Genomic DNA, 55,511 nt, shown 5'->3' on the forward strand with positions numbered 1-55,511 from the left:
TTCACAGAGCTCTCAGTGGAGAGAAGCACACGGGTATGAAAGCGCATAGGCGGGAAAGGAAGCCGAGGAGCACACGTCCCTGACCTTCGAGCGCCACTGCTTGGGGAGCACGGACCAGCAAGTGACTCAGGCAAGAAAGGTAAAGTTTAAAAGACCAAGTGATGGCAAACTGGCCTCAGGGTCTAATTTTAATAACATACCAGATGAAATCTGGACACGGTAAAGTCAAAAGCATTAGGAAAGCAAAAGTGGGTAACTGTCCACCAGCTCCCTGCAGATGAGCCCATCGGGTGGTTTATGGTGTGCCCCAGGGCACTCTGTCCTCAGCCTTCCTTTGATGTAAGTGGCTGATGAGGGCTTTTTATGCCTTACCTTCCAGAAGAGGGTTTGAGGCCATTTACAGAAGAAATAGGTACTAGACAAGGGCGGGGGGAGGCACTGATCATATTCTCAGGGTCCAAACATCTCTACAAGCTGCAAAAAGTGGGCAGAATCTCTATGTAACGTTGTTTTCAAAGATGCGGATTGACAAGAGCATCCATGAAAAAAGCCAGGGATTCCAGAGCGCCGCTGTTGCGCAATCCTGTGCCAGTACCGAGTGTCTGTGATGCCAGGAGCTGTTCACACGTCTCTGCAAAACCCCAGTATAGACGAAGGCTGGGGTCGCAGCCCAGCGTCCAGAGCGGCACGTACGGCCACCTCGACCTTCCTGTGCCTGGCAGCGGGCCTGGAGTGCTCCGTCCCATCTGGTGCCCAGCGAGGACTCCGTGACAGAGGAGGCCCATCTGCAAGGGGAAGGCCGGGTGGAGGACCTGGATCGTGTCGAGGAAGGAAGCTGGAAGGGCTGGCGGACTTGGGCAGACAGGACATCGCTCTGGAAGGTTAAAGGCCTGTCCCGTGGAAGACACTAACCCGGCGGAGCCGTGGCCACTAAGGAGATGGTAACACACAGCCAATTCCTGGCTCCTCTGTTTCCAGTGTGTTTCAGCAAACACCAAGCCTCTCTCACATGCAAGGCCATTGCCGGGTGCAAGGGGCTTGCTTGGCCCCTTCCCCAGGGAGCCAGTCTAGTAGGGGTTGAGAAACAGTGCGGTGGATCTGGGGGTGTCATGAGAGAAATCGGTTCTGGGTTGAGTGCCCACCGCCCGCGGGGAACGGCTAATGGCGATGGGGGAGGCCGCCCTTGCAGGGTGGCTGACAGCTGCCGATGTTTCAGAAGCACAAAATGCAGGGCTGCTCTACGTGTCGCCTGTTGATCTCGTTCAGACCCTTTGCCGTGGGTCCTTGACCGTGGCTCGGGGGGAGGGTGTTGGGGCAGTCGGAAGCCCACTTATGACTTACAGGGGGCCCTCGGTTCTCCGTATTAGCGATTCAACCAACCAGGGACAGGGCGATCCTGTAGTAGTTACTGTTGGAAAAACCCGCGTCTTAGCGGACCTGCACGATTCAGACCCACGTTCAAGGGTCAGCTCTAACCTTCCAGAGTAGGTGCTGCGGCCACCCCGTTTACAGGTGGATGAAACAGGCCCAGAGATGCACGATGACGAGGCTGAGACCAGCGACAACCTCCGGTCCTCGGTTTCCTTCTCTGTGAAATGGGGAACTGACACCTGCCTCAGGGCTGTGGTTACACGTAAAGAGGACCGGATTGAAGACCCTCGGGCTTGGGCGGGGGCGTCTGCCCCTTGCCTCCCCACCCTCCGGTCGCAGTCGCGGGGAGCTGTGTTTGGCGGTCTCCCTGACTCATTGGGTTAGAGTGACTCAGTTTCACAGATGCTGCTGCTGAATTAGGGCCTTGGTGAGCCTTTGGGAGGACAGCTCTGTGAGGGCCCTGCCGTGGGCGCGGGGACAGCAACAGAGGAGGCGGCGGCGGCGCCTGCCTACCACCTGCTGAGCAGAGCTTTTTCCATGTCGGTCTGCGTGACATTATAAGTTATCGATGTATTAATCTGCTTTCACTAGGTTTTTTTCCCTCCATTTATTCCAGGAACATAGCCGAGTTTTTGCACTTTCCTTGCCTTAGTTGCTTTTGCATGGGGAAGGCAGAACTGTTTGAGGATAAGCTGCTTCTGGATCCTTGGTTGAAAGGTTGCATCAACTGAGATTAGGCCCAGGGTCTTGGAGGAAGAGAGGGGGAGGGGTCCCAGAAGACAGGAGGGGAACTTCTAGAAGTCCGCGGGCCCGTGAGTCAGGGTCCAAGTCAGGACCCTGCCCTGATCCTGGCAGAGCACCTGGAGATGTGAGGGCTGGACACGGGGCACTGGGGCTCCCGGGAAGGTCCCCGTGCCTGGGCCGCGTACGTCGAGGCTGCTGGACTTGTAGGCCCCCCGAACTCAACATCTGCCGGGCCCGCGTGGACAAGGCTGCAGGGCCCGCCCCTGTGTTTGCACTGTGTGAGGTCCCGGGACCTTTTCGGGATCCTGGCAGGGGGAGCAAACCATAGGGACAACAGACTGAACTCCCACCAGCTGGCAAGAAAGAGACTCAGTCTGATCTCATTCGACTGAAAGAAAGAAGCGTGGCCTTCTTGCACCCCTGGTTCCCAGCCTGGCTCGCCTGCCTGACCGCACGCTCACCGGCTGCGGCAGGAGGGCCAGTTCCGCCCAGGCCCTGCCTGTGACCTGCCAGTGACCTCCAGCAAATCCTTTTTCCATTGAATAGAGAGAGAGAGAGAGAAGGACCAGAGTGCCTCTGCCGGCTGACCTGCGGTTCTGGTGGGTCTGACTGAACCCTAGTCTGTTTACAGTGCGGAAGCCGAGGCCGGAGGGGCTGGGCAGTTTCTCCAGTTCGCAGGGCCCCTGCCCTGGCCGGTGGTTCGGAGCCGGGACTCTGCATCCTGCATCCCAGCTTGGCCGTTCATCCTCTGGGGCCGCTTTGGACGAGCTGCTGAATCCCCAGCCACCACCTCCCGGTCCGAGGAACGCCTCCTGCAGCGATTCTGACTGGGGGGCTGCCTCACTGCCGGTACCGTGGGGGCCATGATTAGTCTAACCCTGAGCCCAGTGTCGTTCTCAGCACCTGGAGCTGCCCTTACACAGCCGGTCTTGCCGAGGAGGACCGGCCGTTCGCATCTGCGCAGATGGTTCACACGGGGTCAGGCTGAAACAGACCCCAGGTGGGAAGGGTCAGTGAACCCTTCCCCGGAGAGGGAGTGGGGACAGACAGGAGAGCTGTCAACGGAGCCGTCTTCCTCTCTTACCCTCGGTCCCCAAATAGCACTTGTCTGCCCCGCCCTGCCCAGCTGGCAGGGCTGCAGGCTGAGTAAGGTGCCATTTAAAGACAACCTGGCTCTCCCCGTCTGCCCCACTGGCCGGACCTGGACCCCTGCTGCTCCTGCAGCCGCCCAGGGCAGGCTGGCTACCCCCGCCTGCTTTCCCGAGACCCTGGCTGCCCAAGTTCTGCCTAGACTGCCCTGGGACCCTGCAAAGAAGCAGAAGCCCGGACTCTGGGAGCGGTAATCCTGCAAAGGCAGCGACAAAAATCCCTCTAGAGAAGAGCGCTCCTTCCTACCTGGAGCTGGAGCTGCGGTGAGGCCCGTCCCCATTCCCCCCGCACACACACACACGTCCCTCCCCCTCCAAGAGGACGAACACAGGAGACAGCGTTCCGTTTACAGCAAGAGAGAGTCAAGCTTGGGGCTTCCCTGGTGGCGCAGTGGTTAAGAATTCGCCTGCCAATGCAGGGGACACAGGTTCGAGCCTTGGTCCGGGAAGATCCCACATGCCCCGGAGCAACTAAGCCCCTGTGCCACAACTACTGAGCCTGTGCTCGAGCGCCTGCGAGCCCACACGCCACAACTACCGAAGCCTGCGTGCCACAACTACTGAGCCTGCACTCCAGAGCCCGCGAACCACAACTACTGAAGCCCACATGCCACAACTACTGAAGCCGGCACGCGTAGAGCCTGTGCTCCGCAACAAGAGAAGCCACCGCAATGAGAAGCCCGCACACCGCAACGAAGACCCATCGCACCCAAAAATAAATTAATTAATTAAAAAAAAAAATAAGAGTCAAGCTAGACACCAGGAAAAACCTGATGAAGGAGAAATGTGTGTTTATCCTGGGGCAGGAGGAGCCAGGAGACCCCGTTCCTTCAGTGCAATGAGATTATATCAGGCAGAGGAAAGGGTGTAATGACCTCTCTGGAGGAGCTGGGTGGACAGAGGCCAGCGGGGTGGAGGAGGGCAGGGTGCCCTCAGGACCCTCCTGAAGAAGAACCTGACTGCTCAGAGGCGAGGGAAGGAGGGAAGGGAGTCACTCTGGTCTCAAGATGGCTCAGCTTGGAACATGGGCCAGGCAATCGGGAGGAGCAGGAACCTCTGGAGTGGAGGCCCCAGGGCCCCGGGCCTGGGGAAGTAAGGGGGGCCTCGGTGATGCCCAGGTCAGTCTGCTCTGATTTGAAGAGGAGCGTCAAGCGGGGCGGGGCGGGGGGTGGGGGGAAGGAGGCCCTGGTCATTGCCCCACGGTGGGATGACTCAGCAGAGTACTGCCACAGCCCGGGGCCAAGCCCAAACTGGGTCACGGGCTTGCCCCTGCCCCCCCCCCCCCCCCCCCCCGCTGCCCCTGCTTCCCACACAGAGTACTGCTGGGGATAAAGGCTGCGCACCAAGGTCTCCCCAAATACTGCTCTGGCCCGGCACGGAGCATTTTACACATGTTCAAGGAGAGGCAGGAGGTGAAGTGGAAAGGCCTGGGCTTTGAAGTCACAAAAGTCAATTCTAAATCCCAGCCGCCTGTGAGCTGGGAAAATTAACTTCTTCCAACCCAAGTTTCCTCATCGGTACAATGGGACAAACTTGAAACAGGAGAGAAAGGGTCAGGGCACAACCTTTGAAAGAATGACATAGCCCGAGGACATGACGTAAACTGATTAGAACCAAGTGGGTCCAAGATGGCGGATGAGTCGACTTCCACTAGACCTTGAGCCTCAGGATACGCTCACTGTAACACATCAGCAAGCTGAGTGACACACCCACAGGTGCCATGACAGTTCCAAGGCCGACCAGAAGGATCAAAAAATGGGTGGTGGCCCAATTCCTGGAAATCCCCGCCCCTTCCCAAAATAGCTGGAATGCTCCTCCCACTCATTAGCCTATGAAATTACCACCCCTATAAAAACTGACAGCCCCATACCCTGGGGCCTTTCTCACCTTCCGAGACGGCCCACACTCTGCCTGTGGAGTGCGCTTCTCTCTAAATAAATCCACTTCTTACCTATCACTTCGTCTCTCACTGAATTCTTTCTGCAACGAGACATCAAGAACCTGAGCTTCATTAAGTTCTAAAACCAGGTGTGTGATCTCAGTTGGTTGGGTTTTGGCCGGGTTTGAGTCCCGGCACGTGGGTTCAAGTCCCAATCTGAGGTGCACGGTTTCAAACTCACTTGCAGAGTTAGCTGTTAGTATTACCATTATTATCACACTCAACGCACTCTGCCTCCTCTGGTCCAGGAAAGTGTCTGTCCCGCTCACTGGGGGCCGGGAGGCCAGCTTGTTGAGGGGCCCAGGCTCCCATGTGCTCTTGCCTGCAGAAGGTCTGGGGAAGCCCCTCCAGGCCTAAATATCTATCTGTACAACCACCTTCCAGGGCCCCCAGCTTTCCCACCCAAGCCTCTTCCTCACTCCCTCCCAGCCCAGAGGCCTGGATCAGCACGCAGGTCCAGATTTGTCACGGCCACAGAGCCGGCCTTAGCTCCCCGCCTCCAGGCTCCAGCGTCCCCTGCTGCCAGCCCCCCCATGGCTGCCTGTTCTCGCCTCTGACCTGCCCGCGGCCCCTTCCTCACCCTCTGCCCTTGTCCAGTCACCTCCCATCACCTGCACTGAGAAGTTTTCCTAGGATTTTGCAATTAGAAGTCACTGATGTCGGGGCTTCCCTGGTGGCGCAGTGGTTGAGAGTCTGCCTGCCAATGCAGGGGACACGGGTTCGAGCCCTGATCTGGGAAGATCCCACATGCCGCGGAGCAACTAGGCCCGTGAGCCACAATTACTGAGCCTGCGCGTCTGGAGCCTGTGCTCCGCAACAAGAGAGGCCGCGACGGTGAGAGGCCCGCGCACCGCGATGAAGAGTGGCCCCCGCTTGCCGCAACTAGAGAAAGCCCTCGCACAGAAACAAAGACCCAACACAGCCATAAATAAATAAATAAATAAAATAAAAAATTAAAAAAAAAAGAAATCACTGATTTTGGACTTCCCTGGTGGCACAGTGGTTAAGAATCCGCCTGCCAATGCAGGGGACACGGGTTTGAGCCCTGGTCCGGGAAGATCCCACATGCCGTGGAGCAACTAAGCCCGTGCGCCACAACTACTGAGCCTGCGCTCTAGAGCCCGTGCTCCACAACAAGAGAAGCCACCGCAGTGAGAAGCCCGCGCGCAGCAACGAAGACCCAACGTAGCCAAAAAGTAAAAATTGAAAAAAAAATATCATTGATGTTGCTGAGAGCTGGGTGTCCTGATGAGCAGGAACCAGGGGTGTAAACTTTGAGGAAAACTACTTGGAGAAAAAAGGAGAAAAGCAGGAATATAGCTAGAAAGGGATGAGTTTCGGGAAACATGAGGTTTCGTTTTGCTTTGCTTTATTTCATTTTAACAGGAGAGATTTAAGATTTTGTTCCTAAGGAAGGAAGAACTGAAGACACGGAAAGAAGGGATGATGAAGAGGAGCTCCAACAGATGGGCTCTGAGAGCACGTCGTCGGCGCGCAGCCGGGGCAGGAAGGACAGCCCCTCACCTGAGAGTCGCTCAGCAGCCACGGGGGAGCCCCCGCAGTGAGGGCTGGGGGGTCACAGGGAGCACAGGGCCCTACGGTCCCCACACACAGAGCCTGTGGTCTGGGAATGGACACGCCGTCAGGCGTGGGGACCTGGGAACTCTCCATACATCCGTCTCTGTGGCATTTTTGACTGCTTCTGCGTCAGGACAGATGTACGCTGCCCCCTACCCCGCCCCCATCAGACTACCAGCTGCTTCCTGGGGCAGGAGCCGACCCTCTCCTCACTTCCACTCTCCTGGTGGGGTGCCAGCGCCCACAGGGGCCCAGGATGGGGCAGCGCCTTCTTTGGCTGCCCTTCCCTAACCTGTTTAGATTCTGTTGGGTCTTCCACGCCCGGGACACTGGAGAGACTCGCTGTCTGCTGTTGGGCATGGGAGCCACCTGGATTGCTGGATTGATGGACCCTTGTGATGAGAACTCAGACTTTAGCCTTTCGACAACTTTCTTATATAACTTACAGCCGTGTTCGTTATATTGATCATGCTGTACATTAGAGCCCTAGTGCTTATTATCTTACAACTGGGAGTTTGTACCCTTTGACTGCCTTCATCCAAATCCCCCCTCCTCTGGTGACCACAAATCTGATCTCTTTTTTCTGTGAGTTTGTTTGTCTGTAATTGACCTACAACACTATGTTAGTTCCTGTTCACAACATAGTGATTCAATATTTCTTTTTTTTTAAGCATTATTTTATTATTATTATTTTCTAAGTTAATTATTTTTGGCTGCGTTGGGTCTTCGTTGCTGTGCGCAGGCTTTCTCTAGTTGTGGCAAGCGGGGGCTACTCTTCGTTGCCGTGTGCGGACTTCTCATTGCGGTGGCCTCTCGTTGCAGAGCATGGGCTCTAGGCACGCGGGCTTCAGTAGTTGTGGCTCATGGGCTTAGTTGCTCCGCGGCATGTGGGATCTTCCCGGACCAGGGCTCGAACCCGTGTCCTCTGCATTGGCAGGCAGATTCTTAACCACTGCGCCACCAGGGAAGTCTTGATTCAATATTTCTATACGTTCCAAAATGATCACCATGATAATTCTAGTTACATCTGTTACCATACAAAGATATTACACAGCTATTGACTATATTTCTCACACCATATTCCTCATCCCTGTGACTCATTTATTTTAAAACTGGAAGTTTGTGCCTCCTAATCTCCCTCACCTATTTCTTTCCTCTCCCCAAGCCCCCTCCCCTCTGGCAACCACCTGTTTGTTCTCTGTATCTATAACTCTGTTTCTGTTTTATGTTTGTTCATTTGTTTTGTTTTTTTAGATTCCCCATATGGGATATCATACAGTATTTGTCTTTCTCTGTCTGACTTATTTAACTTAGGATAATACTCTCCAGGTCCAGCTATGTTGTTGTAAATGGCAAAATTTCATTCTTTTTTTATGGCTGAGTAGTATTCCATTGTAGGTATACACCACATCTTCTTTATCCATTCATCTGTTGATGGACACTTAGGTTGCTTCCATATCTTGGCTGTTGTGAATAGTGCTGCTGTGAACATAGGGGTACATAAATCTTTTCAAATTAGTGTTTTCATTTTCTTCAGGTAAATACCCAGGAATAGAATTGCTGAATTGTATGGTAGTTCTATTTTTTATTTTTTGGAATCTCCATACTGTTTTCCACAGTGGCCGCACCAATCTTCATTCCCACCAACAGTGTACAAGTGTTCCCTTTTCTCCACATCCTCACCAACAAATTTGTTATTTGTTGTATTTTTGATGACAGTCATTCTGACAGGTATGAGGTGATATCTCACTGTGGTTTTGAATTGTATTTCTCTGATGATTAATGATGTTGAGCATCTTTTCATGTACCTATTGGCCATCTGTATGTCTTCTTTGGAAAAATGTCTATTCAGGTCCTCTGCCCATTTTTTTAATCTATTTTTTTTTTTATGTTGAGCTGTATGAGCTCTTTGTATATTTTGGATTTTGACCCTTATCAGATATATCATTTGCAAATACCTTCTCCCACTCAGTAGGCAAAGCCAGCTGGATTTAGAATGCCTCTGCCACTTACTGGCTCTATTACCTTGAACAAACCCTTTAACACCCTTGAGTCCTAGAAATCTCTGTCTGTAAAACGGACTGATACAACCAGTGAGCTTGGTTTCGCTTGTGGGATTCCGGGGAGCCCCAAATGAGGGGCCTGAGTGCCCTGAAGGATGCACGCAGAGGGGCTGAGAAAAGCTTTGGATTTTCTCCACAGCTTGGTCCCCTGCACGTTCCTGGTCAGGGAGGCCCTGGAGCAGGGACGCAGCTACCAACACTCAGTACAAATTTGTAAGGAGATTGATGACCCCCTATGGGAGTGGCGGGGAGGGCCTCCCTATGCTCTCTGGCTACTGCAGTATCTCCGCCTGCGGGGCTGCTTTGTGAAGAAAGGGGTTTTCACTGTCAAGGGTGTCGGACTGGATGGTCCCCAGGTGGCCCCAGCTGCCTGCCATCCGGACTGGCGAGGCCATAGGCTGGCGCATGCCAGGGCTGTCCACTCGGAGGGGGAAGGGGCCACTCAGGGAGCCAGCACAGCTGGCAGGGTCCAGGCCTGTGGGCCCGGCGGGGACAAAGCTGCTCTGAGCTGCCTCTCAATGGGCGCCTGTGTTCTGGGGTGGGGGCGGGGTGACCCCCGCCTCCTCGCTCTCCTCCCGCCGCCGCAGGATGTCCCGGGCTGGACACTGGGGCAGAGGAGGTCCCGCACAGGGAAGGTCAGGGTTGGCCGCTGCGCCTGAGCACTCGGAGGTGGCACCAGGATCAGGGCTTCTGGGTGCCGGGACGCCGATTGGGCCGAGGCAGGGGGCGGGCCCGGCCGGCCGCAGCGCCCAGCAGTCACTGGTCCCGGGGGGACTTGAAAGGAGGAGCTCGCTCGGGGCGTGTCCGGGGCGTGTCCTGGGCGGAGCCCGGACGGGCGGGGCGCGGGGGCAGGGTCAGCGCCGACCGGCCGAGCCCCGCCCAGAGTAGGCGGAGAGGAGCCGGCGGGCGCGCTGGCCCCGCGGAGCTGGGCGGCCGGCGTCGTCCTGCGCGCCCCGCGCCGCTCCCCGCGCCCCGCCATGCCGCCCGCCGGGCTCCGCGGGGCCGCGCCGCTCGCCGCGATCGCGCTCCTGGTGCTGGGGGCGCCCCTGGGTAAGGGCCGGGGGCCGGGGGCGCGGGGGAGGTCTCGGCGCGCGGTCCCGGAGACCCTGGGAGAGCCCGCGCCCCGGAGACCCTGGGGGAGGCTACGACCCGGCGTTGCGGGGTCCGCGGGAGGGGAGGGCGGCGGGTGCTGGGCGTGGGGCCGACCCCAGGGGCCGCTCCGGGCAGAGGCCTCTGGGCGCAGGGACCAGGGTGGAGCTCCGGGGAGTGGGAGTGGGGCTGGGCGGCCACTGGGTACCCCCGTCCGTGCCCACAGCGCTGGCCGGCGAGGACTGCCTGTGGTACCTGGACCGGAATGGCTCCTGGCATCCGGGCTTCAACTGCGAGTTCTTCACCTTCTGCTGCGGGACCTGCTACCAGCGGTACTGCTGCCGGGACCTGACCTTGCTCATCACCGAGAGGCAGCAGAAGCACTGCCTGGCCTTCAGGTGGGCTCCGGCCCCTCCCCTCCTCGTCCGCCTCCACATTCTTAGCCCACACCCAGGGCTCCGGCTTGGGCACGAAGCGGGGCTGTAGCGCCGGGGCTGGGGAGTTCCAGGAGGGGCCGGCTAGTTACCGTCATGTGGTCACCGCTGGCTGGGCTGAGTCCTCCCCTCGCTCCGGGCCTGCGCAACCGGGCGCAGTGGAGCTCTGGGCGCAGTGGAGCTCTGGCCGGAAGGTGGGAGACGGGGGTCTGATTCCCAGGTCCGCTGCTCACCAGCTGCGTGATCTTGGGGAGGACATGTCCCGGGTGGGTCACTGTTTCCTCTCCATGAAAAGGGGGGGACACAATGAGTGGTTTTCAAACTTCTTATTGGAGGGGACGCTGACATAGAGAACAGGTATAGGGAGGCTGTGATTGAAGTGGGATCTGAGAAAACAGCTCTGGATCATTTCCCAGGGGGCTTTCAGGGCTCCCGTGCTGGAATCTAACCAGTTAAGTCATGGACGGGGGCGCACACTCCACAGCCCCGCCGGCCGCTCTCTGACCAGCAGGCCGCCTGGCCTTCCGGGAAGTGTGGCCCCCTAAGATCTACCTACCCACACCGGTCGGGCACAGCCCCACCAGGAGACCCACATCTCGGTTTGTGGTGGCCCCCTGCTGGCCAGGGGTCCGAGCCCAGTGTTACTGTCAGCGTGGTGAGGATTCCCCCCTTGAGTTTGGAAGGTGAGGGGACCTGTTCTTTGTCTAAGTCCCAAGACCATAGCAGGCATCGCCTCTGCCGTGATCCTCTTCGTGGCCGTGGTCGCCACCACCATCTGCTGCTTCCTCTGTTCCTGCTGCTACCTGTACCGCCGGCGCCAGCAGCTGCAGAGCCCATTTGAAGGTGCGTCCGTGTGGGACGGGGCAGGGGAGCCTGAGCTGGGCCAGGCTGTGACCCACGGTGGGCACCAGAGGTCAAGGGGGTGGGGTTCTGCAGCAGCGTGTGCTTCCAGACACACACTTGCCAGCATGTAACCCCAGAAGCAGGAGCGTGCAGGGGCACATGTGAACGCTGGACTGGTATACTATACGCGTGCGCCTGGCACCGCTTGCCGGCATCAGTGTGCCTGCCCTGGGTTTGTGCGTGCTCTTGGCTCTTAGGAAGCACTGGGGTGGGGCCTGGAGCGTGAGCGTCATCGGGTGCGCTCCGCTCGAAGGACGCGTGCCTGAGTTGGCGTGTGACTGCGCATAGGCCCAGACTGGTGGGTGTGGGAACAGTGACTCCTGGGCAGGGCATCAGTGTGGGAGGACCCCCGCTGGGGGCAGCTCTGCTAGGTTGCAAGATTCCAGCCCCACAGCGGCCATCTCCTTGCCCAGGTAAGACGTTCCCCAGGCCATGCTCTCTGGCCCAGGAGGTCTCTGAAACCCCCTGAGGGAGCAGACTGCTGAACCCAGACTGACCAGCAGGGGCCACCTGCAGGCTCCCTGCTGGACTTGGCCGAGCAGGATCTGGGAGCAGAGGCGGCAGGGCCTCCCGGGCCGGAGGAGGTGGCTTCCCATGGAGGCAGGGCCCTGAATGCTGGTCCTTGTCCCCCCACTAGGCCAGGAGATCCCAATGACAGGCATCCCAATGCAGCCGGTGTACCCGTATCCCCAGGACCCCAAAGCTGGCCCTGCAGCCCCACAGCCTGGCTTCATGTACCCACCTAGTGGTCCTGCACCCCAGTATCCACTCTACCCGGCGGGGCCCCCTGTCTACAACCCTGCAGGTAAGTGAGCCCTTTGCTCCCACCTGCCCGCCCCCCACCCCCTCACAACCGGAGTCCTTCTCCCAGACCTCCAGGCTGCCTTGGCCCCGGGGGTCCTGCGTGGTCCTGCGGTCAGGGGTTCCTTTGTGCCCTCCCGTGCCACTGTGACCCTCATCCTGTCTCCTTGGCTTGCAGCTCCTCCCCCATATATGCCACCCCAGCCCTCCTACCCGGGAGCCTGAGAAACCAGCTGTGTCTCGGCCGTCCCTCAGGGATGCCCCCGCCTGAACCTCCATCCGGCCCTGGGGGTGGGCAGGGTCCTCTACTCGCCAGGCCCCAGACCAAGCTGCGCCCTGAGACCTTCTGGGAACAGAGCCCCAGGGAGAGCAACAGGAGCTGAGCTGGAACTTGGCCGTGAATGAGGGGTGGGTGGGGAGGGCCTGGGATGCCTGGACTATTTTTATCCGGGGCGGGGGAAGGACGGGAAAGCCTGGGTCACAGCCCCTGCTTTCTTTTAGTCCTTCTCCTCCCAGGACCCCAGCCGGGAAGGCTGGGCCGCTCCTGTTTGCCCGCCGTGGGCTGAGGGGGCCGGCGCTGAGGGGGCTCCGCCGGCCGTGGGCAGAAGCCCTCCTCCTGGCGCCCCCGTGGGCTGTGCTCCGGCTGCTGGATTAAAGCTGTAATGACATGTCATGTGGGTTGTGTCATTGGGCCACGCACAACTTCCTGGCTCTGCCCGCAGCCCCACAGCCCTGAAGCAGGGGAGGGCGGGTGCCAGGGCTGGAGCACAGGCGGAAGCCCCCGGGCTGAGGGCGCCTCGGGCTGGTTCCCAGAGCCTGGAGGCGGATCCTGCCACTGCTGGGAAGAGGGTGCTCGTTGGTTAGATGCCCCACGAGGGGCCGGCGAGTGAGGCACCGCCAGCCGCCCAAGGGCCCCTGCCCCCATTCGGTACACTGGGCCTCACACTCGGACCTGGGTGTGTCTGTGTCTCCCAAGGTTGCCAGGTCTCAGCTTCCTCATCTGTAGAATGCGGATGCTGCCTCAGGGCTGTCCTGAGGGGGAACCGTGTACAGGAAGCTTGGTCAGGTCCGCCCTTCCCCATCAGAGGAGCCAGCCTGGGCAGGTGCTGTCAGCTGCCTTGGAGAACCAGGGGAGCCCAAGGCACGAGGCCCCCAGGCCCAATTCTGTGTCTCTACTGGGCCAGGCAGGTCCCCTCCCCCGCCCCCCTGACCTCGCCTCCCGAGGACGTGGGCCAGTTTTTAATTCAAGTGGGAAAAGTGCCAACTCAGCTTGGAAAGCCACCCAATCCGCCATCTCCCCCTTCCCAAGCCCCTCGGCTCGGCCCCCCTCCCCTCCATCCTCGGTCCTCCAGCCCCACTGCAACCTGCTTGCCCTTTGGTTTCCTCAGGCCTCTGGGCCCCAGCAGCCTCGTCTGGATGGCCATAGTGCTAACCGTGCCCGGGGCCCACTGGAGGCTCTTGTCACACAGCCCAGGCGGGGAGCTCCTGGGCCAGCTGCTTTGGGGACGGGTCGGACCTCTGTTCCTGGACCTGACCCAGATGGAGGGGAAGCTAGGGCTGCTGGGGCCAGAGCTGGGACCACAGCTCCAAGTCCACCTTTTCCTTGAGGATGGGGCAGGGAGGTGGGAGGGGCCGCGAGTGTCCTGGCTTCCGGCCGCAGGTTCTGCCATCACACGCTGGGAGAGGCTGGGAGAGGCGGTCACCAGGTCACTCCAAGGTTTGGACCGTCCCCCTCTCTCCTGAAGCTGGGAGGTGGAGGAGGTTTGCAGGATAAGATTTCTGTTTCCCTAAGAAATGACGTGTAAATGAATGCAAGGCCGTGCCAGTCAGAACTAATTATCCTTATGTCAACAGCCTGGGGCCAATTAAAAATTGCTTTGTAGTCTGGGAGGGGAGTCAAGTTTATCCCAGTCAGAGCTGCCTCCCGCGTCACTGCCCCCAACACTTGCAGTCAATTAGCTCTGCAGAGCACTGAAAATAAGAGAATTCTCAGAAAAGGGGAGACCGTGACAGAGTGCAGCTTCCACATGTGGGAGGCAGAGAGGAGGGCCCCCTCACGTTCTCTAGTTTTTAAAACAAGACAGCACCCTGTCTCCAAAAGTGCCACATCCTCTGTGGCCCAGCTCCTCACCAGGGGACGGGGCACAGCTGCTCCTGCACCAGCACCCCGGAAAACCGGCAGACACCCTACAACGTGGGGTGGGGTGGGAGGAGCCGTGATCCTCAGGGATCGGGTGACAGTGGGGTCCTGCCGGGCTGGGAGGGACCGGCGGGGACCCTGAGGGGAGGTCTGGGAAGCCGGGATGGGGAAGGGTGGCGTCTTACACGAAGCCCGCCGGCCTGCGCCACAGGCGCAGCGGGGAATGCTGTGGTGGTGGGCGTGCTGAGCCCAGCGCAGGAAGCCTGGGAGAGGGCTAGGGCCCAGGTACTTGGAATACAGTCAGGCCAGGAGCCAGAGGTCAGCAAGAAAGGGGAGCGCTGGTGGGGCAAGGGGAAAGCTGGAGGGCGGGTGGGATAGAGGAGGGGGTGAGGCCTGCAGAAGGGGGCCGCGGGGTGGGGAGAAGGTGCGTGGCCAGGTAGTGCGGGTAGAGCACGGGCAAGGCGGCCGAGGGGCACCCTCCCCAGGCCAGCAGCCTGTCCCCCTCCCCCGCCCTCCCCAGCAGGCAGCTGGCACGCGCCTATCCAGGCTGGGTGAACTTGGTGGGTGACCTGCGTTCGGACCTTACGCTTCTTACAGAAGCCACCTGAGTGGCCTTGGTCCCGACGCCTGGCCTGGGCCTCCTACGACAGGAAGTGGGCCGAATGGCCCTGCAGGCCCAGTGCCTCCAGGGCCTGGGCCCCAGCTTGTACACACCGCCCCCAGGCCCGGCGAGGGGACGGGGAGGGGACAGAGGAGGGGGCGCTTTTCCTGCGGGCGGGGCCTGGGGCCAGCGTCTCAGATGGACCCCTGGACGGTGTGGGGGAGAGAGTGCGGCGGCCGGAGGGCCCTGGGGGAGCCTCCTGGCCCAGGTCGGCAGGAAACCTGGGTTTGAATCCGGATCCATCAGCTGTCAGGTCGTTTGCCCCGCCTTGCAACCCCTCCCCTCAATTCAGCTGATCCCAGAGCACCCGCGCCCGAGGACGCTCCCGGCCGCCCCGCCCCCGCCCCCAGGCCTCCCCGCAGTTGGGCCGCGCCAGGTCCAGCTGTCCACCCTCCGGGCTCGGAACGCTGCGCGGCAGAAGGCCCGGGGCCGCGGTGTCCGCCAGGTGGCGCTGCGCCACCACCCCAGGCTCGGAGGGGATGACGTCATCGGCCTGCGGAGGTCACCGCGGAGCGGAGAGGGGGGAGGGGAGAGGGGGGAGGGGGAGGGCGGTGCCCCTGGAGGCCCAGGAACAGCAGAAGGTGGTTTTTTGTCGGCTAATCTTGAGTTAAGTGTGTCACGCCCTAAAGCGACAGGTCCAGCTGGAGCTCTAGGATCTGGACCCTGGCGGGCGGGGTCGCTTAGGCCTCCTGAGCCCCTTCACCTGCGCTCATTGGTGCCGGGAGGGGGCGTCACCAGGAGCAGCTCCGGGGCGGAGCTCGGGCTCCTGATGAGCTGAGTGGTTGCGGCCCGTGTCACACTCTCTGGGCTAGGCTTTGTCTGCGACGCGGAGGTGATGTCTGTCCGGCTCACAGAGCTGCAGCCTCGGCCCGCAGACTTGCTGCGCTTAGCTTGGGGGCGGCAGTGTGTCCCCCTCCGGCCCGGCCCTGGTTGGGTTTCTGGGGGACAGGCGCGTGGGTGGGGGGAGGGGGCAGGGTGCGCCCTGGGATCTGAGCTCTCTGCTTCCGGGACCAGCCTGCGCTCTGTTTCTGGCCAGACCTAGCTCAGGGGTCCCGCTTCGGCGCAGGGACGCCCCACCTCCGCCCTGCAGACGGGAAGCTGCAGCAAAGCCTACATCTGACCCACACCCAGGTGGCAGTTCCACAGCGACAGGGGTGCAGCTCCTTTAGCCGATCAAACCAGAGAGATGCCTTTGCTGTATCGGGGATGGAGGGCGTGGGGCAGAGGGGGCACAGCCGTGTGGGCACTGCTCCCCAGTGGCCTGGGGCTGCTGGGAGGAGATGGCTGGAGCCCGCGGTTAGGAAGAGTCGCGGAGGAGCATCCAGAACACGCCTGATATAGTCATCCCGGCGCCCTGCGCTCCACTCTGCCTGCCACCCCGACGGTGGGCGGCTCTGCCCAGTGACCCCAGGGCCTGGACAGCCAGGTCAGCGGGAGCCCTCCCCTCTGTCCGAGTCCTTCCCTCACACTCTGCTTTCTGCGGATGGGAGCTTGTGTGTGACAACCTGGGGAGGCATGGCAGGGAACCTGAGTTTCCGGAGCCCTCCAGGGAGCCCAGGTGAGTATCGGGAGCCTCGGGACAGCACAGAGGGGAGCACAGCCATGCACAGCTAAAGGCTCGTATATATTATCAAAATCTTATGGAAAAACAGATACGCAGCTATTTATACAGCAGCAGGTGGGTGTGAGGAAATGTCTGCTTTGGCATCAAACCTTCAGGTCCAGCTGCTGTCTGTCCTCTCCTCATGTCTGGAGCCCACTCCCCCCAGGCTCGCCGCCCCTGCCATGTCCTCTGATTAGCTGGGAGGGGCTTGGGGGTGTCCTCAGCCCCTCCTCCCTCTTCCCTGGGCCCTTGGCCCTCCAGTCTTCCAGGCTTGCCCCACGCAGAGAGCCAGCAGCGCAGCGGCCTTGCCCCAAGGGCTCCTCAGAGGCCTGAATCCTGGCCCTAGCGGGGCAGTGGGGCCGGGTGGGTCACGTGGTCCCTGGGAGACATCGTTTCTGGATCCTAGGACTTTGGCAGCTTGCCAGCCGCATGGGCCCCAGGCGTGCCGTCTTCTCGGTCACGTGCTGAAAGGACTCTTCTTGTCCAGAAACCTCAGCTCCAGGTATGAGACATTTGTGGAGAGCCTCAGAGACAAGAAAAGGAAAGCAAGGAGAGAAGGCATCCTTCCTGGAGCTGGCCCAGGCCTCCAGCTCTCCCACGGCAGGGCAGGGACGTCCGGAGCAGGTCAGCCGGCGTGGCGGGCGGGGTCTGTGCAGCCCTGGGAAGCGGGGCCTGGGCAGGCGTGGCGTGGCGGATGGCGCCTGCAGCCCGGTCCTACTGGAGCAGCTTGGGCACCTCCACCTGTCCGGGCAGAGCAGAGACGGTTTAGAGGAGGGAACCCAGCGGGGGCTTCTGGAACCCCTCTCGCTTCCTTTCCTGCTGGGCTCACGAAGAGATGAAGTGTGGACAGAGGGAGCCCTTTCCCTTTTCTGTGAAAACCCGATGCCATCGAATGACCCTGGAGTTACAGTCGAGGTTTTGCGGTATCTCAGGAGTGACCGTGTAGGGGTGGGGTCAGCTGGGCAGAGGACCGAGACTCCACCACCCAGGGAGGCCGAGCCTTGAGAAGCAGGGTGTCCAGGGACGGACTGCTTCCCAAAGACCTTTGGGATAAACTGACCTGTAGGACTTGGCTGGTCCTGAGAGGGAATTAGGAAAACAAAGACCATCTGGGTTTGGGGAATGGGGGGAGGGAGGAAGGGTCTGAAGCTGCTTCTCCATTTCTGGGAGAAAGGGGTTCCACTGCAGGGTGAGGGGCTAAAGGGAGCCCCCGAGAGGAAGGGCAGGCGCCCTCGCGGGAGAGGCAGGGGGCCAGCCTGGGGCGGAGGGCGATGAGATGAGCCAGCCCCCTCCCAGCCCCGCGCACCCTGCGGCTGAGCGCACCCGCTCACCTTCTTGAGCTGCTTGAGGTTGCTGGAGCGGATGGCGGCCAGCAGCTGGTCCCGGGAGTTCTTCTCCTGGGCGGGGAGGACCTTGTCGCCCATCTTGCGCTGGGTGGCCGGCGAGAGCGAGTTCTTCAGGTTCTCCACGAGGAGCGGGGGGGCCAGGGGCGGCGGCGGTGGGGGGGGCGCGGCCGGGGCGCCCCCTTTCCCCGGGGAGTTCTTGGGAGCGGCCCTGGGGGACGGCTGCGAGGAGGGCCTGGGGGAGCCGCGGGCGGGGGCCCCGGCGCGGGGCACCTCCAGCAGCGCCGCCCCCCCGCTGGCCTCGCGCGCCTGGTGCTGCTCCTGCAGCCGCTTCTGCCGCTGGCGGTCCATGTTGCGGCTGAGCAGGTTGGTGACGGTCATGCGGGGCCCGGCCAGCTCGAAGTGGTAGCCCAGCTTGAGCAGCGTGGTGTTCTCCTTGAGCAGCTTGGCCATCTCCATCTCGGTCTTGCCGCCGCAGATGTGGCGCTGGTTGTGGAAGCGGAGCTCGGTCAGCGAGGTGTTCTGCAGGAGGGCCCGGAAGATGGCCAGGATGCCCTTGCCGGTGATGTGATTGGAGTCCAGGTTCAGGCTGGTGATGGTCTTGTTGGCCTTGAGCATGATGGCGATGGCGAACGCCACGTGGTCGTCCGCCCGCGTGTTGGCCAAGGCGAAGACCTTGACGGCCGTGTTGAACTCCAGCGCCTCGGCGAAGCGCACCAGGATCTCGGGGGTGATGCAGTCCGAGTTGTTCACGTTGAGCTCGGTCACCTCCGGGTCGTTGCTCTTCACCCTCTCCAGGGGCTCGTCAAAGACGCTGGGGGCCGCCTCCTCCTCAGCCTGGGCCGGCCCGTCGGCGGGCTCGGCGGGGGCTCCAGGGGCTGATCTCTCCGGCGCCGCCGGGCTCTTGCTCTCTTCGCGGGGGGCCTTTGCACGGCGGGGCTCCTCCTTTCTGGCCTTCTCGTCCTCCGGCCTGGCACCCCTGTCCCTGCTGCCTCTCTCTGCCTTCTGGCCCTCCGTCCGGGCGTCCGTGTCCTTCCTCTGCCCCTGCACCTTCTCGGCCTCCTCTGTCTGGCTTGCTTCCTTCTTCTCCTCTCCCTTCTTCCCCTTGTCTCCGCTCACACTCCCCTGCCTCTCCTCGCCCTTCCTGAGGGCTGCTGTCCCCTCCTGCGCCCGCCCCTCCTTCCCGGCCTCCTTCTTGTCCACCGCGGCCCTGACCCGGCCCTTCTCGAGGCCCCTGACGAGCTTCTCCTCCTTGGGCCTCTCTGCGCCTTTGCCTTCAGCTTCGTCCTTGTCTCTTGAGAAGCTTTTCTTCAAGCCGCCCCTCTTTGGCTCCTTCCCGAGGTCTGAGTCCCGTCTGGGGCCCAGGGGCTTTTTGCTGGCATCTCTGCCCCTTTCCTCTCCCTTCTTGGCATCTGTCTTGGTCTCCACTTGCTTGCCCTCCTAAGAATTCAGGAAAGAAAAATAAACATGAAGAGCTGGCTACGGAGGCAGAGGAATGAGCCTGGGGACAGCGTGGGGGTCACTTATGTAACCGCCTGGAGCCTCCAGACAGTCTCCGTTGAGGACGCCATGCGGGGGCTTGGGGTCACGTGCAGAGACCGAGCTGACATTGGACTCACAGAACGTCAGGGTGGTGAGGCCCCAAAGGGAATTCCTGGGCGGCTGTGGCCCTTCCTCCCCAGAGGATCTCAGACCCTGGACTGCTCTCCTCTGTCGTGGGTGACTGGGAAGGTGGACCCTGCTGAGCCTTGCTGGAACATCCCTAGAACTGGTCGTGTCTTTGTTTAAAATTTTAGATTTTTGTCCATATTGCTTTCTTTGTGTTAAATTTGATTTTTTACAGTATTCATTAAAACATTAGTTGTCTTGGGGCTTCTCTGGTGGCGCGGTGGTTGAGAATCTGCCTGCCAATGCAGGGGACACGGGTTCGAGCCCTGGTCTGGGAAGATCCCACATGCCGCAGAGCAACTGGGCCCGTGAGCCACAACTACTGAGCCTGCGCGTCTGGAGCCTGTGCTCCGCAACAAAAGAGACCGTGATAGTGAGAGGCCCGCACACTGCGATGAAGAGTGGCCCCCGCTTGCCGCAACTAGAGAAAGGCCTCGCACAGAAACGAAGACCCAGCACAGCCATAAATAAATAAATAAAAATAAATAAAAAATTAAAAACAAAAAAACAAAAAAACATTAGTTGTCTTGATCTCCTGGGCTCCCCTTGCTTCCTGTGCTCCGGGCGGGAGCCTCAGGGCCTTGCCCTGGCTCCCAGGAGTAGGTCAGTGATTCTCAGATCCTGGGGTTTTTACAGCCGAGACCTTTTCAAAGGAAAAAAAGGTTGGAGGGACCAACAAAGGACTGCTTATGTTTTATTTTATCAGTTAGGAGTATTTGTAAATTCTGTCTACCATGCTCATCTCATCGAAATAAGAAGGAGCCAACAATAAAGAAGGAAGGTAGACGTAACAGAATAAAGGACATACCTTTACATCAAATATATGTGGCTTTTTGAAAAGCCCACATCATTTCCCTTATTTTTTAGCAAGCACTGTGCTAAGGCCCAGCCCTCTCTGTGAGGAGCCCGGGACCCGCCAGGTCAGCTGACCTCGGGAGAGCTGGACCCATGCTGAGGTGGCGGGGGACCGTGGCAAGGATGCTGTGTTGAGCTAGGGGCCGGGGCGTGACGTCTGCACCTTATTCTGAGAGCCGCGGGAGCAGCTGAATCGCCTAAGACGAGATATTGGATTTAACCCTGTCCAGCTGTGATAGACCCCAGGGCAGCCGGGCCCCCAGGGACGCCCCGATGGCCTTCTGAAGGTTCTTAACAGGAGGAGGCTATGGCCCGACTGCTGGGAGGTGTTCTGTCTCTCAGGAGCCAGGTGGCTGTGGGGACAGAAGCCCACTCGGCCTACGTGGCCCTTCCTCACATGTGTCCCGGAGGGAGTGGGGTGCCGGTTGGCCCTATGGAAACAGTGTGCACCTGGACCACAAACACATGCCCTTGGGGACCAGCCCCAGGGTTCATTTAGCTCCGCTGCCAGAATCCCATCAGGCAGCCACGGGGCACGGGGCCTGCTGAGCCAGGGCCTTGGAAGGCACCACTTCCCTCCTCCTGCCTCGCAGGCCCAGGTCAGGACTCGTGGGGCACAGAGACCCCTCCAACTGACTCCGGCTCCCAGAACATGGGTGACCCTTCAGAGCACCTTCCAGGGCTGGGCCAGGAGGGGTGGCGATCGTGCCTTGATTCGAAAGGGAGAGAGGAACTTGCAGATACGAGGCCAGTGAGGGGCCCGGTGGCTCAGCCCTTTTAGGACATTTGTAAGAACCCACCCACCGTCTGGCCAGGGAGGCCCTCTCCCCCTCCCCGTCCCCCCGGGTTCAGAGTGCTTCCATCACAGATGCTGTCCCCTCGAGGAGCTGTGGGTGAGCTGGGGCCATGGCCCACCCCCCAGACGGAGGTCAGGCCCCCGGCCGTGCCCACGGCCCATGGTCCTGCTGCCCTCTGCCGGGTTCCCATGCCGCTCGCAGGCCTCGCTCGGAGGGAAACTGGGGATCCAGAGGGAAGATAACTTAGCCAGCTTCACCCAGCATTCGCGAGAACCCGACTTCAGACCTGTCTCACTAGCGCCCCCGTGGGGCGGGGTGGGGATGGGCAAAAGCACCCCCCCCTGCTGCCCGCAGAACCTACGCCCGCCTTCTCTCCTGCCCGCACCCAGCCTCTCAGGACTGTTTTCCAACATCCTAGCCCTCTCTCTGGCCCTGCGTTGTCTTCACCGGGATTCTCCCCCGACCTCATGCGCTCCCCGCACCGGCTCCTAGTGGGCTGGGTTCTGCCACGTGTCTGCTCTACAGGGGGGGCGCCAGCCCTTTAAAAAGAACCTAATGAAAAACAGGCCGGGGGTGGGGGGGTGCGGGGTGGCGCTGAGTAATCATCGTTGCCTCCAAATAGCCAGGAATGAGTGGGGCTGGGGCCGAGAGCTCAGATGTTGCCTTAAAAGGAGAAGCAGCCCAGCTTCGTCCCGGGGCCGGGCTTCCGTGGAGCCAAGCTCCTCGGCACAGAGCACGCTGCCTCCTTGCTTGTCTGAGGCGGACGCCAGGCCGACTTCTGCTGCTGGAACTGGGGCTGCATCCTGGTCACCTCTGGGGGTGACTCTGTGTTCCTGTCTCTAGGCCCCTCGACGAAGCGGGTTTAGGTTGAGTTGAACTAGGCACCTCCATGGAGCAAAGGTCTGCAGGCCACTGGATGAGACTAAGCGGAGTTATTTTCTTCCTTCGGAAAAAGCTTTCGGGTCAGGGGAAGCCACAGGGGTGGTTTGGAACTTCCTCGTGGACGCAGGGGAGTGGAAAGGATGGCCTCGGAAAATCTCTAAGGACCCGTGACACGTGGCAGGGACCTGCCGTGAGTCCAGGGACAGGGTCAGGGTCAGGGAAAGAGGCAGCTCCCGGCCCCCAACTCCTCCAGGCCGTTCGGCCTCATGACTTTGCTCTGTGCCTTCAGGTGGTCAGGGTCCAGGGGACGCGTCTTTGGCGGGTGTGGATGGCAGGATGCCGTGTCTTTCCCCGCCTTGGGCCTTGCACTACTTCCCCGGGAAGTCTTGTCTGATTGGACAGGGGAGAGCGCTTCCCACTTCCACTGCCAAAGAAGGAGAGGAAAGGAAGTGCATGCCTGTCAGGAAGTCCCTAAAAATGAGGACCCCCTCCCCGCCTGGTGTGCTGCACTGAGCCCCCGGCCCACCGGTGCCCTGCGAGCTCACGCTGACTGCCACCCAGGTCCTCTCTGTCCTTCCTGTGACCCATCACCTGAGGAAGAGTAATCCTGGCCCGAGGCATCTGCAAGAAGGGGTCGCAGGCCCCCAGAGGGCAGGTGGAGCCTGGGAAACGCCTCAAAAGGGGAGGGAGTGCAGAACAGACCCACTAGCCTAGGAGGGGGCGGGGCCAAGGGGGCAGGGGTGGCCACGGCCTTGAGGTTAGGTGCATTTGCTCCTTCCCCACAGCAAGAGCAGGGTGATGCCCACCCAGATGGTTCTGTGTCCCCAGGGCTGCGTGGTGAGGCCCCTGAAGGTCTGTGTGTCTGAAGCATCCGGGCTGGGGGCAGGGACGCAGCTGCCAGAACTCTCTCCCCAGACTTCCCTGAAGTTCTGGGGGGCGCTGACAGCCTCAAGGCTGTGGAGCGGAGCCCCTTAGAAGACAGCATTTCCCCTTGGCCTTGGCTGGGGCTGCTTCTTGGTCTTCCCTGGTCAAGGTTCCATTTCCCGGGAAAGCATCAGGGGGCATGTCCTGCTCCCGTGCTCAGAGCGCCCCCCAAACACCTCTCCTTCCTGTCCTGCACCTGCACTCCCCACCAGCCCCTCCGTGTCTCACAGCCCAGCTCGCACCCCCCTGCTTCTCCCCTGAAGCCGGCTGGCCGAGGGCTGGGGCCCTGGCCCCCACTCTCTCCAGGCACCTGGTGACCTCTGATGTCAGGCACTGCAGCTGTCAGGGCCGTCTGTCCACAAGGGAGGGCAGGGAGGAGCTGGCCATGGGCCGGGGGCACCCGAAGTTCCCCTGGGAGGGCAGCTCCCTTACAGGGCTGGCGGGCGTGAGGGCAGGACAGGGGCAGGGCCAGGGTTCACAGGGGCCCAGAGAGCTCACTCCCTCCAGCCTCCCGCTGCACGGAGGGCCAGCTCTCTCACTGTTTTCCACCAAGAAGAGAGTCTAGATTCTCCCAACAAGAAGTTTCAGCAGAGTCCATTGCCTTCGGGGGCCGGCGGGGGGGGAAGCGGTGTTGCTGGGGCTGGCAGTCCTGGGAGGGACGGCGGTGCCCATTTCCCTTGGTGCTTCGCGGGCAGGAGCCTCTACTGAGGCTTAGGCCAGCTCGTTGGGCTGAGCTTCAGGTCTGTAACAACCCATCTTCCCCTAGGAAGCTACCAGCTCCCTCCAGGGCTGTTGGGAAGCTGGGATCGTTCAGGAAAATTCTGCCTATAGTTGCATGGGCGTTCATTGGCTTTGCAGGCAGCTTGCAGGAAACCCAGACCCAGAGGGTGGCTTGGAGCTGGGGGAGGGGGAGGGGGAACGGAAGGAGGGTGCATAGGGCTTTGACACCCCTTGGTTAACATTCCCGGAAACATACTTTCGGGGGTGTTCAGGGCTCATACAGACATTCAGCTCCTACCCATAACCGGTGTCTGGTTAGTCCCCTGAGAACGGGGGCTGGGAGGGGAATTCCCGTTGCTGGGCTGGGGTCTGGACCACTCACTGTAAGGGCAGCACCGTGCCCTCTCGCACTCTCTGAGGTGCACCCAAGACTCTGCTTGCAGCTCTGCAGCTCCCAGCACAAGGCCTGCAAGTGGTCAGTGCCTGGCGGGACGACGGCCATGCCAGGCGAGGACAGGCCCAGGCTCAGGGCCCTCCGTGCTCCCAGTCTGGAGCCCCATGGGTGGAGAGGGTTAGCGCCAGTCCGCACCCGCGAACACAACAAGCTGTGCTGGAGGCTGTGCCCCTCGACCCCCAAAAGAAAGCCTCCTGCCTGCTCAGGGCGCCCAGGGACGTGTGTGCCTGGTGTGCCCTGAGCCCAGGGACCAAGGTCAAGAGGCTAAGAGGAGCCACCCCTGACACCCAGGCTCCCGCCCATCCTGGGGACAGCACACCAGGGACGGCGAGGCACCCACTGTCCTGCCCAGTGAGGAAACCGGTCATTTCCCAGCTTTGGCCGCGTCTGGAGAGGGCACCACGCCCCCCGCCCCTCCGGGAACCCTCAGCCCCAGTACGATGCTCTGTGGGCCTGTCATTGTCCCCATTTCACACAGGACGAAACTGAAACACAAGGCCGCACAGCTACCCCCGAGGAGGCCGGGCTTCCAGCTCTGGGGTCTGAACCGTTTCCTCTGCAGCCCACCGTCCTGGGTTTCACTGAAACGCTGCGCTGAGGGCTTGGCTTGAGCCATCCTTCCAATTACTCCTGACCGTCCTTCCATCCATCCATCCATCCAAGCAGGCAGAGCGAGCTGAGCTCTGGGCTCAGGCAGGAGGAAGCTTGGGGACGTGGGGGTGAGGGCCTCACCCACGATGACCTTCCCTGGTGTTTCACGGGCTGCCTTTCGCTGTCCCTACAAGCCTTTATCACGTCGTCAGAGTATCTTGGAAATAAACACGGAAAACCCACCACCGTTGGACAGTGTGTGCAAGGGGAGCGCGTGGGCCGGGGGCCAGTGCTAACGTTTTCCTGGCTCTGCAGATGGCGTGTCGGGGGAAGTGAGAAGCTGGAGGTCAAGCCCGGATCTCCCGGGCTCTTCACTGCCCTTCCTGCCATCCGAGGAGTGGGTGCCACCCCCGCCAGGAGCTCCTGGCAAAGCACGTGGAGCACACCTGACGTTCGTCCCTTGCGTGCCCGGTCGTTGGCACACACAGAGGGACAGGTCTGCGCCAGGCCCCGGGCTTGGCCCCTGGGGTGCAGAGAGGGCAGGGCGGGAACCCCCCAGGAGCCCGGGACTGGGGTGGGGCGGGCAGCCAGCATTCCCTGGTTCTCCTGGATTTCACGTCCAGGCTGGCAGGAGGGGCCCCGTGGCCTCTGCTAAGGCAGGCTGGTGGGGAAACAGCCTCGTGGGAATGAAGGTCAAAAAAAGGAAGGCTCCCACCTGCTCAGGGCACGTGGGGACGTGTGCACCTGGGGGCACTTCTTATTTAGATGCTGAAGGAGTCAGCGTCTGCAACCCCAGGCCTCTACTTCCCCGTGTTGGTTTTCCCACATTACTTGGCACTGAGACCGAAATTCAGAGGGCCTGTTTGCTTGACGAGGGCCAGAAATGAAATAGACGGAGGCTTGGAGGTCAGTCCTGAGGACCCTGACCTGCCTTCCCGCCCAGCCCCAGCCCTGCAGCCCAGAACCGCTTAGGCTGACCGCTGAGCCGGGTCAGACCGGCGGGGCAGTGTGAGGCCCGGGCTGCTGGGGGAGGATGCAGGTGACCCCGCGCCCCCTGGAAAGACGGCCGAGGCTCTGCCTTTCAGCAGGGCCAGCGGGGAGCACTTCTACGCTCCCCACAGCCTCTCCTGAGGAGGCCAAGCCCGAGACGGGGCCCAGAGGCCCTCGGGGAGTCGGCTAAGGCCCCCAGCCTTGAGGATGTCCGGAGCTGGGGAGGGAGGTGGGAGCCGAGAGGCAGGAAGACAAGCCGGCCAGCACCGAGCCTGCCCCCCAGGATGGCCCTTGAAGGAAGGCGGTAAATAGGGAGCCGGCCCTGGGGTCCAAGGTGGGAGGCTCGGGGCGGGGGGCACTGACAGCCACTTTACTCCACCTTTATGGCTTTACTCTCCACCTCTACCGCTTTATCTCAAAGGACGGAGCAGCTGGGGAGAGGCTGCGTTTGCTTTTCCAAACGAGACCGGTTACCTTCAGGCCGAGACCTGACCCCCAGGACTGGCGCCCATGGGCTAGTTTCCGGCTACTTCCCCAGCGGCTTCCCTCTGGGCCACCACTTGGAACGTGGTCCTTCAGGACAAGGCTGGAGCCCCCCACTGACTACTCAGTTCTCACCCCGGTCACCGCGGACCCTCTTGTTGCTGAGGAAGGTGCGTGGGCGAGAGTGAGACGAGGTCCTGCTAAATGGAGGGGTCACCTGCCGGACAGGGACCCTCGAAAAGCTCGAATTCAGAATTTCTTCCTTTTTAAGGCTAACATCCCATTATATGCGCAGACCACGTCTTGTCTATGCACTCATCCTCGGATGGACCCTTGGGTTGCTTCTGCCTTTTGGCTGCGTGAATCAGCTGCTGAGCATGGCTGGGCAGGTGTGTGTCTTGAGTCCCCGCTTTCAATCCTTTTTTTTTTAAATCCTTTTCACATACTTTATTATTTATTTATTTTAAAAAATAGTCCTCAACTTTTAGGTTGTGCATTTTTTTTCTTTTTCTTTTAAATTAATTTATTAATTATTTATTTATTTGGCTGTGCCGGGTCTTAGTTGCGGCACGCGGCATGTTTTGTTGCGGCGCGTGGGCTCTTTGTTGTGGCGCACAGACTTCTCTCTAATTGTGACGCACGGGTTCTAGAGCGCGGGCTCATTAGTTGCAGGGCGTGGGCTTAGTTGCCCCGTGGCATGTGGGCTCTTAGTTCCCCACCAGGGATTGAACCTGCGTCCCCTGCATTGGAAGGCAGAGTCTTAACCACTGGACCAGCAGGGAAGTCCCCTTGCTTTCAATCCTTTTGTGTCTGCACCCAGAAACAGCATCCCTGGAGCGAAACCCAGGTTCTGGCTTCTCTACACCAGGTGCCTTGACTGCTTCACCACCCAACCTTCCTTGTACCGAGTGTGTCAATCACATCCTTACAAAACCCTCAACCGTGGTCACAGCCACTGTGCAAGCCCTGGCCTGACTCTCTCCCACTGCACGTCTGTGCTGCTCCCCATCAAGGCTGCTGGACACACCCCCTCCTGAGCCCCAGCTCTGACGTCAGAATGCCCGGGTCCAGCCTTTGCTCTCACGTGAACTTGGGGACCACAGTCCTTCCCGGGCTGTCCAGTGGCTTCAACGAAGTTGCATGAAGCTCTAACAGTGCCCAGCGCACAGGAGCTTCCGGTAAAGTCAGGCGTCCTCACTGAGCCCATGTCCTCCGTCTACAGCGCCTCCTGCTCTCCACGCATCTGTGTGAACCTTTCCCCTGACCCGCCCCACCCGCAGTCTCAGCAGACCACCTCCTCCACTCACATCCCCGGAATAAACAGAAACCAACTGCAGGAATCCTCCCACTCCGGCTGCAGCTCCCCTCCCTCCTCCTGTCCGGGGCTCCCCTGCCTGGGGCTCTGGCTCCCAGCCCCGCTCCTTACACCCCCGCCTCCGCCCCCCCCCCCCCCCCCCGCCACCTGCCTCCCAGAGCCCTAACCTCTTCCCCTTCCCTGGCTTCCTCCCATCACCTTGTAAAAGTGCTCACACCTCCCCCAGGACAACCAAATCCTGCCTCAAGCCCACCGCCCCGCCCAGGTGCCCTCTGTCTCTATCCTTTTACCCCAGCCTCCCCCAAAGAGTTCTTTTTAAATCCCTGTTCATCTCTGGATCCGACACAGTTTCGCCTCAACCCCCAACATTCCACGGAAATGTCTCACCCAGATCATCGCTGACCTTGTTGCTAAATTGGATTTAGGTCTTTTATTCCTTATCTTGCTTAGTTGCTTGGAAAACATGTGACACTGTGGACCAGCCCTCCCCTCCCCCCTCGAGCCACCTCCTGGCCCTCTGGCAGCTCCTTCTCAGTCCCCAGGCCGTCCTCCTCTGCCTGCCCCTAAAACGTGGGTGTTTTCAAGGTTTTCCTTGAAGCCTCCTTCATTTGCTCTTTTAGACTCTCCCTGGGTCACCTCGTCCACTCTGATGGCATCAGTTGGGTTCTAGGTCCTGGTGTCTCTTGAAGCTGTACTTCCGGGCCAGAACCCCCTACGGAGGTTCGGACCCTAGTATCCAACTGTCTAATGAACATCTCAGCTTACGAGCCCCAACGCACCCCAAAAACTCCTCTTCTCTCCCCGCCACCACACCTGCTCCATCTTGGTGGGTGGGTCCCCAAATCCATCCTGATGAGAAGGGGTGGAATAGCATGTGGGGAGCGGCAGGGACCCTTCTGCCTCACTCATCCCTGCTCCCCATCCCAAGGGATTCGGGGGGCGGCTGTGAAATCGACCTATTTTACAAAAGACAGTTTTATACACACACACCCCGCCTCCCACAGGCAGATGAGGCCGTATCCTCTGCACTACCTTCTCCACCCTCACCAATGCTCCTCTGGTCCAGGCCCCATCACCTCTCACCTGGGTCACTGCAGACCTTCTCACTGGCCTGCTCTCTGCCAGGACACTCTTCCCGCTGCAGCATCAGGACCTTTCTGGAGTACAGATCCACCAACTCACTCCCTTCCCTGAAACCTTCTGGTGGCTCCCCGGTCCCCCAGGGTAAGCCTTGACTACCAAGACCTCACCCCAACTTGCATTCCTTCCCGCCAGCCCCGCCTTTGCCTTCGCCTTCGAGGGACCCAGACTGTGGGCTTTTGCGACGATGTTCTCACTACTTGGAAAGCTCTTCCTCCTTTTTCCTGGTAAATTCTTACCCTAAATTTTAACCTTGAGGGATCTTAGCTGAGATCTTTAAATCAGCTGAGATTTATTTTGGAGTAAGTTAGGAGGTAGCAATCTAACTTTTCCCCCAAAGTAATGTCTGAGTTATCTAATGTCTGGATTACTTTTATGATAAGAAGAAACAAAAGTTGTTTCAGAAAAAGAAAAGGAAAGAAAATTGTCCTTAAATATTTCAGTTTCATAGCAAGACAAAGGGAAAAGAAAAACAAAACAAAAAACCAAGACCCCTCAGGTCAGTGGCAGGTAGGAGGGACGGATAGGGACAGAGATGGGCGGTGATTCCCCACCACGCAGCCCAGCGGCGCTGTGCCAGGACCCACCACGGAGCCTGACCCTTGCCCGGTCCAGCTCCAGCGACTATGAGGTCAGCGCAGTGATAAATATTAGGGTTGCGCAGAGGGCTGGGGGGCTCAGGCGCCGCCTCCCACCCCAGTGTAAACAGTTCATCTTTACCTCCCGGGGTGGGGGGTGGTTTGTGAACCCGGGACACAGGGCACTTTCTGCTGGCGTCCAGCGTGAGGCCAGGCTGCCTCTGTGTCCGCTTTGCCCTGTACGTGGAGGGAGGGAGGGCCAGCGTCTTCTGGAAAGCGGGTGATGTGGAGACTCGGTGGTTCAGCCCCTGCACCGAACTCCTCACCAAACTCTGCCCCTTGGCTGCTTGGGGTCCTCAAGGGCAAGGACTTCGTGTGAAAGAGATGTGAAGTGCCGACCAGGGGAAGGACACCTGCCGGCGGGGACGGGGGCGACTCTGGGGCCCTTGTCTCCTCCTATGAGCTCTAAGAGCCCCGCAAAGAAGGGAGGGGCCTGTCCTCAGTCACCGGCATTTCCCTGCAGGGAAGGGAGCGCCAGGTCAGGGGTGGGTCGCGGCTGCACTGGGCCTGCCCTGGCCAGACCCCCGCGGGCCGTGTGAGGCTGTGAAGGAACCACCTCCAGGGCGGAAGAAGGGTCTCGTGGTGGATCTTCTCTGCCCCGAAGGCTCAGCGGCAGTGTCTCTGTGGACCTAAGGGACTTGTCTCTGGCCGCTGGGTCTGGTGACTCAGGGTGGGAAGCTTGTAGCAAACCCCATTTTTGGAGAAACTGGGAAAGCACACGGTAGAAACAAACAAGTCGCTTTGGCCCTCTGCTGTCTGCCGGGCTCGGCTGCCCCGAGTGCCTGCAATTCGTCCCAGGCAGACGCAAGCCAGTGAGTCTGGAGAAGGCTGTAAAGGGCCGCTTAGATGTGAGCGTTTCCCTCTTGTCCCTCCTGCCACCCCTGGGACCTCAGCGGAACCCAGGGAGTGAGACGAGCAGTTTAATAATTTTTAAGGAGCTTGTCTCAATTTTAGTACTTATAGTCGTAAGAGATCGTTTCCTTCAATTTTGACATTGCTTCGTCCCAGTTATCTAGGGATCATATTCCAACTTTCTGTGGCAACTCAATTTTACATAGTATTTTGAAAGGTAATTGTAATGTCCCTGGGTCCCACTGAGGTCCCAGGGGTGGCAGGAGGGACACGCCGTCCTCTTGCCCGGTTGTGAGGGGGGCCTGGCTCTCCCACAGCCCCTCCCGCCTCTTTTGGACAGAGACCTGGACTCTGCTCTGCCCCAGGCCCCGAGCCCGGCTTCAGGCTTCAAGTCACCACCTTGAAGGCTTAATTCCTGGGCAAGGGGCCTCACACTTCAGTTCTGCACCAGGTCCTGAAGATTCTGGAGCCAGCGCCGGGCCGAATAGGGAAAGAGGAGGGAGGATGGAGCGGCGGGCACCGCGTCCTCGGAGTGGACCCTGGGACGGCAGCCCTACCTCCCTGCTCCCTTCACCTGCCTTCCTGACACCTCGGCGCCCTCTGCACTGCTGTGCTGGGGTCACAGCTGGTCCCCTGCCCGCCTCGCTGCACCTGCAGCCGGGGCCATCTCTCGGAAGTGTCACCTGGTCAGTGGGTCCGGGCTTTTGGGGTGAGACCCAGACCCCTGAGCTGGCCCACAGGCCCTCGGGACGTGGCCGCTGCCCGCGTCTGTGCCCCGCACCCTCCTGCCCGCACTCCGGTCACCGTGCAGGACACAAGGCCTGGCTGCCTTCGAGGTGCTGTTCATGCCGCCCAGTGTCCTGTCCCCACTCTGCCTGCCTGACTGCCCTCCTCCTTCCCCCTCCTCCCCCTCCTCCTCCTCCCCCCTCCCCCTTCTCCTTCTCCTCCTCTGCCTCATTCTTCTTTTTTTTTTTAATTAAAAAAATGTTTTTTTAATATTTATTTTTATTTATTTGGCTGCATCAGGTCTCAGTTGCGACACTCGGGATCTTTGTTGCGGCACACGGCCTCTTTTGTTGTGGTGTGTGGGCTCAGTAGTTGCGGCACGCGGGCTTAGTTGCCCTGAGGCACGTGGGATCTTAGTTCCCTGACCTGGGATGGAACCCGCGTCCCCTGCATTGGAAGGCGGATTCTTAACCACTGGACCGCCAGGGAAGTCCTCTCCTCCTTCTTTTTAACTTTTTATTTGGGGAAACTTCAACGGTTCACAAAACTAGAGCATAATGACCTCCTGGCGGCTCAGCCATCACTGTCTGCCCACCTGTGTTTCTCTCACCCTCAGATTATTTCAGGGCAAATCCCAGGTATATTGTTTCATGCACAAACAAGTCAGTGTGTATCTCTAAAAGATGGCAACTTTTGAGAAAGAGAGCTACGATACTGTTCTCTTACCTACAAGGTTAATAATAGTTAATTCCTCTGAGTGGTCCATCAACACGCAGCCCAGGCCCTGGGCCGGGAGCGCCTCCTGGTGGCTGGCCCTGTAGCCCTCTCTGCGCTGTCCTGGGACTAGACGGTGAGCGGCTTGAGGGCAGGACCGGCCCTTTATTTCTGTCCCCAGCATCTGGCCTGGCCGAGTGCTTTGCATGTAACAAGTGTTTGCTGGGATGGAATGAAATATTTCAACCCTACCTATAATGTCCCTACCACGTAGGTTCCAGGGACAGAGAGCTCAGTTCTTCCTGAGGAAGCCAAGCCTTTTTTTTTTTTTTTAAGCTGACTCTATGGCAGAAGGCCCTCTGGTTCCGCCCCCAGGGTCCCACGGAACAAGGTCCCCTCCTCTGAGTGCTCTTTCCACCTGTTATACTGAGCCCGTCATCCCAGTCTGACCAGAACTTTGTGGATCCTGGTTCCGCTGTTTCCGAGTTCACGCTCCCTCTGGGCCTCAGATAATCCACAGGTCTGGTGGGTGTGCCTCCCAGACCCCCATGCCCACAGGACAGGGCAGACGGACGACAGCCCTGCTGGCCTCGGGGACCCCCCATGTTCCGGGCCACCTGTGCCATCCTGGGCGCCGAGCCACCGTGAGGGGTCTCCCGATGCCTCTGGACGGGACGGGACCGTGGGGATGAGGGACTGCTGGCTTCAGTGCCACCTCCCCCGCTGCTGACTCTTCCTGCAGATTTTACCCCAGGAAAATGCCACACCCGAGCCTCCATTTACCAGGCCTTGGGCACCTGCAGGTTGTTCTGGAAAGTTCCCTCTTTCGTGCTGCGGGGTCGTCACGACTCCCAGAGGCAGCTCCCTTCCCGCAGTCGAGGCCAAGGAGGTGCAAGGGAGCTGGGACCCCCTTGTAGTAGAGTGAAAAGGCTGGGTCTCTCCGTTTGAGACACACTGGTGTGGGGAGGGTCAGAGCTGGGGACCAGCCTGAGCATTGAGCTGAGTCTTTAAGCCCCAGGACAACTGGGAGGTGGGTCTAGTCCTTCCACTGCAGGGAGAGAAGTCGAGATCTAGCTGCGGGGGGCGGCGGGGACTTCCCTGGTGGTGCAGTGGATAAGACTCCGCGCTCCCAGTGCAGGTGGCCCAGGTTCGATCCCTGGTCAGGGATCTAGATCCGACATGCTGCAACTAAGAGTTCGCATGCCACAACTAAGGTGCCCGTGCGCTGCAACTAAGGAGGTGGCGAGCCACAACTAAGGAGCCCACGAGCTGCAGCTAAGGAGCCCACGAGCCACAGCTAAGGAGCCCGCCTGCTGCAACTAAGACCCGGTGCAACCAAATAAATAAATAAATATTAAAAAGAAAAAAAATCTAGTGGGGGGAGGCAGCAAAGGAGGATGTCAAACCCTTACATCAGGGAGGCCAAGCCCCCCCACCAGTACAGGACCCTGTGTCTATGCAGTGGAGGCCAGGCCAGGAGGACATGGGACTGAAGCATCATCCCAGGGGCCTCCTTCAGAGGGCTCAACTGGGACAGGAGACAGGCAAGGACTCTCTTAGCGCGAGGGTCAAAACGGGCAAAGCACGTGATTTGCTGGGCACAGGGTGGAGGGGCTGAGACCAGAATGTTGCCCTGGGGCCAGATCACTCCAGACGCCAGAATTCACGCATGGGCCTCACATGATGGGCAACGGAAACACACACTTTTACGCAGGGAAGTGACAGGTTGTACCTAGAGAGACGGCTCTGGCAGGACGTGATGGGATCCCAGACCAAGGCTGACAGTGCCTGCCTTGAGGTGAATTCTATGCTCATTTCTGGGGGACAGTTAATAAGATTTGGTTAAGTGGGGAATGGCCCCAGGACTTCCAGCTCGGTTGACTGGAGAGATGGTGATGCTTTAAAACCATGACGAGGAGGATGGAGGGAAGGCGGGTGGCAAGTCGGGTGATGGCTGTTTGGGCCGGGATGACGGTTAAATGCCCAAGGAGCTGGCTTTAGTAAGACTGACGGCTCAGGAGACAGACCTGGGCTTGAGATGCAGATCTGGGAGTGGCAGGTGTGCAAGCCACAGTGAAACCACAAGAATAAATACGGCAGCTCTGGAGAAGGAGCATTAGGAAGAGGGAAGGGATTTGAGGAATAGGAGCCAGCAAATCGCCACATTATTTAATGAAATAAACCCGTGTCCTCTGAGGTTAGCAAAACCACAGTGAGATACACTTCACACCAACTAAGGTGGCTGTGATTAAAAAAAAAAAAAGATACTAGCAGGTGTTAGTGAGGATGTGGAGAAACTGGAACTTTCATAGACTGCTGGCGGGAATGTAAGATGGTGCAGCCGCCTTGGAAAAGTCCGGCGGTTCCTGAAACAGTTAAACACAGTTACCCTATGACCCAGCAGTTCCGCCCCTAGGTAATATATATACCCAAGGTAAATGAAAACATGTGTCCACACCCACACAAAAGCTTATACACGCACGTTCACCGCAGCATTATTCATAACGGGCAAAAAGCGGAAACAGCCCAAATATCCATCAGCTGCTGTGGTGTAACCATACAAATTAACATTATTCAGCCACAAAACTGATCAAGTGCCACGCTCCAACGTGGATGAACCTTGAAAGCACGATAAGTAGAAGGAGTAGACCCCACAGACCACGTGCTGTATGATTCCATTCACATGAAATGTCACAGCAGGCACGCCCATAGAGACAGAAAGCAGATGACGGTGGCCAGCGTCTGGGGGGCGGGGGGGGGGCCTGGGGAGGAGTTGCTAGTGGGTGCGGGGTTTATTTTGCGGCTGATGAAAATATCCTGCAATTAGATAGTAGAACTGGTGGCACAACTTTGTGAGTTACTAAGAAACCACTGAACTGCACACTTTAAAACGTTGAATTTTATGGTATGTGAATTATATCTCAATGAAAAATTGAAAGATAATTAAAAGAGACCTTGCTCTTTATGACACCAACAATGATAGGAGGGTTATACTGAACAAAATCTTCTTTTACGTACCGTGTTTATCTTCTCTTGCTTTAATTTCTGAAGGATAAAGATTAAATAAAGAACTGAAAATGTAAAACGAACCTATGTGCCTGGGACCATTGACGGAACACCGTATTAGACCAGACCCATCCGATGGAAACATAATGGGAGTTATATCAGCAATTTTAAATGGTCTAGTAGCCACATTAATACGAAGGAAAAAGAAACAAGTGAAATGAATTTTAATAATGTGTTTGTTGACGTTTCAGTGCCCTTGAATTAGCAGGGGCTGAGTCACTAACCCTGCAGATTGAATTTATAAGCACTGACTGAACTTGACCTTGAACCCATCACATCCTTCCATTTCCCAGCATCCCAAGAATATGCTCACATGTGCACGCACACATGCGCACACACACATGCGCGCACACACCCAACGCCACGTCAGACTTCCCTCTGTGAAGATATGCATTCGGGACACACGCAGGAAGGGTTGATGATATGATTTCCTAATAAATCCTGTGTTTTTTTGAATTAAAAATACGTGTTTTGAGCCCATCTGAAAATTATTTCCACATGTGATCAATGTAAAATTACTAGTGAGCTACTTTATTCTTCCCGATAGGTCTGGGGCGTCTATGTGACTCACACTTGGCTCCCAGGGGCCACACCTCCAGCTCGTCAGCCCCATGTGGCGGGGTCCCCGTGCCGGATCCAGAGCGATTGCACTTCCCGTGTGGGCCGTTTGCTTCCCTCTGTTTATTCCCATTTGTGACGAGCAATAAAAGCCCTAAATAATAAGGGCTCCTGTCATCCACAAAGACCCTTAGTGACCCAGCGTCCCGGGAGGGGCGAGTGGCGAGACCACGGCCTCCTCCGCAGCGGCTGCAGGACCCGGGGTGGAGGGGGTGCGGGGTGGCGGTTCTGGGGCCGCAGGCTGGGTGAGCGAGCCCTGGGTCTGCATCGGGGAGAAGCCATCCTGGGACCACCGAGGGCAGGGTGGCCGGGCCAGCTCCCGCCCCAGAGCGCAGAGGGGTTCCAGGTGTAGCACCTGCCCCAGGTGGGGGCACGGCAGGCATCCGCCACTCGAGGGGGCGCTCAGAAAGGAGGCTGAGAGACAGGCTCTTTTTCTGTGAACTTGAAGTCAGAAGGAGGCGCTCGAGAGCGTCCCTGGTCACCAGCTGGGTGACCTCCTCAGCCCCAGCTCCTTTGTCTGTCAAGCAGGTTAAAGCCTGTCTATCCCATCTACACTGCAAGGCTGACGGGAGGGGAAATCAGACGGCGTCTGCGGGAACCCACAAGCCCGGACAGGCCGGCAAGCGTGAGGTTCCCCTTTGGAGCCTGGACAGCTGGGGCTCGCGGGCGGAGGTCCCAGGACGGCAGCTGAGCGCTCACCTGGGTCAGCTGAGCTGAGACACCCTTCCTCTGCTTTTCTGGGGGAGGGAACCGGCGCCGCGGGGACTTGGTACCTTGGGGCGCCTTTGGGGCGGGGCCTCGGAAGCAGGAGGACGGACCAGTGCCCTCCCCTCCTTGACATCCTGCCCACTCCTGAAATTTCCCAGGCTGGAGGCCTGATTCTCTTTGTCAGTAGGAACAACTCTTTCCTCCCAAGACCGAGGGAAGCCGGGCACACCAGTTCTGCCACGGTGCACGCAGGTGACTGGTCCTGGGCGGGTGGAGGGCTGCCCTGCCCGGCAGATGTGCCAACATCAGGAACTTGAGCCTCGAGAAGGAGCACGGGCAGCCTCGCGCGTCCCTGCCCTGGGAGTGACCATCAGGGAGTCTTTTCTCCCCTTGCCTAGTTGGTCTCGCCCATCTGGCCACAGCCGGGAAGTGTGTCAGTGGCTCTGTTTATCATGGGGTTTGGCTCAGTCTCTCTGGGGACAGGCGCCAAAGGCCAGGGGAAGGAGCCTGCGTCTGGGGATCCACTTGGGGACTTGGAAAGTATATTTATTGGAAACCATGAAAGTGTCCAAATATAGGCAAATGGCTTAACCCAGCCATACGATGGACCATAATACCCCCTGACAACGATGTTCAGGAAGAATTTTTAGTGACATGGGAAAATGACTACTATAATATGATAAGCAAATAATAATAACAAGCAGGAGACAGAATGTAGGTGAATATGTGTGTTTGTGCATAAAGTTATCTCAGCTACAAAAGGAAAAGTGTGTACACACTTCTGCACTCAGGAAATGTGACCATGGCTGACACCTTTAGCTAATAAGACAAAGAATGATTGGTTATTTTCTCTTTTTCCCCTATGTTTTGATATTGTCTATAATGAGCCTTATGACATTACAATTATAAATCATTGTTTGAAGAAACAGCACCTCCGTGCTCTGTGTACCACTGTCTCCTCCTGCCTTTAAGGCAAGGATTACAGGGACGCGGAGTAAAACAGAAAGTCTCTCTGCCCCCCGACCTGAAAGAACCCTGACCACTGGGACACTGGCGTCTTCAGCACTCTGGGTCATCAGTAGACACTTTCCTGGTGATTTAGAAATACATTATTTCTAAATAATACACAGGGATAGGCATGCGGAAGACTCTGCCGTTGGGGTAGGGGAGGCGACCCATCCTGGGGACACTCCGTACGAGGAAAATGGCCTGAAGTCAGCCCTTGTCAAAGGGGACTCCAGGAGGATGCCCTAAGGCGCCCACTGTATGTACTGGATTTCTTTCCTCTGTACTTAGAATGGGACCAGCTACTTAGCATCTTTGGGAGAACTGAGGAAACAGTCACTCAGTTTTCTGCAGGGCTTGGTTCTCTGCAGAGCCCTGGTGAGAAAAGCTGACCGTTTATCTACAAGGACCTGCTCCCGGCTCTGCCCCGGCCTCACAATCCTGCCTTCAGGAGGGCCGGGGTGCATCTACCTGGGTCAGAAGTGGTACATCCGCGACCTCCCCGGTTATCACACCCCCACGTTCAGACCCCCAGCCTCCCCGCAGGTGGGCCTGCGGCACCGTGACCGGGGCTTCGCTCCCGCTCCAAGGGGAGACCTGCCTGGAGCCAGTACTCTGCGGGAGCCACGGCGCTTTCTCCGGATCTAGAGGCAAAGCCGCAAACTTCTCCAGCTATTTTAGGGGAGAAACCAGATGGTGGGCGCGGACAGCCCCAGCTGGCTGGGTCTGGAGCTAATCGTTAATATGCTCGTTAGGGTGTATCAGTGGCCCCCGAGATACAGGCGAACTTGACTGGCTCAGGCTAAAAATGTCAGCCTGTGATCTCAGGTCCCTGGAGAGCCGGCAAAGAGACGATCCAGAGAAGGAAGAAAAATGGAACAAGTTAAAAATGAGTCTGTGAGTCTCATTCTGTCCAGAACAAACTGAGGGGGAAATACGGCAGTGACCTCTCCCAGCCCTGGGGCTGTAGGGTGTAAACTTGTGGACCGATTTCAGTGGTTGTTTACAGAAACTGGAAAAAAGGAATCACTGCCAAATCTCTCTCCATTTGAGGATCTGGACACAAAGTCATATTTTCCAGTAGTCTCCAAAGAGCATAGATGAATAAATAACTTCTGCAGGTCCAGTCAAGTAGGACGAGAAGGGTATTTGCAAACTATTCATCCTCTGTTCATTCAACGTTCAGATGTGTTCTGAGCCGGGCCCTGCACTCTCACTGCTGGGGAGCGGGGCTGGGTGAGGGTCAGGCCTCGCACTCTAGACGTGTGGGGAAACACGGACACAGGCGACGCGGGAACACCGCGTTCCACGTGTGCGGGAAAGTCACGGCTGTCACCGGAGCCGAGCCTCCAGGGGGAGGATTATCCGGGCTGGCAGGTCAGCACAGGCACAGAGGAAGGAGAGGAAGCCCCTTTGTGGGCCACCGTCAAGTGTAGACGTGGCGAAGGGTGAAAGTCAAGGGGAGGAGCATTGGTAGCCGGGAGTCAGGGAGGTGCTGGCTCGCCCAGGGCGCCCTGGGCCGCCGAGGAGTGTGGGTTGGGGGTGGAAGCCGTGCGAGCGAGGAGGTTCTCACGCAGGACAGTGTCGGGGTCAAGACTGCGATCTATGATGAGACGCTGGCAGCTCGGGGAGCATGGATTCCACCGGGCGGCGGGGGGGGGGGGGGGGGGGGGCGGGGCGGCAAGGTCATGATGAGTGATCCGAGCGCCTGGGGAGGTGGACCGGAGGGGAGGACAGCGCACCAGGGTTCTGTCGGCAAGAGAACCCGGGACATGGGCAGAGGGGCTAGGCGGCCCCCTGCTCACCAAAGTACAGAAGGAGGAGGAAAGGCGGGCCCGGGGTGGGGCGGTGGTTAATTTATTTTTGGACTAGTTGAACTTGAGACACTTGAGGAGCACGAGAGGCAAGTGAATGCTCTAGACTCAGAATGGAGATCTAGGCCAGAGGGAGTGGGCGGGCACAGGGGCTGCGGCCAGAGCCCCGGCCACAGCGGTGTCTGGACACCAGGGGAAGATGGGGAGGGAGCAGCTGGGGAGGAAAGGAAACCAGCGGGCTGGTCAGGGTGCCAAGGGACCGAGGTGGCATCAGATGGTGCAGAGGAGGCACGCAGGACGAGGACTAAAATGCCAGCCCCCCAAGGCTGTCTGTGCAGGGGCCAGGGAGCTGCGGTGAGATGGTGACTGCGGGGCTGCTTCCTGCAGTTTTGTCGTGAAGGAGGAGAGATGGGGCCGCAGAGAGAGCAGGGAGGGAGGCTGAGGAGAGAGGGACAGAGACACAGAGACACAGAGGGAGGGACAGAGACAGAGACACAGAGACACAGAGGGAGGGACAGAGACAGAGAGACAGAGACACAGAGGGAGGGACAGAGACAGAGACAGACAGACACAGAGAGAGACAGAGAGACACAGAGGAAGGGACACAGACACAGAAAGACAGACACAGAGACAGAGGGACACAGAGGGAGGGACTGAGACAGAGACAGACACAGAGACAGAAGGACACAGAGGGAGGGACAGAGACAGAGACGGACAGACACAGAGAGACACAGAGAGACAGAGAGACACAGAGGGAGGGACAGAGACACAGAGACAGAGAGACACAGAAGGAGGGACAGAGACAGAGACAGACACAGCGACAGAGAGAGAGAGACACACAGAGAGACAGGGACAGAGACACAGAGACAGAGACAGACAGAGAGATACACAGAGAGAGAGACAGAGACAGAGAGAGACTGAGAGAAAACCGGTGTTTAAGGGAGCAAAGGTTGCAGAGGACACAGGAGAGAACAGAATCCGAACAGTGCCTGGTCCAGAGGAGGGCCGTCTTTTCCGTGCTAAGGTGGGAGGGAAGGGGGAAGATTACACACATGGACGCCTACAAGTTTTCAGGTAGCAGAAGAGGAATTTGAAGGTATTCTCACCCGAAGGCTTCAAGTTTCTCAGTGAAACCTGGCGCTAGGTCATCTGCTGAGGGTGAAAAGAGAGCTGGGACAAGAGGGCTCCTAGAGGAAGGCTGCCTTCTGGAAGAAGAGAGGGCTGTGCAGAGGTTTTCCGGGCAGCCTGAGGGCCTGGCCGCGGGCACCGAAGACGTACCCGCGACGTCATTCTCTCCAGGTCCGGGGAGCAGCTGTGGGGCGGGGCACACATGCCAGAGGGTTAGTCTCCTGCGGCCCGGTGATGAAGGTGGGGGCCGAAGCATGAGAACCGAGGGGAATGCTGAGAATGACCGAGTAAGATAGAAGCTAAAGGGGAAAATAAGCAAAGCCGGAAAGGCTCCGAACACGGATGAGAAGTCTGTCCACGTTGGGGCCAAGGATGGAAGGGGCCACAGTCTCTGGGAAAGTTATAGTCTGGGGATGGAGAGACCTGACCCGGGCCTCACTGCGGCATCCAGGTCTGAACAGAGTGACTGGTGCACGCGTGGGAGGGCAGGATGTGTCCCAGGACGTGACAGCGGGCAGCTGCCCTCAAGGATGGGCCCCAGGAGAAATGACAACGGTGGCTATCAGTTAATTAAATGCCTACTGTTTGCAAATCGTTATGTTAGACATTCTGCGAACTTGTGTGCCCCACCCTCATAGAGACTCCAAGTTAGATAGGATCACCTCCATTCACAGGCAAAGAAATGGAAACTTCATTATGTGTTTTCTGTGTGGCAGCAATTCCACTCCCAGGCACCTCCCCAACAGAAATGAAATCATAAGTGCACCCCGAAATGTACAAAGGTGTTCATAACAGCATGGTTTGTAATAGCCCCCAAACCGGAAACAACCCATATGTCTATTAACAGTGAAACGATAAATAAATTATGGCATATTTATACAAGGGGTTACTACATAGTGGTGAAAGTAAAAAACAACAACAAACAGAGCTATAGACAACATGGATGAATCTCACAAACATACAGACGAGTGACAGGACACACACTGTGTGACTAAATATATGACTTTAAACGGGCAAGACTAAGCCTGGGGTTAGAAGTCAGGGTGGGGTCCCCGTGGGGAGGGGACGGGAGTGGCGACGGGGAGGAAGCATGGGCAGTGCCGTCAGCGCTCTAGTTCTTGTTCACTTTGTGGGAATTTGGGAAAGTCTGTATTTGTGTTTTGTACACTTTTCTGTATGTATTTTATATTTCAATAAAGACGTGTGCTAGAAAAAACATCCACTTTTGTCAATGAGATACAGGTAAGACACTGAAGAATAAAATGAAAGAAAGTAAAGCTGGCAAACGTTCGGAGCTCATCTGAGGCTGTGCGGCTGGTGAACCCTTGGGCCGGGAGGGCGTCCGGGGCCCCTGCTTGGCCTGCAGCCCAGGGCTCGACCCACCGCCAGCCATGCCGAGGGTCCCAGAGCCCCCCACCTCCCGCTGGGCACGGTGGCCTTGGGGACAGAGGATCAATGCTCTGGAGTGACAGTCTACTGGGTCTTGGAACAGCTCTGGCAGCTGTTGCTGCAGATGTTCAAGGCCGGGTTTCATGTCTGGGGCGTCTTGTGTGTCCCTACCTCACCAGGAAGCACTGAGCATTTCTCTTGGGACCTGAGGCATAACCTCTGACCTCTGACCCCAGCCTCCCAGCTTCTCCCCCTCAATCCACCCCCGCTTGGCCGCGCCGTGTCTTCCCAGAGCAGCCCGGGTACCTGGCCGCACGTGAGAGGCCAAGCTCCCCTCCCCCTCCCCCGACTCGCCTTCCTGACGCATCCTGGCCCCCTCCGCGCCTCCTCCAGTGTGGGAGGTGAGCCCCCCACTGTAGTGCGTCCCGCCATCAAGGTCTCCCTCTCTACTGACCCTCCCCAGCAGCACTGAACACGCTGTCATAGCCCATCCGCGTTTACCTCCAGCTGCTTCCCATTAGAACAAAATGCAGAAAAAACAGAGAGCCGTGTCCACGTGCTGCGTCTGCCGGCCCCACCATCCTCCTCGAGTCTTACCTTGTGGAATCTGTCAGCAGGAAGAGACGTGGCGGCCCCCCCCACGCCCCGCCGCCATGAGCCCCTTTCACCTGCTTCTAAGAAACGGCTCTGCGCCTCCGCCCTCCTCCCCAGCCTCCTTCAGGGCTCCTCCTCCTTCTCCAGCACCTGAAACGCGGGAGGGACGGAGACGCGGTCCTCGGCCCCTGGCTCTTCACCCACACTCGCTCCCCGAGTGCCTCTTCCAGGCCCAGGGTTTCCAGCGTCACCTCTACACTTCGGGCTCCCAAACGGGGTCTCCCCACTGAGCTCCAGACTCGAGCCTGCAACCCAGCGCTGCCCTTGGGGGCTGCTAAGCTGCGCAAGCATTCTTCATCTGCTCAGATCCCCTCCTCACGTCAGTAAGCGGCACCAGATATACCCGTAGCTCAGGCAGGACGGGTCACCTCACTCCTCTCTTTCCCCCAAAACGTCAGCCAGTCTTGGCTGTGCTACTGTGAAGTATTTCCTGAATCTGACCACTTCTCCCTGAACCATCTTTGAGCTCTTGCCCAACCCTCTTCCTCCAATCCTGCCCTCCTGCCCTCTGTGCATCCCACAGCTGGCAGAGCAATGGATCCTTTTATTTTATTTTATTTTTCATGGAAAGGCATTTTATTTTAAATATAGCAGTGTGTACATTTCCTTTTGAAAATGGAGATCAGACCACATCTCTCCCCTGCTCAGAACCCTCCAATGCCATCCCACCCCACTTGGAATAAAACTCCAAGCTCCCACTGCTGCCCTGTAAGGCCCCGCATCTCCTGAACCCGCCCCGCATCACCAAAACCTGCCCCACATCACCTGAACCCCGTCACGTATCCCCTGAACCTGCCGCGTATCACCTGAACCCGCCCCATATCACCTGAACCCCGCCCCGTATCACCTGAACCCGCCCCGCATCACCTGAACCCCGCCCCGTATCACCTGAACCCGCCCCACATCACCTGAACCCGCCCCATATCCCCTGAACCCGCCCCGCATCACCTGAAAACCACCCCGCATCACCTGAACCCCGCCCCGTATCCCCTGAACCCGCCCCGCATCACCTGAACCCCGCCCCGTATCACCTGAACCCCGCCGCGCATCACCTGAACCCTGCCCCGTATCACCTGAACTCGCCCTGCATCACCTGAAAACCACCCCGCATCACCTGAACCCTGCCCCGTATCACCTGAACCCACCCTGCTTCACCTGAACCCAGCCTACTCCTGGCCTCATCCCCGGCTCGACTGCTCCAGTTACAGGGCCTGGCTCGCCCTCTGACAGGCTACACCTGCTAGCACCACAGGCCTTGTGTTTGCTGTTCCTTCTAGACCGTTCCGTGGCTGATCCCTCAGTCCATCCCAGGCCTGCTCCCACGTCACCTCTGTGCAGTGTTTTCCCTGACCCCTGGTAGGAATCTCCCCCCACCAAGACTGTTGGTTATATACTCTTTCCTGAAGCTAGGGTATTCTTTGTAACAAACAGATGTTACATGTGATGTGTGTATATGGTCTATATGAGTAGTATCTGTCTCACCCACTAGAACGTGAGCTCAGGGCCAAGCGCCTCTCCATCTTACTACTGTCTCCCAGTGTTTAGAAAGTGCCTGTTGGGAACTCATGAAATAGCTGGAGAATCAATGATTTAGTGGAATCCGCCTCCCTACTTAGAAACACAAACATGATCCATGAACCCTGCCTAAAAAGAGTGAAGGCGGGGCAAAGCTCAAGGCCCCACCTCCAGGCCCCCAGCCCCCAGCCTGCCAAGTGCCTTCTTTTTTTTGACCGCGCTGCACGGCACGGCATGCAGGATCCTAGTTCCCCCACCAAGGATTGAACCTGAGCCCCCAGCAGTGGAAGCTCAGAGTCTTAACTACTGGACTGTCAGGGGAATCTCCCTGCCACATGCCTTCTGTGCCCTATTTTGCCTAAACCTCACAACTGCCCTATGGTGGGCTTTACTTCCATCTTGTGGATAGGCATCTCGGGCTCAGAAAGGCAAAGGGACGGGGTCTGAATCCAGGTCCAGCTGCCTCTGCCTCTGTTCTGACCTCCAGACTCGCTACCTTCTTCGCCCGGGATGTTCCACTTTTCAGGTCAGGACGGGGTCCTGCTGGCACTGATGGGACAGCCTGAAGGGGCTGTGGACCCTCCTGGGGGAGGCAGGAGGCGGGTGGGAGGGAGAGGGTGTGAGGCAGGAGGCCGTTCTATTCCTAGCTGTTTGTAACCAGCATCCGGACGACCAGCTGGTCCTCTCTGCCTTCGACCCCAGAGACGAGGAGGGTTCACAGGCCCGAAACCTCCCCCATCTCCCTTCCCCCACCATCGTCCAGCCCTGCACATCAGCCCTTGAGCCTGGGGGTAAAATAATTAGGCAGAGGCTCGAAGAAACCAGGCCACGGGATGGGGGTGGGGCAGGAAGTAATTAAACTCCCTGCCTCCCTCTTTACTGAACTCAGGGCCACTCTCCCCGCATCCATCAACTCCTCACTCCCACCGGCAGTAGTTTTTAACCTCATGAGGGATTAAGAAAAAGTTGATTTGGCGAATACCCAGGCATGAAGTCTGCGGGATTCAGGGAGAGGAGGGGAAGGTCTCTGTGCCACTTTCAGCACCTGGTCCAATTTAACCTCACAGTAACCCTCCAAGGTCACCTGACAGGTAACGTGGTCGACTCAGGAAGCCACGTTAATGAGGCCTTTGGTCCAGAAGGTCCTCAGCACCGTGAATGTGCTTCCTTCCTGAGGGGACTCGCCGAGTTCTCTAGCTCGCAAGGGACAGGAGCTGGGTCACACCTGGACACCTCGGGCTCCAGACACCGGGGGCTCCCCCCACCCCCGTGTCCTGGGCCAGCAAGCCCTGAGGGGACAGACCCCGAATGCAGACCTGTCTTCCTTCTCCCGTTATGCCAGGAGAGGTCTGGTAAACAAGCTCAGGCTGGTCTGGAAAGGCTATTCTTGTTTATCCAACTTGGCAGGCATCGAATATCAACTACCCCCCCTCACCCCCCAAGATGTCTGACACAGATGCTCCAGTCCCCTGGGTGGAGGGAGAGGCTGATGGGAGCAGATGGGGGGTGTGGGCTCTGGCCCCACCCTTGCCCCTTCCTGCCTCAGCCTGGGGACCCCGAGGCCCCAGCCTACCTGATCTGGTAGCAACCTCCCCTTGGTCCACAGTGGGATGCTCATCCCAGCCCCGCCCACCTGCATCCCCCAGCACTGCTGCACTTCTTGCGTGTTCCGTTCTCCATGGTCCTGCCTCCCCCTCCACCCGGCCCATCCAGCCAAGCTGTGTCCCCGCTGCCTCGCTGAGGAGAAGGCAAGCGCCCAGGGGCAGCCCAAGGGTGGGAGCGGGAGTTTCACTTGCTGAAAATTCATTAAATTGAATATTCTATACATACAGAAGAAAGTATATAATACATGAGTAAGAACAGCAGTTAAGACAAACACACACGTGGATCCCACCACCTAGTTTAAGAAGTGTGCTTTTTCACACTCCGGATGGACAGAGGCAGCTTTCAGATCCAGGGTGAGATTCTGAGCTGGCTGGGCCATCGCTGGTGCCCGCTGGTGCCTCCCCATCGCCTCTCCCGCCCCCTCCGCCCGGCCTCCGGGGCTATTCTGGTTGTGGACCCATCGGGGTTAATCTCCTTAAGCAAGGAGCTGTGCTGCCCAGTGCACACGGCAAAGGGCAATGGGACCTGCTGGTGCTGCTGGGCTCTTCCGCTTTCCCGTCCCTGCGGGGAGACCGCGGATGCTGGGCCGGGGGCTGAGACTGCGGGGCAGGGACCACAGGGAGCTCAGAGGCTTGGGCCCCGCAGCTACTGGCTCGTGGAGGTTCTCGAGTTTTCCCCGAGGGAGGACCCAGAAGGGCTTCCTCCCCCCCGACTGAGCGGCCCCTGCTCCAGCCTGGGCGCAGGTGCTAATCCCGGCCCCCGGCAGACCAGGGAGGAGGACGGGGAGGCAGGCGGGAGGTCTTCTTTCCCGCTTGGGAAGGAAAGAGAACACACGGCTGACCCGTTGGGATCCGGTTCCTGAAACCTGAGCTGGGACGAGGGTTTCACTGAACCCTTGGCTACACACCTGCCAGGGCCGTCTTCCACCTGGGCGGGAGGACCGGGATGGCATACACTGGCCTGGCCGAGGGCTCTGCCCCTTTAGGGGGAGGGAGGGGAGCCAGGGGTCAGCTCTGTCAAGCCCACCCTGACCCCCTGCTCACCAGGCTGAGCGAGCACTTGTTCTCCAGAACCGCACCAGCTGCACAAGAAAGCAGACTCGGCAACAATGTGACGGCAGGACAGGGTGGGCCGGGGTGGGGTTGGCGCAGGTGGCGTTGGAGGGCTGAGATCAGGCAAGGTGCCCGACACTGCCAGGGGCAGGGGGCGTCAGGGAAGACTCCTGGAGGAAGTGGTACCTGAGACCCAAGGACAGATAGGAGCTGACCTGGAGGAAGCAGGGGGCGGGGGAGAAGCAGAGCGAGGTCCCTTCCACAGCGAGACCCACCCAGTCTGCATATGAACCTTGGGGACTCTGCCCCAGGAAGAGCCAGAGTTTAGGACCCAAGCTGGGCCTGCCTTCCACTCTTGGTCTCTATGTATTAAATAAAAAAACAAACAACATTTTACTATGGAAAATCTGAAACATATACACAGAAATAGACAGATGAGTATAATAGCACAGTGCGGACTCACCACCAGGTTCAACATGTCAGCAACTGTCTTCCAGCGGACAGTCTCATGTCATCTATACCCTGCCCACTCCCCCCGGCCGCAGTACTTTAAAGCAAATTCCCTAATCCTAGCAGGTTTTTTCCCATAAGTGTTTTAGTGTCCACATTTAAAAGATAAGGATCCTTTAAAAAGTATGCCCACGGGCTTCCCTGGTGGCACAGTGGTTAAGAATCCGCCTGCCAATGCAGGGGACACGGGTTCAAGCCCTGGTCCGGGAAGATCCCACATGCTGCGGAGCAACTAAGCCTGTGCGCCACAACGTCTGAGCCTGTGCTCTAGAGCCCTCGAGCCACAACTACTGAGCCCACATGCCGCAACTACTGAAGCCTGCACGCCTAGAGCCCGTGCTCTGCAACAAGAGAAGCCACTGCAATGAGAAGCCCAAGGATCGCAACGAACAGTAGCCCCCGCTCACCGCAACTAGAGAAAGCCCACGTGCAGCAATGAAGACCCAATGCAGCCAAAAATAAATAAATTAATTAAATAAATCAAAAAAAAAAAGTGCACCCACAACACCGTCATCAAGTCAGGTGACGCCAGCTCCTTACTCTCTGCTTAGAGGCAGCTCCAGCACCGCCCTCCCACCCCCATGGCTCCTGGGCTTCTTGACCCAGGGAGCCGACACGTTGGAGCTGCAGTTTTGGCTTCGAACCAGCCCGATGTGGATGAGGTGGACGCTCCAGCCCTCACTGTGGGCATGAGGAGACCAAGGCAGGTCACAGTGCGGGACACTGGTCCTCAGACCACGTGTTGCAAAGCAAAGTTCGCACCAGGCTCGAGCTTTGCTAAGGGTGCTGACGAAGCCGCGTCCCCGGGTTTGCGCCCCCTCCCCAGGTGACACAGGTGACTCTGCTCACGGCCCGGGAGCGCCAAGCTGCATGGGCCCCCGGCCTGGGGGAGGAAGCGGTGTGGGGTGGGGAGGACCGACAGCCTCTCCCCAAGGGAAAGGGCCTAGGGGTGCCTTCCCCACCAGGCGTCACTGTGTCCCCTGACTCGGGCTCTGCCTGCGAGACAAGTGTCCACCTGGTGCTAACTGGCCAGCGGGAGGCCTGCGAGGGTGAGCCCCTCACATGCTCTGCGGCCCGAACGCCTTGCTTTGGGATCAGGAGTGTTTCCTGCTTGTCTTTCACCTCTGGGGACCTTCGCAGCTGTGGGCTCAGAGCCTGGGGACTGGGTGCCAGGGGTCCAGCGGGGCGTTGACAGAGGTACCAGCCCCCGGGGAGCGTCTTGCTTCCTTCCCTGTGTGTCCCAACAGCAAGTCCCTGCATCCTCTCATTTCCCATCAAGGTGGTAGTATCTACCCAGCACGTCAGAGCTGCATCTGGACCTTGCCCACAGGATAGTAAACCATAACTGACCTAAAATGCTACCGCTGTGTTAGTTCCCGGTGCACGGCATAGTGATTTGATATTTCTGTGTGTTACAAAATGACCCCTACCCTACCAATGTTTCGGCAAAGCTTTAAACACAAGCCAGGGTGGCAGGGGCAGAGCTGGGGCACCAGCTCCTCCACCTCGCCCCACCCTGCCCCTCTGCTCCTGCCCCCCATCCTCGAGGGGCCATGCGTGCCCACCGGCGGGCGCTGCGGCTAGTGTCCCCGCCGGACACCTCACAGGAGTTTCAGGTGATGGCGCACAGGGCGGTGGCTGGCGAGGTCCGGGGCGGGTGGGGTGGGGAGGCAGCACACAGCGGAACGGCCTCCCCAGCAGACACTCCTGACCTGGAGGAAGGGTGTCTGCGAAGTCGTCCTCCGGCCGAGGCCAGGCTACTTCGTCCCAAGAGAACCCACATGTGAGCACACGGCGGAAACCCGGGAAAAACCCGGAAAGCCACTTTGCTTAAGCCCATCCTAGATGTGTGCAGACGCTTCCCCAGAGGTCACCCCTGCCCCTCCTCTGTCCTCTCCCGGTGGCAAAGCACCTGGTGGCTGGGAAAGAGCTTCATCCCCCAGCCAAGGGGCCTTACCTACAAAAGGGGGGCTCTCCCTCAAGAGGCTCCTCCAGAAAGTGCAGACCCCACCTCCCTGGGAATGAGATGGACGGAAGCTGTGGGCAAAGGCGCAGACCCTGGCCTGTCTCCACTGCCCTGATGCCTCACATGGTCCACATGCCACGAGATGCCCAGAGACCTTGAAAGCGAGCTGTCCTCCACAAGGAAGGGCTGGCAGGAGACCGCAAGCCCAGTCTCTCTTCCTGCCAGGAGGGTGGGATAAACGGGAAGGAAAAAAGCCAGGTGTGGGCGTCCGGGTGGAGCCAACCCGACAGTGACCACCCCAAGGGCGTCCCCTCCAGCTCCCAAGTTGCTAGCAGCCCCGCGAGATACGTGGGTGCAGGTCCCCCCAACACATCCGACCTCTGCTTCATGAGACAGCAAATAGGGGTAAGGAGCTCACACGGCCAGTTCAGGGGATGACAATCGGTTCTGAAACATTAAATCCTTTGCCAGCAAGAACTCTTCTTCTAAGGAAAGAGCATCCTCATCGTGGCGTCGGGGTCTCCCCGCTCCCCACTCCCTCCTCCTCCCCTTCCCCTCCTCCTCCCCCTCCCCTCCCCCTCCCCCGCCCCCCCCACCCCCACTCACATCTATGGACATCTCCCTCTGGATAAGTTTCTTGGTCTCCTTTTCACAGAAGTTGAGCATGGCTTCCCGGTTGTACACGCCGGTGGACGGCTTCTCTGTCTGGTTCCTCTGGCGCAGCCCCACGGGGACGCTCCCATCTGGGTCCACCACGTCCAGCTCCTTCTCCAGCTCCTCCATCTCCTCAGGAGACAGGGTGGACAGCAGGCTGTCGATGTCGGGGTCCTCGCTCACCTGCCGGCGATACTTGGCTACCTTGGACATCTTGGCAAAGTGGGCTGCTGCTCTTGCGAGGGCTGTGGGGAGGTCCTGGAGGGCCGGGACGGGGTGCGAGCTGATCTGGACGGAGCAGACCCCCAGCTGGTCGAGGACCTCGGCTCCCCTGCCCTGCCTGCTGCAGGTGCCCAAGTGTGAACTGGGAGAAGCAGCAGCCTCCCGAAGCCCAGGGCTAGTGGACCCGGGCTGGTCCAGCCAGCAGCCAATAAGGCCCCACGACGGCCCGGCCCTGGAAGGAGAGGCCAATCCCAGGGCGGGGGCGGGCCTGCCTCGCTGTCAGAGCTGTTTGAAACTTGAGGACATTCCAGGGAATCTTGGAGCGCTGTGTGACCAAATTTAGCACAGAGCATTTAGCCTTTTAAAGACAAGGGGGCCACGCAATGAGAAAAAGATATAATACAAAAATGCAGAGGCTGGCAGAAGCAGGCGAGAGCCACAGAGAGCCAGAAAAGCAAGCAGACAGGACGCGGGCTTCACGAGCGACCAGCGCCAGGCCTGCCCTGTTCAAGTGCACACGTGACACCTCCACCCGGGGTGGACGGCGCTGTGGTCAGCACGTGCCCCACTGACTCCTTTCTACTGTATTTGGTAGTGTGCTGGGCACTCCCCAGTGTCTACAGCCCCAGGAAAGAACTCTATTCCAGAAGCCCCGAGCCACCCACTCGTTCTCTCCTGCCGAGGAGGGCCCAGCATCAGAGGCCCCCGCCTGCCGTGGCCACTTCTTGCGAGCGAGCGAGCGAGCGAGCGAGCGAGAGAGAGAGAGAGAGAGAGAGAGAGAATAAATCCTGTGTTCCCAGACCAAAAACTGACAGGGTGTTTGAGCAAGAAAGTGTGAGGTGCAGAAGTCAGGGAACTCTGACAGGGCCGTCGGCCTCCACGAGCTCTTGGGAAGAGGGTTCCCACCTCCCTCCGCCCCGTCGGCTCCTTCCTCTGCCGGGACACCTCCCGTGGGGGCATCAGGAGGGGCAGCAGGCCCCCACCACGTGCAAATCCAGGGAAATATAACTCTGGGCTGTTGGGAGAGACCCTACTGCAAGGGGTCTGGCAGGTTTCGTGAAAGGTCTTTCACTGCTCATCCCTCTTGCTGTCCTGCACAATGCGCAGGGACATTCAATCTCCTGCCACAAAATCCCTCCAGAAGCCCTGCCGTAACCCACCGCGTAGCGGCTTCGATCTTTCCTGGCGTCGGTCCACCCTAAGCCAGAGAGAGACAGTCACCCATCGGAGCTTGCTGACTCCAGGGATCTTCTGGGAGAAAAACTTGGCCCTGGCGTTGACCAACGGCTAGTCGGCTAGTCGCGCTTCAGGATACGGCTGGGAGGAGCTGGGGCTGGCTGGTGGGACTGGAGGGCAGAGGGGAGCAGGCGGAGCCGTGGGGAAGGGGGAGGAGGGGCTTGGGGGGCTCCTGGGGTTGTTTCTTCTCAGAGGCGGGGCGTCTGTGGGCGAGTCGGTGAGCATATACTGATGAGTGCAGACCACGTGGCAGGCACCGGTCCAAGAGCAAGGGATGAAACTAAGGATAGAAAATCCACGTGGTCCCTGCCTTTCTGGAGCTTACAGTCTATCCATGAAGACAGTTAATAAACAAGTTATTTCAAATGATTTATTAAAAAAAAAAAAAGTTTACAAAACGCCTCCAAAGAGAAGTGCAGGGGCCGCGGGGAGCAAAACAGGGAGGCTGGTTCTACGGTTCAAGCTCGGGCTCCCCGGGCGGCCGACCTGCTTAGGTCCTGGGCTCCCTGCTCAGCCGACGTGGGATTCTGGCCCAGCCACCTCCTTCCCTGAGAGCCAGCTTCATCATCTATAAGATAAGGACAGCGCTGGGGCCAGCCTCGGAGAATGGTTGTGAGCGTTACACGTGAGCCACGCGGTTGATACGCCTGACGGGCACTGAGCACACAAGCCCTGTCTGTAGGCGTCATAATCACTCACTTCTTCTCCTGGCCCAGGTTCTGTTCTCCACGCCCCACCTCCTCGCTCATCTTTGTCTTCCCGTCCTTCAGCAGAAACCACGCATACAGGCATGCACACACGTGTTTGCACACTCATCTCCTCCCCTCGTTCTCATCATTCACTCATTCATTCATTCAAGGGCGCTGTGTTTATATCCCACCCGGCCAGGCACTATAGGGAGAGAGATGCAAGAATAATTACAGCGCGGTCATTCTCTTTTAAATGTGTCATCTATTGAGGTAAAAAACAACTCCACGTACTAGAAGGCGAGGTGAAACAGGAGAGCAAGAAGCAACTGCCTAGAGCCCGAGGGAGACACACTAATCTCGTGGGGAGGGTCAGGTGGCCCCCAGTGGGCACGCCGAGGCCTTGGGCTGGCCTGGGGGCTCCAGGGCGCGCGGACAGGATTGTCTGCCCCCAGCCCCTCACGTCTGTCGGCTTTGCTCTCACTTCCGCCCAGAAGAGGCATGATCTCTGGAGCTACCCCAGCCAGCCTCTCGACCCCGCCAGCTGAAAGCAGCTCTTTCCAGCCCCCAGCGACTCTTCCTTCCCCTCCCAAAGCGGAGTCACTCAGCCCCGGGCCACCTGGTTTCAGCAGCCGTCTCCTCCCCCTGGTTCTAAACTCAGAAAACAAAGCCAGAGCTTCCGTACTTCCAGGCAGGACTCCCGGCCTCCTAACCAAAGGTTTCTGCACAGAAGCCCAGCATGTTCTCGGCTTCGGTCCCACGATGCCAAACAGCTGGCTCTTCTGATGCGACTCGGTCCAAAGCCTCTCGCTCCTAGAACCCGGGCTCCGGGTGCCAGCTCGCAGACCCTGAAAGCCAAAAGGCATCACCTGTGGGGCTGGAGGACTTGGGCCCCTGCGGCGAGGGACCACCGCCCCACTCACTCTCCAGGGGCAACGGTTATCCAAGCTCAGAATCCACTTCCACCCAAAACAAATTCATCTTGAGTATCGGGATTATGGGATGGCCTAGTCCCCAGAGAAAACCCAGCACTGCTGTGGCAGACGGAGGAAGGGAAAGGGACCCCAAACTCTGGCCAAAACCTGTGTACGTGTCGGGGGACAGGGACCAGAAGCAATTAACTAATGCTTAGGGTGGCTCTCAGCTGGGCCGAGTGACCCCAGGAAAGTCACATTTTCAGGAATACAGGGTGGCAGTGTCGTGTAGCAGATAAGGCCACGGGCTCAGGAGTCGAATGACGTGGGCTCAAATCTGAGATGTGTGACTTTGTGTAAGTTATTTAACCACTCTGAGCTGCAGGAAATGGAAAACGAGAATCTTAAAAGTACCTTGAGAAAAAAACATACTGCACAGGGTTACGAAGGTATTAAATAGATCACACAAGGTGATGCACACAGAGCGTGCGGCAGAGCGTCGGACGCCGTAAGCACTCAGTCTGCTCACGCTCAGTATACGACCACACCGGCTTTCTCCTTTTCAGGGAGCCTGGAAGTTTCTCTGGAGTAGCAGACTTTGCCTCTGAAGCAAGCTGCCGGCCTGGCCCCGCGCGCTTGGGATGGGCAGAAGTGGACAGAGGAGAGCTCGGAGGCAGACCACAGGCCGGACACATGTCTTCCTGCAAGGAGGGCAGGGGGAGGAAGGAGGGCAGAAGAGAGACAAGAGACTGCCTCCTCTCCCCACCCGCCGCGCCCCCGCCCGGCTAAAACCCCAAACAGGCCCCAGTCACAGACTGGGACCCCAGGCCCAGAGCTGGCTGCGGGGCCAGCCTCACTTGCCCACGGCAATCTGACGGGCCAGGTGGGGCTGCGGTCTGGAGCCAGGTACATGGCCTGGGACCTCCTGCTGCGTGGAGCGCTTGAGGTCCCCAAACCTCTGGCTCGATGGAGCCCAACCCACTGGGGGCCAGGACCCCCTAAGTGGCAGGCGGGTTCTGAAAATGTCCACCCCTCTCCAAGGGTGGGGTCTGGGTGGAGAGAAGGGTTCCTCCTTCGCGCCCCTCACCCAAGCTGCTTCCAGCCTTTTCTTCACCCGGTGAGCTCACCGTCTACCGAAAAGACAGCATCCTTCTGGAAGGAACTCCCTCAGCTACTTGAATAAAGTAGGTAAAACTTTAATACAACACTATTACCTGGAAGGTAGACAGTCTGCTCCAGGGAGGGGAGGGAGGGAGCTGTCCCTTCACTATCCTGTAGCATAAATACACCTGCTCCAGAGGAAGTCATGTCTGGAGCTGTCCCAGGCCACCTGCTTACAGCAACGCTCTCGGACAGAGGTGAGCTTCTGATGCTCGGATGTGTAGAATCGGGAGAGGTCTGTGGAGAACTGTCTCCCAACACACAGCTGACCCTGCCTCTGGCTCACACTCCCCACCTCCATGGCCGGGAACTCTATCCCCTGAGAAAGCCTCATTCTCCCGCTTCTCAGGTTTCCTACCCTCCCAGTGGGACCAGCAACTCACCTGGTAACAACGCTGAGTCCTTCCTGCTCCTGTGCCTTGTCGCTGGCATCCCCTCTCCCTCTGACCCCCTCACCCAGCAGAATCCTCCCAATCTTCAGGCTCCAGCTTGACTGCCATTCCCCCAGGACCCTTCTGCAAGCACACGCCAGCCCCCCCAGCACTCTCTCCCCTCCGAATGCCTCTAGCATTTAGCACGTTCTCTGTCACACGCTGGCATTTTACAATTTTGACCCAACAGCTATTTCTCAAGTGCTTATTCTTTCTCTCCAAGTACATTTGGAAGACCCTGAGGGTAGGAACCACGTCGATATTTTTAGTATTCTCTCCACCCCAGTCCTTACACTAAGGCAACTCTGAGCACAGGGGAAGGGTCTTACAGTTGATTTGGGATTACCAATCCCTCTTGTTACTTTCTCAGTTCAGCACAACCTTGGCACCCTTAATATCTATCAAATGGCCCTGTGCCCAACCCTAGCCTCTGAAAGTGGTCCTTCCCCAAGAAAAAAGACAAGTTCTACTTGTCCAAGAGCAGAAGACGAATGAAAGCTTATTGTGGGGTGGAGGACGGACGGGGTGGGCAAGAGGCACCAGAGTCACTGCTGGCCCCGCCACCTCACAATCCTCCGCGTGGTTTCTGAGGGAGGATCTTCCTTCCTTCACTTTGTTCGGTTGGGGGAAATCTCACAGCAAAACGGGCCCCGGGTCACAGCTCTTTCAGTTCACACAGGGAGCTGCTTTCCCCAAAGCAATACCCGGAGGACCTGGGTCGCAGGGTTCCAGTGCAGCCTCATACTGGGCCCAGCACACCGACTTTCACCAAACGTGCCCAGGGGTGTTGGGTCACCATCTCAGACTCCCCTCCCCTTTAGGCCAGGTCCCTCTCAAGGACCCCACTCCTTTCTTCTGTTGGTCTTGATGTCATTCCTTCATGTCACTGACCGTTCAGCTCTGCAGACTTCTTGAAGACTCACTACGCTCTTTTCTTCCAAGATGGATAGGGATATTTTCTGGGGGTGTGGGGGGCACGGGGGCGGCTTCCTTCTCTGGCCAAAGGCGAAGTCCTAGGCCTCGCCCAGGCCCAACTCTCTGCTCCACCCTGTTATCTGCTGCAGTTACACAAAACAGAAGGTGAGAAGTCCAAGAACGCTTGCTGGCCACGTGAGCAGTGCCCTCCAGAATGGTAGGCTGCTCCAGGAGAGGGACTGTTGGGATGAAGTGAGACGGGTAACCACAGCCTAGAGTCTGGCCCTCAGCTTTGCAAACTCAGCAGCTTGGTATGATCACCATTCCTGGTGACTGATTTGATTCAAGGGAACCAACCTCACAAGGGGTGAATGCATAAACCAATATAACCACCGAGTGGACAGGAATAGTTATGAGCATTCTCTCTTAAGGGAAAATCCATTCAGAAAGCAAATAACAATCAGAAGACTGCATAATGAATATGGAACAGGAGCTAAGGGATATTTCCTCTGGGTCCTGGTGAGACCAGAACCTCATGAGAACGCAAATCTCTAGTTACTGAAACACTTATGCCCACTAGGACTCTTGCTGCCTGGTGACTCTTTCCAGGTCCCAGGTTGCCCGTCGCCCATATTATCTTCAGGCTGTCAATTAATTAGATTGAAGCGTTCTTAATCAGAGTCACATTCCAAATAA

The 55,511-nt window shown here is 58.5% G+C and overlaps 2 protein-coding genes across 2 annotated transcripts; one reads left to right on the forward strand and one right to left on the reverse strand.

Moving 5' to 3' along the window:
- Positions 1–9,732: 9,732 nt before the first annotated feature.
- SHISA4 (shisa family member 4) lies at positions 9,733–12,743 on the forward strand. The gene is made up of 5 exons (XM_057541877.1): positions 9,733–9,893; positions 10,159–10,330; positions 11,076–11,209; positions 11,907–12,074; positions 12,249–12,743. The coding sequence occupies exons 1-5, from the start codon at positions 9,821–9,823 to the stop codon at positions 12,293–12,295; spliced, it is 594 nt and encodes a 197-aa protein (XP_057397860.1). The 5' UTR covers positions 9,733–9,820; the 3' UTR covers positions 12,296–12,743.
- A 3,733-nt stretch (positions 12,744–16,476) lies between these two features.
- Positions 16,477–49,650, reverse strand: LMOD1 (leiomodin 1). The gene is made up of 3 exons (XM_057529277.1): positions 49,203–49,650; positions 17,806–19,257; positions 16,477–17,215 (listed from the first exon to the last, which is right to left on the reverse strand). The coding sequence occupies exons 1-3, from the start codon at positions 49,461–49,463 to the stop codon at positions 17,189–17,191; spliced, it is 1,740 nt and encodes a 579-aa protein (XP_057385260.1). The 5' UTR covers positions 49,464–49,650; the 3' UTR covers positions 16,477–17,188.
- Positions 49,651–55,511: the final 5,861 nt, after the last annotated feature.

Source organism: Balaenoptera acutorostrata, chromosome 1, assembly GCF_949987535.1.
Source record: "Balaenoptera acutorostrata chromosome 1, mBalAcu1.1, whole genome shotgun sequence".
NCBI classification, from domain to species: Eukaryota; Metazoa; Chordata; class Mammalia; order Artiodactyla; family Balaenopteridae; genus Balaenoptera; species Balaenoptera acutorostrata.

Excerpts from the sequence above, each read along its gene's own strand:
- LMOD1 (XM_057529277.1), bottom strand. The coding sequence starts at position 49,463 with ATGTCCAAGGTAGCCAAGTATCGCCGGCAGGTGAGCGAGGACCCCGAC. Across the intron at positions 19,258-49,202 it reads AGAGGGAGATGTCCATAGAT|GAGGGCAAGCAAGTGGAGAC; the intron begins GTGAGTGGGGGT and ends CTGAATTCTTAG. Across the intron at positions 17,216-17,805 it reads ACCTCAAGCAGCTCAAGAAG|GTGGAGGTGCCCAAGCTGCT; the intron begins GTGAGCGGGTGC and ends CTGCCCGGACAG.
- SHISA4 (XM_057541877.1), top strand. The coding sequence starts at position 9,821 with ATGCCGCCCGCCGGGCTCCGCGGGGCCGCGCCGCTCGCCGCGATCGCG. Across the intron at positions 10,331-11,075 it reads AAGCACTGCCTGGCCTTCAG|TCCCAAGACCATAGCAGGCA; the intron begins GTGGGCTCCGGC and ends TCTTTGTCTAAG. Across the intron at positions 12,075-12,248 it reads CCCTGTCTACAACCCTGCAG|CTCCTCCCCCATATATGCCA; the intron begins GTAAGTGAGCCC and ends CTTGGCTTGCAG.